Source organism: Cnephaeus nilssonii (assembly GCF_951640355.1).
Source record: "Cnephaeus nilssonii genome assembly, chromosome: 13".
Lineage (NCBI taxonomy): Eukaryota > Metazoa > Chordata > Mammalia > Chiroptera > Vespertilionidae > Cnephaeus > Cnephaeus nilssonii.
The window spans coordinates 9418633-9490165 of NC_137084.1; the positions used below are offsets into that span (position 1 = coordinate 9418633).

A 71533-nucleotide genomic window follows, 5' to 3' on the forward strand; every position below is an offset into this window, starting at 1 on the left:
AAAATTTGTACAAAGAATGTGAACTTTCCTCCCGACCCTGCTCCTAGCAGCAACTATTCATATTTTTTTGCTGTATATTCTCTCAGATACACACAAAATATATATGTTTAAACAAAAATACTATCACATAATAAGCCTTGTTTTTAACTTTTTTTTTTTACTGAATATGGACATTTTTTAACATCATAGCACATTGATGTAACTCTATCTTTCTAATATTACTTCACTAGAGGCCTGGTGCACCAATTTGTGCATGGGTGGGCTCCTGAGGGGGTTGGGGAGATGCCAAGATGCAATCGGCCCTCTCAGCTGGTGGTGGGATACCCTTGCCAGCTTGGGATCTGATCCATTCGTGCTGGTTGTCTGGAGCCACCTGGTGGCCACTTTTATATTGTTTCGTCCTTGCGGAGCGTCTAGGGACGGCAAGCGGCTGCGGTGCCCAAGGCTGACTTCCAGGAGGCCTACTGTGCCATTAGGATTGTGCTGGTGGTGCTGGTCCGTGGGTGCCTGGTTGGTTCTCCAGAGATTGGAACTGCAGGACTACTGAGGGAGTGAGTAGCTGCAGGCAGGCTGGTGGCCTGCCTGGGACAGGTTTCAGCTGAGCAACGCTACAGCTGTTGGGAGTGCATTGAACCCCAGGTGGTCAGTGCACATCATAGTGACTGGTTGTTCTGGTTGTTTGGTCACTTAGGCTTTTATATATATATACTAGAGGCCCGTTGCAGGAAGATTCCTGCAAGAATAGGGCTTCCCACCGCCTCCCCCCCCCCCCCCCCGGCCGCTGCTGCCTCCCACCGCCACCGCCGCCTCCCACCGCTGCCACCGACGCCACCCCACCCTGCTTTACACTTTCCCTCCCTCTTCCTTGTACACTGTCTTCAGTCTTCGCTTCGTGCCGGCGTATGCAAATTAACCGCCATCTTTGTTGGTTTAATTTGCATACTCGCTCTGATTGGCTGGTGGGCGTAGAGGAGTGATGGTCAATTTGCATGTTTCTCTTTTATTAGTGTAGATATATATACTAATAGATGGTATCTAGTTCACAGTTTTATGTAAGTACTAGTAGCCCTGCGCACGAATCCGTGCACCAGTAGCTCGCCAGTAGCTCGCTGCCACCCTCCAGTAGCTCTCTGCCCTCCTGTAGCTTCCCCCACCCCCTCCCCCCGCCCCCCCTCATAGCTTGCTGCCCTGCCCCCTCCTGTAGCTCTCTGCCGCCCGCTTGTAGCTCGCTGCCCCACCCTCCTGCTGATCCATGATTCGGTCGTTATGCTTCAAGGCGTAACGACCATTTGCACATTACATCTTTATTATATAGGATTCCCCTACTGATGGACTCTAGTGTTATTTTCAGTTTTTCAGCAAATATTTGGTCTTGTGTACAAACATCTAGGGGGAAGTTCTGAGAAGTGGGGTTTTCAAGGATATGAACATTCACATTTTGATAAGATACCACCAAATTACTCTCCGTAAAGATTGTACACACATACCCTCCACAAGTGGCGTGCCTGCCTCCCCAGTCCTGAACCAAGTGTGGTGTCATCACTTCTGGTGGGGCTTTAATGATGAAATCCTCCTCCTCCCTCCACTGGCCATGCGGCTGCTGAGCAGCTTTGTCCCTCTGCCCCTGTGCCCGACAGGCAGAGTGCTCTGTGACACAGGAGGCAGGAGCCATCTGAGAAATGGTTAACCCACAAAATGGTAGGAATCCGGCCTGAGGATATATGGAAAAATTGCTTTGAAGTTTAAATGGCATAGCAGAGATTTTTGTTGTGTTTGGAGGGATGATAGTTTGAGAGGGCAGAAAGGAGTAGATAAGATGGAAGGTGCTAGTTTGAAAAAGTATGACTTTGGCCCGACTGGTGTGCCTCAGTGGTTGAGCATCGACCTATGAACCAGGTCATTGTTCGATTCCTGATCAGGGCACGTGTCTGGGTTGTGGGCGCAACTCCCAGTGTGGGGTGTGCAGGAGGCAGCCAATCAATGATTCTCTCTCATCATTGATGTTTCTATCTTTCTCCCCCTCTCCCTTCCTCTCTGAAATAAATAAAAAAAATATGTATATATTTTTAAAATGTGTGACTTTGTTATTGTCAAGCTGTGGCTGGTCACATGTCCTGGTCACATCCAGGCCTTGGGTGTTACAACATGCAAAACACCAGGTAACCAAATAGCATTTCCATGGAAAGAGCCCGTGACCTTTGGTGCTGTGTGCAGGTGAGACTCTCAGAAAGGGGCGGGGAGGGGGGGGGCAGAGTGGAGAGGGAGGGGAAGGAACCTCTCTAGCCTCTGCAACCTAAAACAAGGGGCCATTGGAAAGTTCCAGAACCTGATTACGGACAACACAGGACCCACTGCTGGCACGTCTGGGGTAACCAAAGACTTAAGAATCTGGGTTTGCAGTTGGTCGCCAATTCAACTGGCCCCGTTTTAAAGCTCCCATAAGTAGGGGCAGGAAGTCAACCCCAAGGAACAATGGGGAGATGGTGACCAATGAAAATCGTGAAAGACAGAAGGCTGAGCACGGGGGAAGGAGGAGGCAGAATTCAGATTATGGAAGTAACAAATCAAATAACTGACAGAAGTTGCTCTTTACATGTATTATCTAATTTAGTCCCCTTAAAGGACCCTACAGAGTTAGTATTGTCATAGCCTACATTTAATAAACGAGGAAGTAGAAACTCAGAGAGGTAAGTCACTTGGCCAAGGTCACACAGCCAGATGTGGAACACAAACTTGGGTCTATCTGACCCTAAACCAAAACGCTGCCATAAATTGCTGGGTTTGATAGTGGTAGGTTTTTATTTTCTATCTTGATGAAAAAGGACCTATTTATAACGGGTTGTAGGACAACACGAGGAGCCATGAATTCCATCTTCCAAGCACATGGCTGTTTCCTGTATATTTGATAATTCTATCACACCCTCCTCCCATCCTTTTTGAGAGTATTGGGCTAGTGGGGGCAGTATTGGGGGACTTAGGCATGGAGTTACGGAGAGAGGAAAGGCAAGGAGGTCATGTGAGGTGGTAGTTGGAAGGGGTGTGGGGAGCTTCTAGTGCTTTTGTTTAAAAAGTTCTAGTTGGGTCCCCAGTGGCCTGGTGGAGCCTCTAGACCCCCCCAGAGACTGAGGTTGTGACTCATCCTCAAAGTCCTATAAACCAGGCAGCCCTTTGCCTCCTGCTGCCTCTCAGCCTGTAATTACCTTTGCCACAGGTTACTGCCTGGCTTTGTTCTGCGGTGAGATGCTCTTGCCATGGTCCCTGGGGGTTGCTGAGTCACTCTCAGGTTCACAGATGCTTATCGGGACTGCTGAATAATTTGCTATCACCACTGTTAGGGAAGGAGGGGGTGCTCCCATGGAGGGACTACGCCCACTGAGCACGGGGGAAGGAGGATTGCCCTGTGCCCCATCAAATGCCCCTTGCTCTCCTTTTCTCCTTAGTGTCTACTAAGAAGCAAGACACTGAGAATTGTGGACGGGCATGTTTCTGTGAGTCGGGCACGTTCACATGTGTCATCTCATTGAAAGCTTTACAGAACACGCTACAAGAGGTAGTACACAGGGTAACGAAGGAGAGAGGGTAGAGAGCAAGGTCCTTCTATTGGACCGCCTGGGTTTCAGACCCAGCTCTGCCACTTTAGATGTAGGACTTTGGCCGAATTTTCTACCTTCTCTGAGCCTCGATTTTCTCAATTGTAAAATACAGATAAAAACAGTAACTACATCGATGGGCTTTTGAGAGGATTTGATGCAACGATGGGAGTGCCGAGCACACTGTAAGTACTTCACAAGGGCTGACGATGATGATGATACTGGATGGACATTCTGCCCATTTTACAGATGGGAGAACTGAGCCCCGAGTTGTCCAAAGTGGCGTTGCCTGTCAGTGGTAGAGCTGGGATGAAAGCCTGTCTGTTTCCAAGTGAGGAACCCGTTCCTCTGTGCTGGGCAGTTTGCAGGAAGGAGTCTGCATAATAGACTGTTGAAAAAATACATGTTCAAACTCCAGTGGTTCACAGGCCTGGGTTGGTTCCATGCTTTCTCCTCAGTCTGTAGCTGAGGAGCAGTGTAATGTGATTATGTAAATATTTATTCAGGGTTCTGGGAAACCCAGCAGGGTTTCAGGGTAAGCCATCTCCCAGCAAGCAAGGGCTCGCCTGCTAATTCCTCTTCTCTCCAAGGCTGATCAGATTGCCCCGTGCCCCATCAAATGCCAGTTTCCTTCTATTTGAAGGGGAGAAAAGTGGTCGGCTTCTGCCAAGGCACGGGGAGAGGGTTCTCCTGCATATGGTTAGGTGGTGGTTAGTGCTAGAGGCCCTGAGGTCTGTCCTTCCCAGCAGTGTGGCCTTGGGCAAGTTATCAAATCTCTCTCAGCTTCAGTTTCCTCATCCTCAACATTGGGGATTAGATTACTACGTGGAGGGGCTGTTGTGAGGATCAATTGCACACACAGTACTTAGTATCTGGCACATAGCAAGTGCTTGATAAAAGCAGTAACACAGAGCTGGGCGGATGGTGCGTTTCTTTTGCTTTGCTGGCAAGTCTCTTGTTTGCTGCCATTCAGAGACCCTGGTGGAGACTAATTCGGTTGTGGCTACATGATCCTTGGCATGTCGGCTCCAAAAAGAGATATTCAACAGACATTTACCAGCTCATAGGTCCTTTGCCACTGTGGCAGTCTCTTCTTACACTGCTCGCAGTCCAGCCTTCAAAGGTATTAAGAACAGAACGACTTAGGATGCCCTGGCCAACTCCCTAAACACACATTCCCTCTTTTATCCCCACCGCAGCCCTGGGGAATGGTATTATCTCCATTTGCAGAGGAGAAAATAGGAACGCAGAGATGGTAGGTAACTGCCCAAGGACACACAGCTGTTAGGAGAGATCAGATGGGAGCACAGCCTACGTGACCTACAGCCGGATTGACAGATCTTTCTGGTTTGCTTGGGATCACGGGGTTCCCCGGGAGATGGGACGTTCAGTACTAAAGCTGGGAAAGTTTAGATGAGTTGGTTGGTTACTCCATTGCAGCCAGCTTCGGCTGTGGTTCTGGAACAGAGATGGTGAGAGGGAGCTGCAAGGAGAGGACAGCAGGAGAACTCTGCACTGTTTCTTTCTGGAAAGATGTCCAGGCTTTTTCCATCCCTGCCAGAGTTTTGGGAGGTCTCCTCTCTTCAGCGGTCGCTACAGAGCCTAGCACCAGTAGGTGCTCAATCTATTCTGTGGGTCTGATTCCTGTTGGGAATCAGAGTTGTCTGTGCTGAGGGTGTCTCCCTGAGGCTCACCACGGAGCCAGAGGAGCCACTGGGAACCATGGACTTGACCACTAATGCGTGGCCTCTGGAAAGACACGAAGCCCAATGGGGGTATCCTTTAAACCATTTCGTGTGCACCACACGTTGCAGGGACGTGGGGAGGATCTCAGGAGATACACAGAGGAAACAGTTTCTAAGGTGCCACAGACACACAGGATATGTGGGTTATGAGACTAGACACCAGAGCCCCAACTCTGGGTTTTCAACCTCTGAGCAATGTCAATTCTCAGGAGTCATGTCGGGCTTTTCTGGGGCTAGGACAGTGAAGACCCTGTCTGCCCAGGTACCCAGGTTCACTGGGCAAAGCCACACCCCAAAGTGGCCCCACACAGCAGAATAGGACACGTGCTGATGTCCCACTTCATCAGAATCTTTGTTTCATGACGGCAGAATTTTCATCCTTTTGTCCCTCCTAAGGCCGCGTTCCCAGCGCCAGGCACGGTGTCTGGCACCTGGTAGGAACTCAATGAATATCTGTAGAATGTTGACTATCGAATGGCTCCAAGTCCCAACACACCGTTCTGGGAGATTTAAATTCTGATGAAGCAATTGGGGTTGACTGATGAGAAAATGGGTTGGGTTCCACTGAGCCAAGATAGGACAGGACAGTCCACATGGCGGGATGAGCAGGAAGCCGGGAAGCAGGCGATACCTGTGCAGAAACGACCTGGCCCACTCTGTCTGGGATGTAGCTTATGGGTCCGTCGGAGACCAGGGGACTTAGGACATGGGTGAAAGAACAGTTGGTGAAGGGTGGGTAAAGGGCACACCCTCAGGGAGTTTGCCCTGTCTGTCTTTGAGCCACTGTTTCTAAAACTTCACATTTCGTTGCCACTATTTTTGCTATCTCTGTGTACCCACCTCTATTATTTACTTAATGATTTTCACATTGATTCTCTCCTTTACTTTACTAAGTTTGTTTTCATATCAAAATGATGTAACTGTTAAAATAAAAATTATTAATTGCACTTAAACATCATCTTGTGCAACAGCCTTGGGAGGTGTGCTTCCCTCTGAGGAGCACAGCCCCAAGGAAGGGGGAATTGGCAAAGATTTTTGAACAAGGGAATGATCCAGCTGCTTTTTGAGAAGGCAGCCAAGGAATGTGGAGTGCGTGTAATAAAATTCTGGTGCAGTTGTGACTACAATGATAAGAAATATTACCAAGGTGAGTTTTGGGGGAACTGGGATAAAACATGCAGAAACTCCGCCCCCCTCCCACATCCCCTCTCCCCCCGCCCACTCCCCGTCTGTCTGTTTCCTTCTTGGTCTCACTTTACCCTCTTTCCCAGCAACTCTCTCTACTGCTGGCGCTTGCTGCCAGCAGCTCTGTGGGATGGGGAGGATCTGCAGATAGAGGAATGAACAGTCCACTCCAAGTGAGGCTGTGGGCCATGCAGTGACCTGTGGTGGATCTGGATACCTGGTAATCGTGTTCATTTTGGCACAGTACTGTGGCTTCCTAGGCATCTTACCTTTCAACAAATGTTACCCCCAGCCAAGGCTCAAGTTCACAGAGCATTGACCCAACCCCTAATAAACGCATTTTTCCCAGCTGCCCATTCAGCTTCCAAGTTAAGGTGACCTGCCAAGCTAGAAAGAAAAGGGCTTAGCAAATCTCAGACATTAGCCAAGGGTAGCCTCCTCCACCACAACCACACACAATTGTGAGATCTCAGGTTGGACTCGCTGAAGTTTTCTGCTCTAGTGGTCTGGCAACTCTTGGAGAACCACAGACTGGTGAATCTGAGAACAGTAAACCCTGGGTAGACTTTGAAGTCTTCAAGTGTTGGTGGGAAAAGTCCATCAGAGTCGGACTTTGGTGTTGGTGGAGAATGTCCACAGCAAGCTGACCATGCCCTTCATGCGCACTCACCTTGTCAGGGGTGGCTCCTGACCCTTGCCCTCTGTATCCCGTTCTTTCCAGCACAACAGAGTTCAAGGGCCTCCTTGTTTTCCACTGTAAGGAAGGGGTAGACTGTGGCTGGTCCCTTGCACAGCAGGGCTGTCCTCCCAGAAGTTTTCAGACTAACCGACTGTAGATTTGGGGCTGGGTTTGCCGAGGAGTTCCTTATTTCACTTTTACTGTACACCCACCTACACAATATTTTTTTGGTTCCCAGAATTTCAGAGCTATTAACCTCCAACCTTAAATCAGGATTCTCACAAAACTTCCCTGGGGCACTGTCATAAAAGAAACTAGGTCTCAAAATAGGACTGTTCTGTATGCAGTCCTTGTTCAGGAACACAGAATGACTAATTCCAAACCCTGAACTCACATGTGGTCACCAAGAATGGGGGTGGGGGAGAGAAAGGGGAAACCAATCATATACACACCATGATACACGTGGGGAGATTCATCTGGACTTCCCCCCAATATGGAATTAGTCTGAAATAACTCCGAGGGCTTCTTTCTTGACATTCCACCAGCCTACAGGTGCATGTGTTTTGAATGGACCCAATGGATCATTTATTTATGCAAATGAGGTGTTTGGGGGTTTTTTTTGCATAGTTCTGGCGCTTGTCAATTCTCTGATATCATTTCTAGGAGGTTTCTAGATGCATTCTTTCCAGAGGACTGATCAGGCCCAGAATTCCTGATTTCTATCTGAAGGGCATTTAGGAGCAGAATCTGGTTGATGATCATTTCACATTTTCTTGAGGCACTCTCAATTGCTTATGAAAAATGGGGGTTGAGAAGCTGATTTAGTGGGGGGCAACCCCACCCCCAACAAGACTGCCCTCAACCTTCATACTTAATGCCTTCATAATCACTCCATCTCTTTTCTCTACTCCTCTGCTGTTTCTGGGTCCAGATGCCAAAGGATTTCTCACTGTGGTATTTAACCTGCTTCAGCACTCTGAGGCCTGGGGGGACAGGGTGACCTTTGTGTTAAAAGAGTCTCATGACTTCCCAGGCAAGACCCAGTCACCGCTTCTTCCAATGGGTTTCCCCTCAATTCTTATTCTGAACATTTAACGTTTAAAATATTTGGTGTTGAAGGGCAGGGGCTGAAGACTGTCCTAGGAGATCCACCACACGCCTGTTTCCCTATTTCAGACTTTTTTTTTTCCAACTTGACAATCTGTCTTCTAAGAAACATTTACACTTCTGATTGCCCTCCAGAACTCAGCTTGGTTCTCCATGTCAGTGTAAGATATTATAGTCCAAATTTCAACGGGCTGTTAAGCTTCTCTTTTTTGAAGAGGGTTGTGGTTAAGAAATCTTCTTTTGGAATGACAGTAACTCTGGCCACTTGCTCCACTGTGTGACCTTGGCCAACTTACTTATCAAGCCTGTGAGGCTCAGTTTTCTTATCTGTAAAGTGAGAACAGTAATGGTACCTTTCTGATGGTAAGGATTAAACGAGGTGATGCGGGTTAAATTCTTAGTCCAGGGACTGGGACATGGTTAAAGCTTAATGCATGTGAATGGTCATGATTACTCTTCCTTTTTCCTAGAACTTTTCCACTTTTGCCCCCTTCTCCTGCTTCGTATTTTGAAATGTGGAGTTATCTAACCACATGCAGGTGACTTCATATATTGTGGAGGGGGTTTCTTGGGATTCAAGTTCTATACTTGGAGGATGAGGTAAACATTTCCCAAGACCCCCACCAAGTGCCAGGCACTCTGAAAGTGCTTTATACAATTTCTCACTTAACTTTCCAAAAGGAGAACATTCATATTCCCAATAAACAGATGGAGAAAGTCAGACTTAAAATTTTACTTAAATGTGACAAGTTTTTCCTGGTCTGTTTGGCTTCGAAACCAATGCTCTTTCTACCGCACAGGCTATTTCTGAGAAAGCTGAGCCAGCTTGTTTTTTAGGGTAAAGAAATAGATTCTGAGCACCCCTAGTCTTCCAATACCAAGGTTCTCCCAAATCATTTGACATTTAGATGGTAATTTTAAACATTTTCTAGATGGGTTGAGAGTTTGCTATCTCTCATGGTCTCTGGGTGAGAGACCAAGCACTGAGATCCACACCCAAGGTCAGCTCAATTAAAATGTCTCCTGAGATGGTAGGAACCACGTCTTCTGGTTTATCGTAGTGGAATGATATGGGAGTCCACACCATCTAAATGGTTGGTGATGGGCGCAACATTGATTATTATCTCTGCTATCACTCCACCCCTGGAGGTGCCAATTATGTGGTGAGGAACTAAAAAATCAGAACCTGTGAAAGGGATGCTCCATTACCTCGGAGTGAGGACACAGAGTCCAAAGGATGATATAGCAGAAAAGGTTGAGTGCTGATGGGTGAGGGGAAGGGTGACTAATTAAAGGAGACTGCAGCTGCCTCACCTCCATCCCCTATGCAGCCACAGCTCTATAATCTGCTTTATATTTGGGGGTTCCATGATCATGGAAAAGGAATTCTTATGCTAAAATAATGTATAAAAACAACTGCTATAATTATAAGAAACTCTTCCCCACACAAAAAAGAAAATACTGGCTGTAGGAAGTTTGCTTGGAAGTGGCCAACTTTTGCCTGGCCTTCCCTCCCGCTCAGGGACTGAGAAATGAGCCTTCCTAAAGACCTGATGGAAACATTGTTTAGAATCCCAAATGGTTTCGTTGAAAATGAGGTTGGCCATGAAGTTGGCACTAAGTTAGGGCACTGTGTACAGCGATGTGTGAGGAAAGATAAGGCCACAAAGAGAACAATAAGATATAGGTGAGGCAGATGGAATATCACAGAGGTGAGCTAAGTTAGGCATGAATGGAAGTATCTTGAGAATAATTAAAATATGAAAGGAAGTTCAGAAAATTCATCTTTGGTACATAGGTAAGATTGGTGACATATTGAGATTGCGTGTGTGTGTGTGTGTGTGTGTGTGTGTGTGTGTGTGTGTGCACATGCGCGGGCGCAATGGGTCATTCTTTCCAAAAATGGTAAGCCACCCTGCCCCACTCCAGCACTGAGGTTGCCTCCCTCCTCAGCAGTTCAGTGGGAGGCAACCTCAGTGCAGAGGATTTGCTCAGCATGTAGGCACGGCTGTGATGGCAAAGACCCAATCAGAGGATGGCCTGCAAATTTGTTAGGACAACTGTCAATGTCAGACTTCCCAAACACAACTCAGGGGCACCTTATGTGCCATGCTTCTCCTAAGAGGATTTTAAGAGGGTCAGGAATCTAATCTAAGCCCAAATCTAAAGATTTTGAAAATGTAGCTTTTAGTGGAGGAGCAGGAGAGTAAGAAGCAAGATTATATTTGTTAACCTTAAGTCCTTATTTGACTCTATCCAAAGTAATGGATGATAATACAGTGAGACTTTGGTTCTGGAACTTAATTCGTTCTGAAGGCTGTTCGAGAAGCCATTTGTCCAAAAACTGAAGCATTTTTCCCCCTTTAGAAATAATGTAAATTCAATTAACTCATTCCAGACCCCCCAAGATTCTGTCTTAACCTTTTTTTGGTATACAATACATGTTGAATGTACTGTGTAATCTATAAAAACAAACAAACACACACCTTCTTTTTCTTAAATTTATTGAACCGCCGCCTATTAGCCTTAAAAGAATCACTTTCAGTACTCATTCCACGGGTGTCTTTAGGAAGTCAGTTTTTGACATCTTCACTTTTTTAAAAAAAAATCCTCACCAGCAGAAAAGGCTGAGTGTTGGTGGCGCGTTTTTCCATTGATATTTTTTTAGAGAGAATAGAGGGGAGGAAGGAGGGTGGGGAGAGAGAAACATGGATGTGAGAGACACCGATGGGTTGCCTCCAGTTCATACCCTGACTGACTAAGCCTTTGACCCAGGATCAAACCTCGACCCTTCAATCTAACCAATGAGCAAAACCAGCCAGGACTTGGCATATTCCCCTTTTCACATATCATTGCCTCTGAACAGCTTTTCTTCCTCTTCAATTGCTTGTGATCATTGCTTCTTTCACACCCTTAGCTACACTAGCACTCTTGTGGACACTTTATGTTTTTAAAATTGTGCTAATCTCCTTTGTTTGTTGCCTGAGAGATGGTTTGTGTTTTTTTTTTTGTTTGTTTGTTTTGTTTTGTTTTTTGTCATGCTGAGGTATCAGCATGAAAGGGTGGTGAGGTAGAAAACAGAACTTTGGTTTGACAACCGAGACATTTTTTTTCATGAACAACTTGGTCAAGAACCGTATTGTTTGAGATGGGAGACGTTTGAGAACTGAGGTTTGACTGTCTTCTGCTCTGTGTAATCCCTTCCCCAACACTAGATAGAGGTTCTTGTTCCTGTCAGTCCTACAGTAATATTCTTAGATGTCTCTCACTAAATAGTTGTCATGTTCTGCCCTGGAGGTAACTCCATGTCATCAGGAGGGGATGATAGACAGAAACATATATAAACACACATTTGCTTTCAAAAATAAATATAGGGCTTCTAAAAGGTGCTGTGTAAAGTAAGCAAGCATCCTCTTCCTTGCAAAGCAGGCACACAACTCTCATCGACCTTGTAACCACAGCCTGTGTTGGTATTAAGACTCAGACCCCTGAGGGCTTGATACTTGGCTTAGAGTGATTCTTTGTCTTGGCCTTGATTTCAGAATTAAGGTCTTTGGGCTTCTTTGGTTCTGTGATGTATATCTTCTAGTAGACAATCCAACCAAAAGCAGGATCTCCAGGCTGTTGCACACAACCTCTTCTGGTTTGCTCTGCCCCTTTTCCTCCATGGGAACCAGCGTCAGGACTCCATTCAAATCCTCCATGTTTTTGTGCAGGTCTGAGACAGTAATAGGGAAGACCAGGAAGATCTATTTGCAGAGCAATTGGGTCTGTAAAGTTGGTTCCAGTTCCCATTGTTATCTTGATCTTGGCCTGAGGATATAAAGGCTCTGATGTGTTTGATATTTTTGTGATTATACTTTTAAACTTCTGATCCATGAGAGACATGGTTGACTATTTGAGACTCTTGTGATAAAAGTCCTCAGCCTCAAATACAACTTTTAGCATTCTCAGTTAAATATCTGAACTTTATCCATTCTATCTATCTATTAACTAACTATCTATCTACCTATCATTGGTCTATCTATCTCTATCATCTATCTTTGATGCAAGTACTGTCCTATTGAAGTTGACCATAGGGTAAAAGACCTCATCTACAATAATAAATATGTAATATGCTAATTAGACCAGACAGCCGAACGACCTTCTGGACGAAGCCAGGGCTGCGAGGGCCAAGGCAACCGCTGTGGCTGTGAGGGCTGAGCCCCTTGCATAAATTTCATGCATTGGACTTCTAGTACATACATACTCTGAAGGAATTTCTCTATGCATGCAACATGTCTAAAAATCTAGTTTTTGGGGGGAGTGAGGAGGAGGTGGGGGTATTGTTTTTGTTTGTCTTCTCTGTAGTTCAACTAAGTCCCAAGTAAAGAAGAGAACCAATAGTAAGTACGCACTAAATACCAGACACATTGTTAAGTACTTTATAGACATAAAAACTCCACAAATACAGTGGCTCATGAGTATGTGGTGGCATCTTTCCATCCCCTTTTATCTCCACCATCCCAAAATGACTCTTCTCCAGAGAGTCTTAAGGGAGCCATCCTCTGATCTAAAATGGGCAGGATAAAGAAATGGAGATGTTCCTGGAACTTTTCAGCTAGAAAATAAAGGGCTTACCATTAAAGGTGGTTGGCACTGGCCCAGAGAGTGACGTCACTTTTGGAGTTGCTTTTGAAGTTCACCACCTCTTGACCACACAAGCCCTCTCCACCTCCCCTCTGTGCCCTCTGCTGTCTTCAGGCTGATCTCAGGCAAAACTATAAAGGAGTCCCACTGGCACTAATAAGACCCTGCCTCTCCAACACACACACACACGTACATGCACACACACAAACACACACACACACACACACACACACACACACACACACACACACACCCTGTAGTGGGTGGAATGCTACTTTAGTTGCTACTCCTGATTCATCACTCAAGAAAAAAAAAACACAACACCAAACAAACAAACAAAAAAAACCCACACATCACCAGGCTGTTCCTTCAGGGCCCTGCTCTCAGATCTGGAGCTGATAGACTAATTGGGGCTAATGTGATAATGGGCAATAATGACATTTAGTGTTTTTATCAGACATTTACATTTTAACAAGGCCCTTGGGAGATACATGATTAAAGAGAGGGAATGGGGAAGGAAAGGAGGCAGAGGGGCTTTGCAGAGCCTCCCTAAGTGGTACTCCCTAACCTCAAAAACCTTCCCCATCTGCCTGAGTTCCAAGACCCTATCGAACTCACCCGAACCCTCCCACCAAGTCTTCTCCACCTTCACAAACCTTGCCATTCATGTTGCATTAAACTAGGCAAACAAGCAAGAAAGGAATGTTACTACTGCTCACTCACCTTAACATGACAACCTTACTTTTTTGTTCGATTCAGCCTTTGCTCATACACAGACTTTTCTTTTTCACACAAGGAACTTCTTGGTTTTAATCACAGAATCTTTGTGTCTTTGCCAAAACTCAATTTCCCCTTCCTCTCCCACAGAGGGGCGGCCTGGTGAGTTAAAGAAATCTGCCTGGACGCTTAGCTCATGCCAGGCCCGTGGCCAGAAAGACCTGAGAGAAAGTTAATGGTTAGGGGAGGGAACGTTTTCCGTGCCAGGAACAGTCCCTCACCTGTGTGGGTGGGTGTGCCCTGGGGGCCCAGTGAAGCAGGCCCTTGTCCCAAGGGGATGGGGATTGCATGGGTATTTAAAATCCAAAGAGCCTCCCCAGGGGGGCTCTTGCCCAAAAGGTGTTGTTTTATTTCTGGTTTCAGCATCTTGGTATTTTCCTCTGTTAATAAATAGTTAAAAAAAAGACCATGTAAGTGTCAAGAGGAAGTAAAGACCCTGGGTAACCCACCAACCAGATAGTCAGCTGTTCCACCTGAAAAGAACTCAGGGGGTCCTCTCTCTTGGGACCCTCCCTTTAAACTTTCTCTCTAGGCCCTTACCTGGGGGTGGGGTGGGGGACTGGCTTTTCAAAGTCCATTGAAATTGCCACTGTCCAACAGGCGATTGTGGTGCCTAAGAAGAGAACCTACGTGTGTGGGGGCTACCTGGCTGGGACCCCCTTCAGAACCTGCCACCTGCATAGCCAGGGCGAAGATCTTGATGCCAAAGCAAAGGGAACTAAATATAAGTTAGTACACGAGCCAGATGTCACTCCCCTATCCCATCGTCTCCTCCAGACTTGAATTTCTGCTCACTTTGCTTTCCCATTCTCCCTTCCTGATGGGAAGGGAGCGTGCAGGTACTTTTCACCTGAAACGCTGAAAAGAACAGTCACCAGCAAATCAATTCCTCACCCATTAATAGGTTGTCTCTCTGTTCCTGAGACACAGGCATAACCTGGTTAGACCTGTTTTGTTTGAACACTAACGTGTGAGTTGGCCAAATGCAAATGAGCCAATGTTTGTAATCCTTTATTTTATTTTTTTAAAGGGCCCGGCGGCCAATCAGAAGAGGAGGAAGTGACTTAGGGAATTCCCGGTTGGTGGCTTATTGCTTAACATCCTACAAAATGATTTAAAATTATTGTCATATGCATTTATCTTCACTCTGATGAGGGCTCAGACGTGATAACAGCCCAGGTTCCCCATCCCCGCAGGAGCTGGCGTGAGGACTGCCGGCCGCCTCCCCTCCATTAGCCACAGCTATTGGATTTCCCACCCAGAATCTTTAGCAAATGAGGTAAGTCCTTATTTTTAAACCTTCTTTGGAATCTGGAATTGAACCACCTGAGTGGAAAGAGAAGCCTGCTGGAATCAGACAGATGAAACTGAAGCAGACTCCCGGAGGCAGCAGGCAGGAAGTAAGCTCGCCTCACCTGTGCTTGCCTCACTGGGTCTTAACAGACGTGTACATTGGGGGGCAGTTGGGCTACTCTGGACGTGAGCTGTAAATTCTTTGCATTGAGCCTGGACGTCTAGTCACTGTGAATTTAGAAGCCCCTGCTTTCCCTCTATCTGTGTGACAAAGCCATTTCCCTGGGTTGAATTCTGAACTGAATAGGCAGCTAGCTCGGTGAAGAACTGGTTGGCTCAATAGCTGTTAGGGCTCATGTTCTCACTTTCTAGAGACATCTTCTGCTGGTAATTTTTCTGACTCGGTTGTAGGGAAAGGCAGAGTCCTTTTTGGTATATTCGGTGTTGGAAGATGGCCGGAAATAAGCAAGGGCGTTCGCATCCACACCGGGAAAAGTGGCCAGGCAGCCCAGGTAGGCAAGGGCATTGGGGAGAGCTGCTTGCCTAAAAATGACTTTGTCCAGAAAAAAAAAAAAAAATTGGCACAGAGTTTCGCCATATCACAAGGTGACAAAATAACCTTTTGTTTGTCCCATAATGGACTACTATGACCACACAGGCAGAACGTGAGTCAGCAGCACCAAATGCCTTCTCAGTCAGGGACTCTTTTGATTTGGTTTGGACACCATGGAGAAATATTGGCCCCAGGGTGGGTGCAGCTAGGAACAGTGAAGAATTCATCTTCTTGTTGGTAAATAACAACACCGAGTTGGGAAGGTGACGTGTTCGCCATCTGCCTTTGCCAAGGTCTGGTATACTCCCGGTAGTGAGGGAGCATGTGTCTTTTCCAGATGAAGTGCGCAATTCTGTGAGCCTATGTACACAGGGGTGTCTGCTGGTCACTTGCCTTAGGGGCAGGTGGAGAGTGAGTGTTCGGGTTCTGAGAACCTCTGGACGGAAGGTCTAGTTCAGGCTTTGATTCTGTAGACATGGGTGTGAGGATATAGTCAGGTAGAGCCTTTCCATGTATAAAAGGGCAGCCGGGGATCATGCGTGGACGTGTGCTAATTTCAGAGGTCAAGGGAAGAGCCGGTTTCCAATAGGGAAGATGAAGTTCTGTTGTTAGGATGAATTGCACGGAGAAGCAACACTATTCGATAAGGCTCTTCAGAGCTTGTCAGAGTGACATTCATCGCTGCATTTGGAGGTTGGAGAAGGCCCCCCTGGTCCTCCTTGTGAGACCCAGAATCCTGAGACTGTAAAATAACTCTAAAGCCAGTTTTTAATCTGAAGTCCTATAGGATCGTGCCATTTCCACACCAGTCGCCAATGGCTTATGTGGCTAGATATTTAAAAAGCTGGAACCTGGAAACGTGAAATGAGGGTCATTTGGAAGTTTGTAATCACATTTGAAAAAACGAATACCATGGAGACCATCCTTTTCCATGTTTCCAAAGTATTTTACAAAGGCATGTTAAAAAAAAAAAAAAAGTAACTTTGAGGGAACCACTGTGCTGGAAGTTCTCTCGTGTTGCTCTGTGAGATGGCGGCCCAGACTGGGCCGTCTTAGGGTGGCTATGGGTAGGGCGATGCCTTTGATCCAGGTGCCATATGTACAGAAGAGCTCAAATTCAATGATATATTTTCTTTTGTGCTAATAAGCATCTATTTGGTAAATTCAAACAGTCCTTTTTGTGACGTGTTTGTTTCTTTTAAAAAATATATTGTGAGCTCCCCAGCATGGAAATGCCTTGTTCCTTTCTGAACCTCTGAGAGGCCTTATTTCCTCTGTGTCTGTGTTTGATGCTTTAACACTGAACCATCCCAGGTCAACGCACCCATTCAGTCACCAACTTTACCCAGATCCCCTTTCAATACCTTTTCGACTCCTTGAGAGGCTGAGGCAAAATGAAATCTGAGAGGTTAAACTATTTACTCAATTGCATTCAATTAGTGAATTGGAAACTGGAAGGAATTCATAGCAGGTCTCAGATCAGAATGTGAGTGCTTTGGGCCACAGTTCCCTGCTAGGAAGTGGAATTTAGCTTTTGTGAATCTTGTACTGTTTGATTTCCTCCTCATACCCCTCACCCCCTCCTCCAAATTAGGGGATTTTAGCCCCGGGTTGTATTCTTTAGACCATCTCGCTTTTCTGAAAGCCCAGCGCTAAGAACCTTGTTCAATGTTCAAGCATCAAACACAGACACAGAGATTTATACACGTCATTAAAAAGTTATTCGGTCTCCCCCGACCTCAGATGCAGTCATTTCTAAGTCCTTTCAAAGAGAGGTGATTTTCAAAGGCCTCTGGGTGGGGTGAGCACCAAGACAGCCATGGCTGAACCTGCTAACACACAGGAGAAGCAATGCCACAGTTTTAAGGAACCAGATACTATAAAGTTGGAACCTGATTTTTTGGTGACACCCTTTTGCTGCGTTTCAGCCCATTTCTCTTGTAAAGATGGCTTTCTGGTAGAATTAAAGTGACAATCATTTCTGTTGTGGGTGGGGCCCTGGTTGGGAGGTATTGACTCCACTGCAGGCTTGGTGTTTAGAGACCATGTGTTCTCACCCTGGCGTGGTTACGGGGGTAACCAGCCGAGTGGGTCCGCTGAACCTGCAGTGCGATCATCATCTGAAGACAGAGTCAGGATGGCAGCCATATCTTGCCAGGATTCCCTTAAATCCATTGGATGACTGCAGAGGTGGGAAAGATAAACTCTATTTAGTGTCTTCTGTTTGCAGTTTTTAAAAAATTTTTAAAAAATATGATTTGTCCTAAGGAAGAGGCAATTGCGCTCTTATTAGAAATATGTGACTGCTATGTTCTTATTTAAATTGGACAGGGTGTTAAAGGGCCAGACCATTAAGCTGTGCAGGAAATAAACAGTGTGGTAGGGAGAATGGTGCTAATATTGAATGGGGCATGTGTTCAAGCTGAATAGCACTGATGGCAGGAAGCTGGGATGTGCTGGAGGAGAAATTTCCATGGATCCCTCAGAATTATTTGGTAAAAAATGTATTGGACTTCAAAAGGGAAAAACACACACACATTTCTTTAGGAATTTTCCCTGAAGAATTTCAGATTCACCTTGTGAGGACTGGAGCACAGTGTGGACAGCGGGGGTGGGGGTGGAGGGTACGTGCAGGACAGCGCCCAGGACTGGCAGTCAGAAGGCCTGCTTTTCTAGCTCCGGCAAAGCTACGTGCTCGGAGCAACGCACTCCACCTCTCTGGAATTTAGTCACTCATCAGGATAAAGGAGTTTGACTCTGATTGTCTTTAAGATTCATTTCAACCCCTAGAATCTGATGACCGGGAAAGAATGGAAGGTCAGCAGAATCCATTCCAACCCGTAGATTCTGATGACCTTCCTATGCCTGGAGGTCAGCAGGTTTGCCTGGAGTCTGAGAAAGCTGAGAATGGGGTGGAGATGCCCTCCCTCCTCAGGATGAAAGAAAACCAGTAGGAGCCTTACATGGCTTCCTTGGGGTCTTCAGAATGCTGGGTAAGGGATATAGGTGGAGGTACCAAGACCGGATACCTGGAGCCTCTGTTGGGGTGTTATAGAGTCTGTTCCCATGTCAACATCCCATCTTGATCAATCTGCCTCCTGTGTCCAAAGTTGGTGGGAGTGTAGAGGTGGATGAAGCTGACTGTTTTGCGACCACAGGGAGCAGTCGGTGTACACGAGAAGGCACTCTACTGACGTCTTCTATAAAACACCAAAGCCGCCTGCTGGAAAGTGAACATTCAGACACTCGTGGGGCCGCTCAGCTTGTGTGGTGCTGATCAGCTCACTTGACTGACAGTCCATGGATTATTGGGTAGATTGGATGGACAGGGACTCACTTCTCCTAGAGGAGGACCCTAGGGGTAGCAGAAGGGGCACATGATTGGCTGAGCCAACCTGGGGACATGGGTGTTCTCAGAGGGCCTCAGCCTATGTCGGCAGCAACCAGGCCTGCACCAGGGTCAAGCAGGGTGGCCCATTTAAAGAGGCTCCCAGGGTTTTAATTGGCCTGGTTTTAAAAGAGACATGTTGTAAAAATACTCCTTTAAAAATTGATTTCACTAGCACCTAACCACACTCTGTCTCCAGTTTGTTTTACAGGGCTGGGCCCCTCTTGTAGTTCATTAGATCCACATTATCTTTTTTTTTTCTCTACAATCATCTTCCACACCCTGACCTCAGAGCCCCCTTCCCTTCCTTTCTCAGAAGCATCTTAATCATTATTAAAGCTGTCTGCCTACTTATTTAAAATATGGCCAGCATAAGTTCATTCAAAACATGCTTCCTGATGAAAACAAAGCCGAAAACAAAAAGGAGCCCCAATGCCTATTATAATATTTTGATTATTAGACTAATAGACCACCTCATTAACCCCACTATTTTAACACAAGGACTTACCTTTACTTTTGTATGACCTTATCTAGATGCACACGTCCTATGATACTGTTGTAATTGTGGTGACCTTAAACTTTCATATCCTGCCACTCCCCCCTCACTCTATATTATTGACACAAACAATCCTGGGGGTTAGCCGTCTTTTACCCAATTATGGATTTCAGAAATGTCCGCCACCCCGCTGGCTCTTTCTCAGCTGGATGTAAACTTCTTCTAAAGGTTTGAATAGTCTTTCTTGGAATCTGAAGAAGGTCTTCTTTTTTTTTTTTTTTTTTTTTTTTTTGCATATGACAAAGGATCTGGGAGAAGGTGGCTGGCTTGTAGAGATTATTTTGGGATCCCTCTCAGGACCCTTTTCAGTAGTTCCCATAGTGGAGATAATGATGTATTTTGGTGGCTCAGGTAAGTGTGGTCTAAAAGGTGAGGCTGTTTGCAGCCTTGTCTGCATGCCAACTACCAACAAGACTTATTTGGTGTTTGCAGTGGGTGTTAGATTTGGCCCAAATCCAGCCTCAGTCTCAATTATGTCCACTTGTAAAATTAGAAGCACCTCGGTCCCATTGTAATTCCACTGGTCAGAAGGTGATGGGTTGAGGAACGCAGATGAAGGGCAGACTTTGCTTGTATGTTAAAGGGGCAGGAGGCTATGAGTTTTGGTTGCCTGGAAACAGCTGGAAGGGTCCAAAGAACATTAGGTTTAGCATCAAAATACCTGGGTTCAAATCTGACCGTGCCGTGGGTAGCTGAGTGACTCTGAGTGAGTTCTGTAAGCCCTAGGATCCAAGTTTCCTTGCCTGGGAAATGGGGTTAATGACATCTGCACAAGACTGCTGTCGGGATTAAGTTAGACACAGAATCTGAAAGCACCAAGACAAATGCTTGTGAGTAAATATTTGGTAATACATAGAGTGGAAATCGAGGATAAAGCCTCAACATGAGTGTGTTCCGTGAGTCTCTGTTGGGTTGAAGTGTATGAATAATTCTGGGGTTTGGTTTTTTGAAACGATCAATGTTGGTTCTTCACTGTGACCTTGGGAAAGAAATGCTATAGGTTTTCACTGGGGAAGGTGGGTGGCAGGGAGATGGGCTAAATCATCGTAACTGAGCCTTGTCTTGAGCTGGCTGCAAACCACACCCCATGGGGGTGCCGGAAGACCTAACCGGGGAGAGCACAGCTCGTTCCTATCCCTGTCTCTGGATGCCTGGCAGGCAGGAGCCTCCGGAAGAATCGGATCCCCCTCAAGGCAGTGCACATGACTAACTGCAACTTCATCTACCATTGCCCACCCCTACCATTCTGGAGCGTGCTTTCACATACCTACTGCCCACCGCAGGGAAGGCATTGCCCTGGGTGTTCCAGAGGCTTCGGAAAAAATTCCTACTTATTATGCCAAGACACTCTGGGGCCTGCCTCCTGTAATGTGTTCAAATGAGGTTTCTGGCCACATGGAAGTGGTTTCCAGAAGCTGTTAGAGTTGAACAAGCAATCTTTGCTGTTAATAAAACAGGAAGCTTCCTAATCTGGGATCCGAGGGTCTCTTGGTATCCATGGAGAGAATCCAGGGAATTTGTGAACTTGGATGTGAAGAAGTTGTTTTTATGTTCAGCAAGCTAACTAGAATTTAACAGTTTCCTTTGATATGAATGTAGGCAAAATTCCACAGTAGCATGAACTGTAACTGTGACGGTCAGCTGGAGATGTTACAGGCATTCACATTACACTTGTCGCAAATTATCTCCAAATAGTGACATTCAGCACTCCTATATTTCACGGAGGTTATTAGACCTGTACTACATAATCTTAGTTTATGTCTTAATAAAGATGTACATATATTGTTATATCGCACATTTATTTTAAAAAGTGTTTTGATCATTGTGTTTCAATAGGCACTTGCTTTCTAGTCTTATATAATTGATTTTGTCATTTAAAACCATTTTGAGGAGGGGTCCGTAGGTCTCATCAGACTTCAAAAATGGGTCTATGTTATACATCAAGGGTGAAGAACTCCTAATTGAGAGCATTCTCTCGCACAGGGCTAATGAAAAGGCTTCTGAACAGCGTTGGCTAATGGATGGTCTCTGTCAAAACACGAGTCTGTATTTCCCATGCATTGTTCCTGCCTGTGGGGAGCTTTAGAGTTGTGGTGGGACGTCGGCATCATGAGAATAATGGCAACAGCAATAATAATAATGGTGATAATAGCTAACTTTTGTGGAGGGCCTGCTATAAGCCAGGTGCGTTCATAGGCCCGCTCAGTGTCCTCTTTAGTTAATCTTTTTTATTTTATTTTTTGTGTGTCATATTTAGTTTAATTTCCCCAACAACTTCCAATGGTCATTGATGGGGCAAAGGCAGAAAAGATCTCCCTCCCGTCCCCCGTGGGGATAGAGCACTGGTGCAGGTGAAGGCCAAAGTGGGGACCGGCCCCTGGACCAGTCAGTGTCCGGATCTGCAGCCTGTGCCGTCACGCGGACCCCTCCCTTCGAAAGACCCTGGGCTCTGTTTCCTGCCCGGTTGCTGCTGCCTTGCGATTCTCAATACACTGTGAACAGGGCCCTGCGTTTCCCTTGGGCCGGAGCCCTGCAAAGTATGGAGCTGAGCCTGCCTCTGGATGCGGTGAAATTGTTCCAACAGGTGACGACTCCCGAGGCCGGTTCGCTCCTGTGGAAAGCCAGCCCCTGCTCCTTCTCCTCTGGCCCATCTGGCTGAGCGCTGGGGGAAAGCTGAGGCCTGGCCAGCAGGATGCTGTCGTGTTTCTTTGAGTTGGTGCATCTTCTAATGTTGTTTGAGCACCAGAGACTTCCTCTGAATCCCCTGGAGGAATGGGAGAATAGCTGGAAGGAATTTGATTTCTTGGAAACCTTTCTGGTGAGCAGTTGCTTGCCTTGCGGATGGTTCCCGCCCCCCCCCCCCCAACCCCCGCACCCCCCATCAGCTTTTAAAATAATTTTAAATATTTTTCTATTACAGTTGGCATATAATATTGTATTAGTTTCAGGCATACAACATAGCGGTTAGACATTTATATACCTTACAAAGTGACCCCCCAAATAAGTCTAGTACTCATCTGACACCATGCATAGTTATGACAATATTATTGACTCTATTCCCTTCGCACTTTTTATTTTCCAGAGGGTTTACTGCATAGACCAGTGAGCTAGGAGAGGCAGAGTAAAGTGTGCTCCGGAAGGGACAATGGGACACAGTGAGCCAAGTCTATCCTTCTTGTGTGAAGGCACTAAAAAGAAACTTGAGCTTTCTTGCTATCATTTAGTGATTATCGGTACAAAAAGAAAACCCCAATTCTTCTAAATAGGATATCCTCTAATCTGTGAGAAAAATTCAGATATTGCCCTAGCCGGTTTGGCTCAGTGGATAGAGCGTCAGCCTGTGGACCAAAGGGTCCTGGGTTCGATTCCGGTCAAGGACACGCATCTTGGTTGCAGATTCCTCCCCGACTTGGGCCCTGGTCAGGGCAGGTGTAGGAGGCAACCAACCGATGTGTTTCTTTCACATCAATGTTTCTCTCTGTCTTTCCCTCTCTCTTCCTCTCTCCCTAAAAATCAATGGAAAAATATCCTTGCGTGAGGATTAAAAAAAAGAAAAAGAAAGAAAGAAAACTCAGATATTATTTGCTTCCTAAACTGCAAAGACGATAGTGGAATAAGCCTTGTGAGGTTCTGTCTGTTTTTACAAACTGCTCCAAGGTTTCAGACAGGGTGGTGGACTCTGTGGCAGAGGGTGAGACCTCTCCTGGATTGATTGTTGGAGTGATGGGTTTATTTATTCAGGCTCCGAGAATGACACAGCCACAGGCTTTCTCTCGTCGCTGTGATGTCCACAACACGGCAGGTCTGTCATCAGGACCCGTGACAGCTCAGACATCAGATGCTTTTCCAAAGGAGCCCTGGTTCCCCCTTAATCTCCCAGTAACAATAGCTGCTCTTTCGTCATGGCTAATAAGTCAAGCCCAACCCCTGCGTCAATCAGGGGCCTTCAGCAGGAAGCCAGGCTGAAGTGTTGATGAACAGGTGTGAGTGGCCGTGAAATAATGCTTCTGTGGCGTCCGCACTGATGTATGCTAGAGGGAACTTTCATACCAGGGCACAAGGATGATTAGTATGCCTCCTCCTCACATGTAGGGGGAAAATTATAGGAGCTGTACTTAAAGGAATCTCAACTTCCAAAATAAAAGTATGAAATGCTAAGAGACATCCGCCCCCCCCCCCCTTTAGAAATATAAGAATTCGTTTTCAAAGCTACAAAGAATTATGTGGCACTCCCCCCTTCGATATATTTATTATAATAAATCCAGTTCATTCACTAGCTCTGTGTCTTTGGGCAAGTTGCTTAACCTCTCTGTGCCTCCTCATCTATAAAATGAATAATATTAGTACCAATGTCCAGGGTTATTGCAAGGAGTCAATGAGGTCATTCCTGTCAAGCGTAGCTCAATTCCTACCACATCGTGAATGCTCAGTAAATAGGAACTGTCATCACTGTCATAGTTTGAGTTGTTGTTTCGTAATTATACAGTCTTTGAGATTCCAAATTAGTGGCTGTTGACCTTTCCTTAGATAGAGTGTCTTGATCTTTTCTTGGGAAGAAGCATGAATCTTAAAATGGTCAAGTCCATTGTCCCAGTCCATCCCAGCCCCTCCCTGACTCCATTTCCCCCGCTCTCACCTCCCTCCACCCTTTCTGCATTCCTGCGCGGTTGATCTTATTTATTTTTCAGTCAACTGAGGGTGTTGTTAAATCTTTTCTTTTTCGGGCTGCCCGATTTGGTTCTGAGGCACTCCACTCCCTAACCTGCTCATGACAAGAATGCTTGGGAATGCTCAGCCAGCCACATCCCTCCCCTGTTGGAACACCCTGTTCTTAATGCTCCTTGAGAAGCGGCGTTTCTGAGGCTTTTCCCACTGCCCTGACCCCCCACTGAGCCAGTGGTCTGGTGGTACTGAAGGTCAAGGGCACAGAGACAGCTGGGGAAGGTGGTCATTTAGGGGAACATCGTGCGTTGCCCACGCCCTGTGCTTTCTTCTCAAAGCTTAAAAAGAGATATTAAGAGGCTTCTTCTGCTCTCTGGGTGATGATGCCATTGCTTAATTAGTGTTGTCATGATCTCCATTTGAGTGATTTGTTTAGCTCTCTGTGGCCCTTTTTGGCTTGAGCTCATCATGTGATATTGACAGAGTGATGAGAAATGAGAGTGTGATGATGCTTGGATTAATGCAGAAATCACACCTTGAGCTTAGGTCCTTTCCACATGGGACGAGGGACCTCAAGTCACTTGGCAGGACATGAGTGAGTCTGCACAGCCCGCCTCTGAGGTAGGTATGGGTAACCTCATTTCCCCAGTGGGAAAGCTATGGTCTGGGAACTGGGTTTTCAAATTATACCGTTTGCCCAAGGCTGGACGTAGGAAGTCTGTGGGAGCGGCCAGACTGAGATTCAGGCACTCCGAGTCTCTGTTTTAGGAGGTAACCTGCAGACCACACCTACTCCCAGGACCATATTGACTTTCGGAAGTGGGCAATTTGGAGGAGTGTGGTTTGGTTTTGATCCTATCCCAGCAGCCCCTTCTCTGCCCATGTTAATCTGATTCATGATCTGACCCTGGGCTGGCTGGAGGCTGGCCATGTCGTTCTGCAGATCTTGGACACCCCTCAGCGCCGTCGCAGAGCCAGCCAATGGAAAAGTACAGTGTCTTCTGGCCTCCAGGCCCGACCAGCTCTTGCTGGCCTACCTGACCCCTCTTACTTCCGAGGGAGTGGGTGGGTAGCATTGAATGAAAATGCAGGGTTTTGTGTATGTATTGGGTTGTTTTTTGTTTTGTTTGTTTTTTTGGTTTTTATAGGAAAAACAAATTGGTATGAATGCTCAGTGAAACCAGCTCAGGCTGTTTGGGCAGATGCCTTTCTTTGCTTTTTTTTTTTTCTGTTTATTTTCCAACAAATCAATGCTTAACTGGTTGTTATCGGAGCAGAGCAACAGGTGCAAAAAAATAACTCTGCTGCCAACTCAAATGAAAAGGTAGGGCTTATACCCTCTGGGAGGTATTCCGAAGATAACAGAAGCCCCTGCCAGCACCCGAATTAACAGCTCTGTTTACGGTGGGTTTCATGTTAACAACCTGCTCCTAGCCCTCCTACACATAAACACGCCATTGTCTCGGGGAGAGACATTCAGCCATCCAGACAACCAACGGCTTTATTCTGCCCCAGTGGCGATTGGTTTTGGCTGGGGCTGCTCTGTGAAACTCAGGAGCCTTACCCTGCCTGCCAACCTGACGTCTTCGTAACCTCTCTGTGCCTCCTTCGTAAGGGTTTCCTTGTGAAGGCAAGGGCATGGGGTTGCCGGAGCGAAGAGGATCTGTCCTGCTTTTAAACGTAGTTCAAGTTCTTTTCAAGGTTGGTCATTTCCAAATGCCAGAGAAGGTTGTCTGTCTCTCTCTGCTCTTGCTCCCCTCTGTCCCCAACCGGAGATGGGGACTGAGCTCAGATGACTTTGGAGAGAGCTACCATTGTTTTGGAAGTGCTGTGCTTGCTGAATAGTCTACTGGGGGAGGGTAGCATCTGTGTTTTGTCCCCAGCACCCAGCGTAGTGCCCAGCATCTGGTAGACACTATATGTATACAGATGATATATAAGTAAGAGAGCAAGAATAGAATCTCTCAGGCCTTCTCTTGTTGGTTGGAGTAAAGGTGTCTCCCAACTCCATATACACTGAGTGGCCAGATTATTATGATCTCTGAACACATAATAATCTGGCCACTCAGTATGTGTGTGTGTGTGTGTGTGTGTGTGTGTGTGTGTATTTGAGGCCCGGTGCATGAATTTGTGCATGGGTGGGGTCCAGCCAGCCTGGCCAGGGGGAGGAGTCATGGGTGGTTGGCTGGCCTGCCTGCTGGTCGAACTCCTGGTCGAGGAGAAAATTTGCATATTAGCCTTTTATTATATAGAATATACACTGAGTAGCCATAATATTATGTGTTCAGAGATCATAATAATCTGGCCACTCAGTGTATATATGGCGATGGATAAATATTTATAGTAGTATGATAAGAATTTCTTGATGATCATTTCTCTCCCCTGAAGGTTAAAAGGCTAAGACACCCCTTTTCCTGGGTATGAAGCCTCAGATCCAGGGTGGTTAAGTAACCTTTTGAAAGGCTAAGGTGGGGGTGGGATCAGGTAAGGGGTGACTCAGCCAGCCACCAGATTCTCTTCGTAGGAGGAACAGTCATAAAAATCCTCTGCAAATGCTGTGCTCTGAGGCCGGGTTTGTTTGTTCAGGCTTCAGAGACTCATCTTCGTAAGCAGCTGAGCCCTGACGAATTTTCCAGTGAGGTGGTACCGGGCATTGGGACCTGCTTTAGTTCAAGCTGACAGACAACGTGGTGATAGAATCACACAGACAGATTGGAGCGTGAGTTCTCCAGATTGAATGCGTAGTCTCTGACTTTTCAAGGATTTCCTGGCATTTATGGATGTTTCCTTCGAGACTGGTATCTCCTTATTGTGGGAAGTGAGGGAAGGCAAGTAAGTGAATCTATGACCAAAGGTTCTTACCGTGAGAGGGCTTAAGCGTTGGTGAAGGGAGGTTGATAAAAATGTAGGTCCTGATTCCAAGATCATGGGTAGGATCCCAGGAAATTTCAAGTTTAACCCCTCCTCGGGTGAGGAGGATACAGGTGGTCTATTGAAACACCTGTATGGCCTCTTAGCTCAGCAAGAAAATAAGGTCATAAGGGTCATCCTAGACGCCACAGACCCTCTGCCTCTCCAAAGACCTGCAAAAGCCTTTGGTTGTAATAAGAGGTGAGGCCTCTTTTGTTTTTGTTTTGTTTTGCTATACTTTCTTTACTTTAGGATCATTTGGTTTTGGAATTGAGAAAGAGGGGTAGTGGGAAGACAGATGCTGAAGTTCAGGATGGTAGAAAATCTGCTGAATTCTTCACTTCATTGCCAAACAGAGGTCCAGGGTGACCTTGCTGGATGCATGGCTCCCCTGTCAGCTGCTGAAGGAGAGGGACAGCGGGGCCCGTCTGGTGTCCCTGTAGGGGAACAAGGCAACACCAAGGTTGAGTAAGAGAGCAAGAATAGAATCTCTCAGGCCTTCTCTTGTTGGTTGGAGTAAAGGTGTCTCCCAACCCCGACTCCACTAAAAAGTCTCCTTTAAATTTCAATCCAGCCTGAGTGCGAGAGAGAATTCTTCAAGATCCTTGGTGTCCATAGATCTGTAGGGGTCCATGGAAGGTCTTTGGAAAGCCCAGGGCCCAAAAAATACATGCAAAACCAGGTGTGGACGTGCGGTTTTGGTAACAGGGGAGAGCCCTGGCTTCTACTGAGATCTCGAAAGGCTCTGTGACCTTTAGATTCAAAGCTTGCCTTACTCTTCGTAGTTTGTTACCTCTGAATGGGACCGATAAAGGCTCTGGAGGCCATGTACGGGCATCTTGTCTTTCAATCAACGTCAGTGCTTGTCTGCTGTCAGTATCTTCATCTTGTCTGAGTCTGGCACCAAGAATGATAAAGATCAGCATAATATGTATATTTATTTCCAAATGGCGTACAGTCAGTAAAGTGTATCTATAATGGATCAACACTTGGCCTTCCAAATCTGCATCATTGCTCACGAAAACGCTTGAAAGCCCAGGAATAGTACTTCAGATGTTGCCCCTGGGAGCATGAAATGTCTGCTTCAAAACACATCACAGGGTTATGAAATTACCTGTGATGTCATCCCGAGAGGATCAAATGCATTCCCCAAGCTTGATTCACATTTTGATTCACTTGAAAAACATGAGTTTTGCCTGTATTACATTCAGTGAGACTTCGCACGTACGTGAATTTTCTTCCCTCCTGGCTGGGAGTGTAGTTCCTTTGAAACGACAGTCATACTGAAACGGGAAGTCAGGACGCTGTTGCAACATCCGTAAGGCAAAGGCTTGGACTTCACCTGCTGGCAACCGATAAAGGACCGAGAATGGTCTGGATGTCGCTGTCATTGCCACAACAATTATTCAAAATGCCTAATTGCTCTGCTTGCTGGAGGAGTAAAATTACCCAGGTTTGTGGCAGTTGTGGTTGAACAAATGGCAGACCATGGCTTTGATTCCAGTCCCCTGGGGCTGGGCACAGAGAATACAGGCACAAGCTCTGCTTCAAGTCTGCTCTGTGGCTCTTAGCGCCCCCAATCTATCGTAGCCTTGCAGCAGGAGCAGACTTTGCTTTCTGGCCTGAGGTCTCATTCAGGTAAAGCACCGATAATTATGTACCAATTTAATTCCAAAATATAAAAGAAAATGACTTTATAGGGTCTTAGAGAAAGTATTTTGCCAGGCTATGGCAAAAGTAGGTGTACAGTTGTGGGTACATAAAACACAGAGTTTATTTTTGTATTATTATTATGTATTAATTGTTGTATTAGTTTCCATACGAACAACTAAACCTACATTTGCCCTATCCTGTATGTATGTATGTATGTATGTATGTATACATGTATATGTATATGTATGCCTGTATGTGTGTACCTATGTATCTGTGCATAGCTCTGCTTTAATGGCTAAAAGAGTATCATGAATGAAATTGTCCCAGCTTTGGGACCACTAGCATATTCCTACCTAAGCATACTGTGGAAGAGGCAGAATGAAGGCAACTTTCCATTCTTTCATCCTGAAAGGAGCTCTTGGATATATTAGAATGAGAGATGGCCTGAGATTGCTCTGGCAAAAGGGAAAGAGGGTCTCAAACAGGGTCCCGCATGATTGAATGGGCCAGAGAGTTTTATAATCTTGGAGAAGCGTGAGGCCCCAAGTGGCACAGGGAGAATGCATGACTATGTATAGAAGGGTGTGGGGGGGAGGATGAGCTGAGGACAACATTCTTCTCCGGCAAATACCTTCTTCTCAGCATAAAGTGGCTAAATTCTTAGGGCTTGTTGCTAGACAGTCCAAGATTGAATTCTATTCTAGCTCCAATTCTATTCTTGCTAAGCTGTGCAACCTTGGGCAAGTTACCTAACTTCTCTGAGCCTCAGATTGGCCATCTGTGAAATAACTTAATATTAGCCTTATGGAGTTATTGTCTCGACCGAGGTAATGCATTTAAAACTATTAACAAAGAGCTGGCACATTTTAAGTGTCCAGTAAGCCCTAGATACTTTAGTGTAATCTATAATAATAAAAGCATAATATGCTAATTAGAATGGACAGCTGAACGACCTTCTGGACGTCATTCCGGATGTCCTTCCAGACAAAGCCATGGTGGCAGGGGCCGAGGCAGAGGCAGTTAGGGGTGATCAGGCAGGCATGCAGAGTGGTTGGGGTGATCAGGCAGGCAGGCGAGCAGTTGGGGCAGTCAGGCAGGCAGGCAAGCAGTTAGGGGTGATCAGGTAAGCAGGCAGAGTGGTTAGGGGTGATCAGGCAGGCAGGCAAGTGGTTAGGGGCGATCAGGCAGGCAGAGGCGGTTAGGGGTGATCAGACAGGCAGGCAGGTGAGCGGTTAGGAACCAGTGGTCCCAGATTGCAAGAGCGATGTTAAACTGGCAGTCAGACATCCCCCGAGGGGTCCCGGATTGTGAGAGGGTGCAGGCTGGGCTGAGGGACACCCACCCCCCCATGCACGAATTTCGTGCACTGGGCCTTTAGTAATAATGATAATTACCATTATGTTTGCAGCATTCAGTCCTAGGTCTCAGTAACCCCACCATGGAGCAAAAGACATCCCCTCCGGCTGAGCAAGCCCAAGCTGGGCTGTATTTGCCTTTTGGTGGGAGGGTCTCTCTCAGTATTTAAGAAGGAAAGCCAGTTGATCAATCCTTGGCCTTGGTAGGAGTCCTGAGACTCGGCATAGCCTCCTGGATTCTGGGGTACATGGCCCCAGCTCCCTGCCAGAGTCCCAGTGGTGCGCCTTCCTCTTGCTTTCTTGTCTCTATTAGCTCCAATCCCAGACCCTATGCTCTGTAGGAATTGAGCATTCCTCATGCGAAGGGGCCCTGTAGGTGAAAGGAGCCCTCTGGCCACTCTCTGGCAGGGGCTCGCATTTAGACGTGGTACTCTCCTTTGCACCTGTACACCAGCTGTGGTGTGGGAGTGCAGCGCAGAGCGATACCCGGGGTCTGTGGAGGTGTGCCCTCCCACGGCTCCTGGCAGCCTCGGGCATAGTGTGTCTTGTGGGAGGAATGGAGGCAGGAGGAATGGCTTTCAGTCCCCAAGCAGGCACCATGCCCACAGGGGCATAGCACGGCTTCTGTGAGCAATGGCTGAGAGATGCTGCTCATAGCTCAGCCTAATGGTGCATCCACACAGCAGCCCCGAATGGGGGTGGGGAGGCAGGAAATCCAGCTCTAGGCTCCATGGTGCCAGCTAGTATAGATTGTGTAGATGGCCGAAACCGGTTTGGCTCAGTGGATAGAGCGTCGGTCTGCGGACTGAAAGGTCCCAGGTTTGATTCCGGTCAAGGGCATGTACATTGGTTGCGGGCACATCCCCGGTAGGGGGTGTGCAGGAGGCAGCTGGTCCATGTTTCTCTCTCATCGATGTTTCTAGCTCTCTGTCCCTCTCCTTTCCTCTCTGTAAAAAATCAATAAAATATATTTTTTAAAAAAAAAGATTGTGTAGATGGAAGAGGCCTTGCTTGAAATGAACTTGGTCCTCAATTTCTTCCTTGGATATTCAACAAAATAGTGACAACACAACAAATAAAAAGTATTATTATAAGAACCAGCTAACATTTACAAGTGCTTACTATGTATCACTTTTCTATGAATTTTACACGTATCTTCTCATTTCATCTTTCAACAACCCTTTTCCTATCGTCTTCGTTTTGTAAATGAGGAAGCGAAGGCCCAGAGAAGTTGAATTCTTTGTCCAAACTTGCCCCTTCAGCAAATTGGCAAAGCCAGGCAGGATTTGAACTGCGGCTCTCTGACTCCTGAGGCGGGGGGGCACTAACCATTATACCATCCTGCCTCTGAAGAGTCTGCCCTGGCTCCAAGGATGTCTCCAAATCCAACCAACACAGTTTCAGGAGACTCGTGGGGGTGGGGGGGTGGGCAGGCCCTGTGACCATTCCTAACATTGCCTGGCACTTGCCATGGACGAGATGACATGCCGAGGATTTTACATTCTCGTTGGATCTGCGCATCAGCTCCATCCCCTCCTGCTTTTTGTCATAGGGGGAAACTGAGGCTTTAGAGAGGGTAGTACTTCCCTAAGGTCAACAAGGCCAGCTGGCCGGCGGAATAGAGATTTCCACCCTCGCTGGTCACTCTCGCTTTCAATCTGAGGCAGGAGCTCTGACTAGGCCCCGAGAAACACAGCGACGCTGGGCTGCTGTGAAGTTCCTCTCACCTTGAATTTGCCCTTTCAGTGAGCGCCAGTCTCTGTGGCCAGGCTCCCCCTCTCCCATGTGTGCCACGGAAACGCGGGCAAAATGTGAGACTCTTCCACGTTAGGGTCACGCCAAGCGTTGTGGTCCCTGTCCCCCAGGCGTGAGGGTGGTCGAGCTGGGGCCGGAAGGGATCTCACTTGGATGAAGACCTAGAAGAGGTGTGGGCACAGGGAGGTGGGTCGTCTCTATGTGTGGGTGGCACCGAAGCAACTTGGGGCTGTGTGGGAGTTTGTGTTGAACCTGAAACTGCCCATTAACCAAGTGGGGAGCAGAGAGTGGCCTAGCTCTCCCAGCACCACGCAGGCAGGGGCCACCCCACCCCAGCACAGCGCTGCTTCTGCAAAAACGAGTTTCGGATTGGCCAAGCCCTCCTGGTTCATCCTTTGCAGGGGAGTTGCTGCCTAAGAGGTCCTGGCTGGAAGCCTGGTGTGAGTTCTCATCCATACATACTGTAGTCTACTGGGCAGGGCCGTGGCTCCTCCTCTTCCAATAAATTGTACATGTCTGTCTCCAGAAGTGTCAGTCTTAGAAATTTTGCACAGAGGTGACGTCTTGGTCAGTGTGAAAGTTTGGGTGATTAATGGGAGTCTGGAGCCAAATGCTATTCCTCCCATTTTTCTTACATGTGAAAGGGGGATAAGAGAATGTAGATGAAAAACTCCCTGGGTAACCTACTTTGCATTTCAGTCCTTGGGTTTGAAATGCAATTTATAGTGTGTGTATGTGTGTGTGTGTAATTTTTAATAGCCCAAGCAACAATTTATGCTGTATTTCCAGAATGCCACCTGGGGATAGACAAAGTTGGCCTTGCTACCCAGTGCATTTTCTTAAACCTCCACTTAGGACGCCATTACTTGGATGACTTGGTTTGGACCAGGCACTGTACTGGGGCCTTGCTGTCCCCTATCTCATCTCATCCTCCCGCGGGCCTAGGTGGTCGGTAGTAATGCCGTGCCTGTTTCCCAGGAGAGAATAGAGACAGTCGCAAAGGGTAGGGGACAGCCCAAGGTCATCACAGTAGGAAGATCAAAGTCAGAGCTGTCACTGCCATAGGCTCTACTTTTAACCCGGTTGGGGGATGATTTAGCTTTAGGGGACATTTTTGGGGTTGGGGATGCTACTAGATTCTAGAGGCCAGGGATGCAGCTAAACATCCTGCAATGCACAGCATGATCCTGCAACAAAGAACCACCCCAGCCCCAAACATCAGTCCTGCAGAGGTTGAAAAATGCTGCTTTTCACCTACTGCGCATGACTGAGGACTGCCCCCCTCCACCAGAATCCCCCCTTGAGCTAGAGATGAGGAGGGGTGAGTCCTCTCTCTCTGGCTTGCTTTTGACTCAAAGGGTGGAGTCAGCGTTACTTTAGGCTCTGAATTTACTTCTTCAGTCCTGGAAAAAGTAAAGCGTGTTAGAGAAATATCTTGAGAACGGATGTTTAAAGAAAGGAAAGGAAATTGATTTTTGTTGAGGGCACATGTGCTGGTGCTGGGTTAGACTCCTTTAAACCCATTAGACTACTTATCCTTCAAAGCAGTCCTAGGCTTAAGGGACATCCATGTTTTCCCTGACTCCCCCTTTAAACCAGGGAAGAAATAAGTTAACATACTCAATGTCGCCTGGCTCAGGATGGAGCCTGAATTCTAACCCAGGCTTCAAAGATCCCAAGTCTCCACTTCACATCCTTGATGCTTTGCTGTGGTGTTTTTTTTTTTTGTTTTGTTTTTTTTTAATTTTTCTTTTGGTAGGAAACAATAAAAGCTATGCTGAAGGTAAAGTAGGAAGCTTAAAGAAGGGCATTAAAGGATCCCCCTACTTTTAGATGAAAAACATTTGCTTTTCATACCCCATAAAGTAATCACAAGGTACGTTAGAGATTCTGTATTAGTATATAGGAGCGTGGGCGAGTTGGTTATAATAATGCTTTAAAAAAAATAAATTTCAAGGCACATTTATTATCCATGATCTCATTTGATCTCCACAACAGTCCTTGAGGCTGTTGGGGTGCAAATGCCCTCATTTTACACCTGAAGGACTAGGCCCCGGGGTGTGGGGAGTTGGCGGGGGGGGGGGGGGGGGGGGGCGCGAGTAGGGCTTGGTGAAAGGCCTTCAGCTGTGTGAGCCCGGGGCCTTCTGTGCCCACCCCGGGGGCCTTCTGTGCCCACCCCGGGGGCACTGTCCCTGCAGTGACATGCTGGACTAGAGACACTGACCTCCTTTTCTCACAAGCCTGGGTGAGCTCAACTGAACTCTGACTCACTAAGGATTAAGCCACATAAACGCTTTTATGAGTAGTAACCATTTACTGCGCCCTGTAAAAAAGGGGCCCTCACTATGCTGGCTGCTTTCCCCTTTGGAAAGGGGGTGCCAGCAGGGAGCAGTGCTTATGTATGCCAGCCTCTTGGAGGGGGGGTGCGGAGAGGGCAGGTGGTGATGGGGCAGCTGCGACCTTGTAGTCCTCAAGGTTATTCTCTGGGCTGAGGAGTTCTGGATGCCTCCCGAAGGTCATGGCAAGAGATGATGTCTGCCCTGAGGAAGGGGGCTTGTGGGCACCAGATCACCAGGGCGAACTGGTCCACGTTGTCCTGTGACATGCACTGAATTCTTTTCTGCTGCCCGCTAAGTTCTCTCCATGCGTGGCCTCATTGGCGTCCTAGTACTTTGAGGGTGGGATTGTTCCCATTTTGCAGGTGGAGAAAGTGAACATCAGAAAGTTTTTGGCTAAAGAGACTTGGAAGCGGCTCAAGGTCATGCACGGTAACCGGGGGATCCAAAACCAGGGAGCTTAGCCCTTACATCACCCTGCCTCCTGGGGTTTTCTTTTGGGAAGTGGTGACAGATCTGAGCCAACCACGGAGGTAACTCAGAATTGGCCAGGGCAGGTCTTGCTTCCACTGAAAAGGCCACTTAGAAACAGCCCTGCAGGCAAATCCTTGTGAAATAATAGTTTCAGGGAAGTCTTCCCTGCCCATCCCCCCCTCCCCCACCCCAGCCTGGAGGGCCTATTCCTCCCTGCAGATGGGCTGGGCTCTGAGCTTCAGCCCTTTCAGGGTTAAACAGTAACCTTTTTACTGCTTGTGGTTGAGCAAATTTTGGCGAGGAACAAGCCCAGCCTTGAGCAAACAGGAGACCGGCCATGCCCCTTCCCTTCCCCAGCCACCCCTCTGGGGACTGAGAGGTTTTCTTTCGCCTTGAAGTCCCTCACCTGATTCCTTAGCTTTAGGGCGATTGTTCTAAAAGGTTGGCTGGGAAAAGGCCCAGTTATTGTGAAAAAGAGAAAGCTTTCAGTTGGGTTGTTTTTTCCTTCTCTGAGGGTAAGAACCGTAGAGGTTTCTGTAAGGGAACTTAAAAATCAATTTGGTCGCCCTGGCCAGGGTGGCTCAGTTGGTTGAGCGTCATCCTGTGCATGGGAAGGGCTCCGGTTCGATGCCCAGTCAGGGCACATGCCCAGGTTGTGGGTTCAATCCCTGGCCAGGGTGCATGCGGGAGACAATGGATTGATGTTTTTCTCTTTGAATCTTTCCCTCTCCCTTCCTCTCTCTCTAAAAATCAATAACCTATTTTTAAAAAAAGTCAATTTAGTCACTTTCTTTCGTGTTTGTGTCGGAGAACTGAAACGCACGGCTGTTTCTGGTCCCGGTTACCCGGGTTATCCAAAAAGGTTGCGTCTCTCCTCCCAGTGACACCTGCCATGGTGCCATGCCCTATGTCGTGCCAAGTGCTTACGGTGTAGGAACTAATTTAATCTTCAATCAAGGCCCTTGTCCACCTTCTACATAGACTGCATTTAGGCCCAGTTTTTGCCAAACAACCGTGATGATGATAAGAACAGGCTCAGATCTAGTTAGTTAATAATCGTCCTAAAGATTCTGTCTAACCTAATTAACTCTTCATCACTGCTCTGTCCCCAGTACCTAAGACGGTGCCCAGCCTATTATAGGGCTGGTACATTTTTGTTGAATAAATGAATACATGAGTGATTTTGTATTCCTTTTTCAGGCCCCTCCCCTCCCCTCTCAGGCCCTCCACAGAAACAAAGGAGCAGTGGCTGAGTCAGAGCAAGGGGTTTTGAGGGCTGGAACCACTCTGGGTGGGCACTTTGATCCTGGAGGACACTTGAGGATGCAAGCTTCCCCGCCCCCCTGCCCGACCCCAAACAGGCAGAAAATTTTCCATGATCTGCTGCTATGAAGCTGGCTTCCTCTCCCTACCCCAACATTTAGGAAGTGCGGGTTACCTTCCAGATCCCGGTGATGGTCAAGCACCTCTGGAACCTGGCTGATCTCTTTTTGAATGACCGAGCGTTCATTCATATGGGGCTGAGGTCTGAAGGTGGAGGGTGCCTGGCTTGGGGTGAGAACATGATAGATGCCGGAGAAGTGAAGAAGTATTTTCCAAGTGTAAAATTTTTACATTGTTTAAAAAATTCAAGCAAGCCCATGGAAGAAATGCTCTTCTCCTGGGCCCTGTACTGAGAAAATGAGCCCTCAGACTGGATAAGTCACCTTTCGGTCACTTTTGGAGCTTCTGATAGTCTAAGAGGAGAGAGAAAGCTGGTCAGAACTCGTACCAGGGAGGAAAGGGAGGGGCAGTATCTTGTCAGGGAAACCAAGGATTCCTGATATTATCATGCAGCCAGATACTGGAGGAGCTCTAGATGAAATAGGACAGATCCCTCTGACCCCTGCCCACACATGGCAGATAACTGTGCTGAGGATACTTGCTGGGTGCCGGGTGAGTGCCTCGTTGGTGGGCTAGGACTCCCACACAGGTGCCAGGTATGTGCCTCTACCAACTTGGATTTTCATTGTTTGCAATTCCACTTTAAACAAAATCTCTTTGGCATTTTCACTATTGTAAAAAAAAAAAAAAAAGGGCTTGGCTTCTGGCCAGACTCGCCCTGTGAGTAGGTATTGCATTTTCCCTTCGCTTCATTCCTGATCGGAGATTATTCATTTATGAATAGGTGGCTGTAAAAACTTGCCTCCTGCATATGAAAACTGAACCTGGAAATTTTGAATTGCCAGTGAGTTTTGCTTTTGCTGAAAGGGCCGTAGAAATAGGCTTTGGAGGCAATGGTGGGAAGGGCAAATTCTTTTTTCCTTTCTTCTTAAATTAACTCTCTGACCTGTACTCTCAGATGACGTTTGTCCAAGAGGCACTGACTGAACAGGCTGTTTGATCGCCTTACAGATCATGATTCTGGAAGGAAGTGGTGTAATGAATCTCAACCCCAGCAACAACCTCCTCCACCAGCAGCCCGCCTGGACAGACAGCTACCCCATGTGCAATGGTAAGGCCCTCTCCACCCCACCGTGGGTGTCGCGCCCCGGGGTGGGGGGTGGTTTGCTTTGCTTTCTTTAGGCTTCGTTTTCCAACTTAAGGTATGAGAAACGCAGCGGCAGATGTGAGGAGCCGCGGGGATGGGGAAAACTCTTCATGCTGGAGTTCTCGCTAGGCCCCCGGTGCTACAGGCTGAAGCCCACTTGATACCTTTCATGGTTTCCTCCCAAGATTCAAGGTTCCGGGTGGGCAGCCTGGCAGACAGGGCTGTAGAGGAGATGCCCAAAGGGAAGGCCACCTGTTGAAACTTTTAACAGTATTTGGCTTAGGATATCAAGATAGGACAGGAGAGAAAGGTGTGTGTGTGTGTGTGTGTGTGTGTGTGTGTGTGTGTGTGTGTGTGTGTTGCACGGAAGCAGGAGGAGAGGGTTATAGCAGTGTCATCTTTTTATTTCATGCTCCAGTGACCTACCTTTGTCAGGGGAGAAGAGACTTGTCAGGAGACCATGAGCCCCTCTTTGGTGCTTTAATCTAGAACCTATTGATTAGAAGAGGGAGGGGTTGGTGGTAGGGCTTAGACATGGTTTGATGACCAAGCCCGTGGCTTACTGTAGAAACGAAACTGAATCAAGTGGTTGCTGAATCAGGGCCCCACACCCCGTGCGAAGGCATTCGGTTTGGGCAGACTGCTGTGTGGCGAACTGCGGGGCTTTAAGGAGCTCGGAGTCTTCTCCTACCCCCGCACCCGCTGCTGATCTCCACTCCAGAGACTGCTGCTCCGACTCCGCTAAAAAATGGAAAAGGCCTGTTGTGAGCAGAGTCTGAGGAGGAGTGGGAGGATAATGGACGGATTATGCTCTCCAATTGCAGCCGGTCCATGTGCAGCTCCGCCTCTTAATGTGGAACCCCGGCCAAACATGGTTGAAAGCGTGCACAGGTGACCTTCCCTTGCCTGGTCACCTGGCCCACCAAACTGCTGCCTTTTCTGGGCAGTGACATTGTCTGTTGCTGTGGGGCCTCCAAGGAGGACTCCAAATAGAGCAGGAAGGTTCTTCAGACTGGACCCTCCATGAAGGCAGCACGTTCCCTGTTTGCTTAGTTGAAAGCCGGGGCCATTTGTTCAGCAGGGAGTAGCATGTAGGTGCTGCTTTTACTTCTTAATTTCCAGAGGCCTCCCAGAAGGCCTAGCTCCTGGTCATGATTGATGGGATGGGGGAAGTCCTTTGAACGACCGACAAGAGCTGAACTCTTAGGAATCTAAAATCTCAGGAATCTGATGGGTCCACTGGCCGATGGGGAAAATGTCCCAGTCGGCTTCATATAAAAGTCTCTGGCTCTTTCAAGTTCTGATAAGATGCACTGTCAGGAACTATCCTTTCATCAGGGTCATGTGCAGTTGAGAGGAGAAATTCCTGCAGGCCAGTTGTTGGGTTATTGAGAGGGATTGCCCTTGTTTGCACTCTTAGAGCCGCACTGTCATCACAACACAATTATTTAGAAAAAGAGAACCAAGGTTCATGGAACCACACAAAAATAACCCATCCTTAAACAGCTGTCTTGTGAGACCTCCAAAATGGAGAGGAAATGGAAACATCCAGTCTAAGCTCTGTGTGTTTATATATTTGGAAATCTTTCTATGTAATTTAACTTTTGGACTAGATTTCCCCCAATCCTTGTCCCCATTCCTCTCTCCCACTGGTTTTTGCCTCAGGGCCCACGCTGAGGGTGTAGGGCTGCTTTTGTCTGGCCGTGAGGTGTGAGGAGTAAAGTACACACTCTGAGTAGCTGCTATTACCCCAGCAGCCACCTTCATGCCTAAATCATCTCGACCTCCTGGTCTTAGTGCTCCTGAAATCTGGAAGCGGGGGATGGGTTCTGAAGGCGTGAGCAAAAGTGGGGTTGGGTTGGAAACATTCCCCCTTCGGCCTCTCCTTGGGAGGTGTTGAGAGCTAGGCCATGGGCATTATGGGAATCCAATCTTTAGGGGTTCTTCAGCTTCTTGCAACTCAAACTGTATCTACAGATGATCACCATTACCATCATCATCATCAAGTGGAAACTTGTTAGGAATGCAGAAGCTCAGGATTCTGTGGAATCAGAATCTGCATTTGAACTACATTCCCTGGTGATTCATATTTACATCAGGGGCTGAGAAGTACTGATGTATCATGACCTTGAAGCCAAAGTTAGGGACAGTTTCCTTGTGCCACGCATTCCACCCTTGAGTTTGTGGGGATATCTATGTGTCATGTTCAGCTAGATTTCCCCTGCTTCAGCTTAGTGGGCTGCAATAGTACATTCCCCTAGCCCCTGCCCCTCACCTTTCCAGAAGAGAGCTATTCCCCCTAGATCTCTGTTTACAAAGAGACCATAAGACCTCTCAGCCCTGTTACATGCCCCAAGACTGGCTCTCTCTTCTCCATCCCCCAGGACTTTGGGCTGACGATGTTCTCTTAAGAGAGCATGAGATGGTAGCCATACATAGATGGTTAGCCTATACTAAACGTAGCAATTTTATTGGCTTGAATGAAATTTTCTTCACTGGTATTTGAATTAATCATCTTGTGAATGCACCTCACAACTCTTTCAGGTTCCCACATTATTTCTTTTCAGCAACAAATTCCACTAAAGCAGTCTATAGAGAGCACCTAAGATAGCAAGACCTCTAAGGTAGTTTTCATTGGAGGTACAAAGATGCATGAGACAGGGCCCATGACCTTGAGCATACAATTTACAGAGGAGAATAAGACAGTACTTAGATACTCCTAAAGGAAAGCAGAACATGACAAATGTCATTATGAGAAATACCCAACTGGAGATTCCGAGGACAGCAGCCCTCACAGTAAATGGGAATCTGTGATGACTTCCCTCGTGGGGTGGTCAGAGTTTGAAAGCTGTGTAGGAATTTAACAGGGAGTGATTGGTAGAATAGAAACTGGCCTGAAAGAACAACATAGAAAAAAGGCCAAAGGCTTAGGTCACTTGAAGAATCAATAGCTAGTGAAGAGCCTCAATGCGTGGCTTGGCAGTTTTGTACCTAATTTCAGTGGATGATGGGAAGCAACCTAAGTTAAGGTAACTGAGTAAGGAAATGACCTCGTAGTAGCTATAGTAACCAGTGTGGGGCAGGGGTGGATCAACACCGTTAGCGGATGAGGAACCTGGACCACTTTGGGGAGAAGCAAAGGCATCATAGAGAAAAGAACCTTACTCCCAGGCCTCACTTTTTCTGACAATGGTCTGAATTTGAGATGTGGATGTGTATATGTGTGTGTAAGAGAGAGAAGAAGATGGGAAGGAGACAGGGGGAAGAAGAGAGAAAGCGAACTATGTAGGGGTGAACAATAGCTGATAAGTTGCTGAAACTAGCAATGCTTTCTCTTTCATGGAACTTTGGGGGAAGGTGGGGAATAAACTCAAGATCTCAGAGTATTTCAGGTCTCATGTCCTCATCCAGCTCCCAGGGGTAAGTATTTGATACTGAAGAGGGCATCAAGATGCACAGAGGCTAAATGAATGGCCCCCATCACAACTAGGGAAAGAACCACACTTCCAAGAGCCTCCTCTCCAGAGCTTGTCTCATGCTCCAGCCCCCTCTGGTGCACAGGGACTGTGGTTGTGATCCGCATGACTTCTGGCAGCCAGTGATGCACCCCCCCCCCACCCCCGTCTGGGATTATGCCCAGGAACAACCACGGATCACTCAGAACCACTCCCTGTTTTGCAGTTTCCAGCGGGTTTTTTGGAGGCCAGTGGCATGAAATCCATCCGCAGTATTGGACCAAGTACCAGGTGTGGGAATGGCTCCAGCACCTGCTGGACACCAACCAGCTAGACGCCAGCTGCATCCCTTTCCAGGAGTTCGACATCAACGGCGAGCACCTGTGCAACATGAGTTTGCAGGAGTTCATCCGGGCGGCGGGGACGGCGGGGCAGCTCCTTTACAGCAACTTGCAGCATCTCAAGTGGAACGGTGATTATCTCTCTTTCCATCTCGCTAGGAGCCAGCTGAGAAGAGCAAAGTCCCTGCAACCAGCAGGGATCCTAGTCAGGGGCATCCAAGGATGGTCTCACCTCCAAATTACTGTTTCCAAGACAGGGAAGTAGAAGGGAGGCGAGAGAACAAGCACAAAGCCGAGGCTGCGAGTAGGTCGAGTCCCATACAAGCCCAGGGTAATTTAACTCTCTCCTTATGGCTGGTGATCCAAGAGATGTGCTAGCAGGGTATGCACAGAATACTCGCCCCTCTCAGAAAACCTTTTCTTCCTTGCCTTGCAAACAGGGTTTGATAGTTTAATTCCCAATTACTTGCTTGCTAAGATCATCATGGCTATTTTTTTTTTTGAAACTTCCAGACCTAGGTTCTTAAGATGGAACCTAAAATGGTAAGAAAATAGGCAAAATTAGATCTATGTTTGTGTTTTGGGAGGTAAGGGGAAGAAGACTTAGAATATTTCAGCAGATTCTTAAAAGTTCTGTTAAGTAACAACAACAAAAAAGGGAGTTAGAGCTAATGGTCTGGACACATGTAGGAAGTTTCTGCAGTGATTTCTGGAGTTGGTGCTGCCCTTAGAGCCAAATGTCTTTCTTAAAATATCTATAATAATAAAAGCTATAATAATAATATGCTAATTAGGCTGGACAGCCGGACGTCCTTCAGGACGAAGCTGCCATGGTGGGGGCTGAGGCAGAGGCAGTTAGGGGTGATCAGGCAGGTAGGCAAGCAGTTAGGGGTGATCAAGCAGGTAGGCAGAGGGGTTAGGGGCAATCAGGCAGGCAGGAGAGCAGTTAGGGGTGATCAGGCAGGAAGGCAGGCAAGAGAGCAGGAGCCAGCGGTCCCAGATTGTGAGAGGGATGTCTGACTGCTGGTTTAGGCTGAGGGGTCCCGGATTGTGAGAGGGTGCAGGCCAGACTGAACGACTCTGCCCCCTGTGCACAAATTTCATGTACCAGGCCTCTAATATATATATATATATATATATATATATATATATATATATATATATATATATATATATTTCAGAGAGGAGGAAGGGAGAAGGAGAGAGAGATAGAAACATCAATGATGAGAGTCATTGATCTGCTGCCTCCTGCCTGCCCTGCACTGGGGTTTGAGCCTGCAACCTGGGCATGTGCCCTGACTGGGAATCAAACTGTGACCTCCTGGTTCACAAGTTGATGCTCAACCACTGAGCCACTCAGGCCAGGCCAAATGTCTCTCTTTCAAGGTCTCACCTAGCATCCTGCCAGCCACCATTTAAACACTGTGCTCCGTGATAGCTTATACACACATGCAGACGACTTGTCTTGCAGAATGTCTTTGACACTGGCATAAAGTTGCCCTGATAATGGCTATAAAAAAAAAACAAAAAAAAAAAAAACAAAACACGAGCTCCTCTGAGAACAACAGCTATTTTGGAAAGCAGTGATGTATAACCAGAGTGAGCTGGCCTGTCCACATCAGAATGATCACGTCTGTCTTAGCAGAACCTGTATGTAGGCAGGTAGCTGGGGCTTTGGAAAGCATGAGACCCAGGGCTATGTGCCATATTCGGTCCCTGACAGCTGCCATCAACGCTGAGCAGGTCCCAGTCTGGGCACAGAGCTGGCTTTGGTGCTGGCCATTTTGGATGACCTCATTCAGCTCCTGGGCACTTCCTTCTCCCCTCCCCCCCACCTCACAGACATGGTTGCACATTTTTCTTTTACTAGAACCAAACCAAACAAGGCTCTATAAATAACCCCCAAGAATCTTCAGAAAGAGCAGACTTACACTTGAGGAATTAAAAATATTTACCTCCCCACCTCCAATTAAATCCAGTCCTTTAAAGCTTTGCCCTGATTGAAGCCCAAGGCGGGGAGTCCTGGGAGGTGATGTGGCTGTCTTTGACCTTCCATCTCTGACCTTCCATGACTTGTTTGGTCCCATTGGGTGCTGCTGATGCTCTGGAAGTGGCTAATGACCAGATTTCTCACCTTTGATTGTTGTGTGCCTTTTGGTAGACATTCCATTAACTTGCCTTTATTAAGTGTTTATGTATCCTAGGCACGCTACGTGAGTTGATTCACTTAATGACTTTCTGAGAAAAATAAATATTGTACCCATTTTACAGATGGGACAACTGAAGGTCAGAGAGGTTAAAGCATGACCCCTGCTCCTGAGATATTTATAATCTGGCTAGGGAGGAAAATCGCATGACCTTTATTCATCTGTATATACATGCTTTTTTATTAATGACACATCCAGAGAGGAGTTGCAAGGCATGAAGAAGGGAAGAATCACTGCATTTACCCAGACATATCTCATAGTTTGGGTCTAATAAGAATAGATTTGGTTACCTTTACCATCAAAGAAGAATAAAGCCAGTTAAATTAAACTGGTTTTCCTTGTATTTGCGTTTTCATGTCGTGTCATATCTTAGTATGGGAAAGCACCGTAGATACCATCTAGTAATGACTTTATCTAGTTTAATCCCCTAAATTTACAGATGAGGAAACCAAGACCCAGGAAGGCGAAGTGCCTTGCAGTTATTAGTGGAACACTGGTCTTCTGACTTCTGAAGTTCTATTTCCACCAGACTGGATGCCTTCCCTATACAAGGCCAAATAATTCCATCCGACGTGGGTGCCCGAGCTACTGACTCTTCTGTGCCAGGAAGTTCAGGCTTGAGTTTGTAGATCCAGAGAGGGAAGCCCCCTCCCATAAGCAAACAGAGGCGATCAGGCGAGCAGGCAGTGGGATTGGCAGAAGCTCTTCCAAGAAGTCAGCTCCGTCCTTGTTTAAGTTTTGGCTCCATGTGGGCCTGCTCTGACTTTCCCAATTTGCCCTTCACAGGCCAGTGCAGCAGTGACCTGTTCCAGTCCACGCACAATGTCATTGTCAAGACTGAACAGACGGGTGAGTAGTAGCAGAGAGAGCCAACTTGGTAGGCAAATCCCTGGCGGGGACAATGGGGAGTGAGCGCGAGGGAGTGTGGGAGCAGGAAGGAGCCAGTTTTTTGGCAGGAAACCCAGGGACGCCTCTTCCCTGGCTGTCTCCAACGGGCCACCCTCGGTGAGCCTCATCCCCTGGGCTTGGGACCAGTGACTGCCAACTCTTTCTGATTTCTAGACTGATGGTGAGACCAATTCCGCCCACACTTCTCTGCGTCCCACTACTGGTCAGGGCATCATCCAGGCTCCGCTCCAGGAGCTGGAAAAATTGCAGAGTCTACATGGGCCTCCTTCTCACCAAAGAGTCAGGGGACTTGACCAAGTTGGGAGAAGCTAAGGGGAGAGAAGAGGAAGGGTTTATGTCTCTCCCTCTCCCCCCGCCTCCCTTGGTAGGAGTGTTACACAAAAAGGACGAAGATGCAGACTTGCTGTTGTACTTACTGTGGTTTCTTGGGCTCTCAGAGGTTCCGTAGGAATGTCAAAGGCAGCTATGGAACCCAACTTCTGCTTTATGTGCACTTTTAGATGAAAGATTACTCTGGGTTCTGAATGGGGTCTACAGTCCCGCGGTATCTATATTCATTTTTGTTCTCCTTCCCCCATCCCAGTCTCTCACCTGGGGACTTTCGGTCACCCTTGGAGACTTGCAGGGGGCAATAACTGCCTCAAGAAGTTGTGCCCAGTGGCCTTGCACCAATCAGAGTTCCTTGCACATTGACCTTTGGCCTATGGCCTCTTGGTCTAAGGAGAGCTATGCAAGTCCCCGGAAGTCCATTGGCCATGATGAGACTGTGCAGCTGCCACTGCTCCAGGGTCGCTCCCCAGGTCCTCATCGGTGAGGCTGCAAGCCTTGAGAGCCCACAGGCCTGCCTGAGGGTTGCGTGCCAGTCATTAAGGGCAGAATTGCACCTCGGGGTGATTTGTGAGCCACCCAGAGCCCAAATTGGCCCCATGCAGTTATTTGCTCTTTTATAAGGGGGCTAGTCTACTATTATTAAAGAAAAAAATAATAGCTGCTAAGTATGTTAATTAGCTTTTCCTAGCCCTGCCTTCCCCCACAGACCAGGGGTTGGGTTACCTGGATGGCCTGTGCTTTATGGGTCTGCCTGTCATAGAGGCAGACACAGGGGTTAGCAGAGAGATGGTGTGCCCCACCCTCACAGTGACCGGGCAGATAGCCCCACCGTAGTCAGGATGGCATGCAGAGGTCCCAAGTAACTTGATAATTCCTCCTTGACCATCCAGACATTCTTGTGTTGCCAGTTCAGAAAAGCTAAGCCAAAGGGTGGAGGAGAAGGTCCGCCCAGGGAGGAGGGGAGAAGAGGCTCACAGAGGGGCCAACACCTCCAAACCTTTTGGTTCAGTTTGTTTTCAGAGACAACAACAGGTGTACGAGGTGACCCAACAAGGAGAGAGGGTGTAACCCCAAGAGATTGGGCTTGGAGTGCCCAAACACGTAGCTATTAGTTAAAATACCAGCTAAATCCCTGTGTCGTAAACAAGAGGACTTAGCCAGTGACTCAGGTTTTATACCTTTTATGTTGTAAAAACAAAATGAAACTCGGCCAGTGACTTACCACCCGGCCCAGAAATTCAGAAGCTGGGCAGGAGGGGAGCCGAGGGCAGCCTTGATCTGTGAAGAGAAGAAAGCAGGAAGTTCCTGGTGGGGACGAGGTGAGAACTCCTTGCCAGATCTTGCAGCTCTTGGCCAGCCAGGAAAGAAAATGCTTCTGTTGGAGACTATCCCAGATGTGGGGGTTGCGTAGGAGTTGGGCTTCATTTGGGGTAGGTAGAGGGGAGTTTCCTTTGAATCTGAAATCTGAAGAGTCAATCAGAGTGAGACATGCTTGCTGAGAGAGAGAGAGAGAGAGAGAGAGAGAGAGAGAGAGAGAGATGCTTTTGCAAGATGAGGCAATGGGGCCCTAATCTTAAAAGTTGTTGGATTTGTGTTTTGAGAATTTTACGTTGTCCCTTAAGCTAATTGGAGAAATCCTAGAGGGAGGGGGCTGTCGCCCAACTTGAGGAGAGATTTCTCTGGATTGCAGCAATGAAGACACTATGATGAAACTGACTAGACTTTTTTTTTCTGACAGAAACATCATTAATTCCCCCAGGAACATATTACTGGGAAAAGTTGTTCATTAATCATGAACGTATTTGTCTCTAACAATGGCTTTTCCTCGTGTAAAAATATTCTGGTCCCTGTGTAGTAGAATGCAAGACAAGGCCAGGCTCCTGAACCCACCCCCTGCCGTGTACAGTCTGAGAAAATTCCCAGGAAACCCAAGCATTGGTCTAGGTCAGAATTTCACTGTTGCAACTTCCCCCACAATGCAACAGGTGCAGAACACACGGATAGAGCTATAGCGAAGTCCATTTCCCCAGGACACTGGAAGAAACAGGGAGTAACATTATTAAAAAGTAACAGGTGGCTGAAGTAGAATTGTCTCCCTACTCTCTGGAGACCACCTCCTAGCTCCTCTGCCTCCCTGATGAGCCCTGAGTTAGAAAAGGGAAGCTCTTCCCCAGGGATGATGATGCTGACCGTTCCCATTTTCTGTCCTTTGTAGACCCTTCCATCATGAACACCTGGAAAGAAGAAAACTATTTATATGACACCAACTATGGTAGCACAGTAGGTAACTAACACCCCAGCACTGAATGCCCTTTTACATTCTGATTTTGCTATCCTAATAGTCAAAAAGTTCTGTTGTCAGAGGGGGCTCTCAATGTCCTTTATCTTTTCATGGCTACAGATTTGTTGGACAGCAAAACATTCTGCCGAGCCCAGATCTCCATGACAACCACCAGTCACCTTCCTGTAGGTAAGTTGTCCTGACATCACAGGCTGTGTGCCTCATGCGGTCGCTTACTGAGTGTTAATGAGAATTACCAACATCCTATGTTTCCACTTTGCTGGAGTCTTTCTCATTAAAAGGCGAGGAAAGGGACAGAGTTACTATTCATAAAAGATCTGCTTTTGAGCCAATGTTTGTCCATTGAATATGCCCAGACACGGGTGCCTCTAGGAAAAGTGTTTGTCTCCTGTGAAACCACGTCACTCTTCTTGTGTGACAAAAACTCTCTTTTCAACAGAAACTGGCTCTTGGGAAACTAGCTGATAAAATTATTCATACTTGAGTATGCTTATGGGGGAAGAAGGCTATATTTGATTTTGGACAAACTATTTGGCTTTAGAGAAAGAATGTCTAATGGAGGTCCGTGAACCTGTGGCAATGGTCTTTGGGTAGAGGGGTAGCAATTGGAAATTTCCAGAACCCCAGAAATCACACTATTTTCTCAGTTCTTGAAGTCTGGTTCATCAGGACTCTCCAGCCACTTTTTGAATTCTGTTCACATTAGTTGTATTTGGTTAAGATTAGATGCACCTGTTGGCTATCCATGATGCAATCAAGGTTACACTGAATGAGAGGGTTGGTCTGCTCAAAGTCTGAGAGAGGGGCTTTCAGATTATACTCCCCCCTCCATTTACAAATAGCTACCTTGGCATGTACCAGGGTAGGAATGCGTGCATTAGGGAGATGAATAGAGGGTTTCATGTTGACCCTCAATCTGGGTGCGCACTTGTGGATCTGTCTGGGTCTGTGAAATGGAGCTTAGACTTGTCACAAGTGAATCACTCTTTTCTTGGAATTGAATTTGGGACAACTTCAGACCTTGGGTTTAAATGAGTGTTTGGGGAAGAAAGCACAGAATCAAACAACAACCCTCCTCCCTTTTTTTTTTGAGAACTGAAATAATGAAAGCTTTTGGTTTGAGGTTTTGTACGGGTCAAGCCCCTTGAATGAGACAGGGAGCCAGTGTAAATGCTTCTGGAATTGAGGTTAAGAACCGTGGCCAATTCATTTCTCTACTCTCCCCTTCCCCCAGCGACCCATCCTATGTGTCACTCTACCTATCTGTGGAAATTAAGAAACAGATCCAACACTGGGTTTGCCCTTCTGGGGGAACTGAGCCAATGGAGGTAACATTTCTGTAGCAATTGCGGTCACCCCGTCCAGAGCAAGGTTTCAGGGCCGAGGAAACCACCCGCCTGCTCCCCCTCTGACTTCCTCTCACACTTCCTAAGGTGTCGCCTCCCACGTCCTTCCGGTTGGGTCTTTGGCTTATGGCAAAAGATTCCAACTAGAAGCAAGGTGGAACCAACCACTTCCTGAGCCTCGGGGGTTGTTGGGTCTTGAGGCGCCTAGGAAACCTAAAAGCCATAATCACAGCCCTGCTGCCCTCCCCGCCAGGCCTCTCTTCCGTGTCCTGACTTCTGAACCTCAGAGTCTGTGGGGCCTCAGAGGCCAGTTCCTGCTTTCAGATTGACAGTGGCAGAAAACTCACAGTCTCCTATTTTTGAAAAGGCCTTCTTTAAACGGGCTTTACAAATCTGCTCCCCATGATCTCTCCTGATCCTTGATCCCCCTGCCCCTCATTCCTACCCCACGAGGGGAGAGTGTAACACAGGCTGGAAAATGAGTTAATCAACTCAGGTCTTCCACCAGAATTATTCTTTAAAGAACCCACTGAGTGGCAGGGGTTGCCAGATTCTTTGGCATAACAGCCCTCCAGTAGGACATTTGATGATCAGTTCCTTTCAGTATAGTTTAGAGTCTCTTGGATGGGCCCAGAGCCCCTCCCGCAGCAAAAAAAGAAAAAAGATTAAAAAAAAAGACCTTTGTCGTTTGTCTGAGTCTTTACCTTTCATGCTCCCATTAGACTGAATGCAGTTAAGTACCTTTCTATGCTTTAATGCAAGTTACCAGCGGAGCGAAGGCGAGGCCCGGGTAAACTGATGCCCTCGGTGATAAAGGCGGGCGGGGCAGCGGGCTCTGTTTTGATTTCCCTGCCATCTGCCCATTTCATAAAATGGCTGCCGCCAGTGTTCCTGATCTGCCCGATAGTCCTCGAGCCAATCACGCCAGCTCGGGCCTGATGTGTTTATTCACCGACTTGCTGAGCCCAAAGCTAGGGTGGCACGGTCTATTCTAACACTGAAATTTGTATATCCCGTAAAGAAATGGCTCACAGCTGAATCATATGCAAATGCTTCTAATCTTCGCTTCTTGCGAAGCAGCTTAGCTGAAGTCACCGGCTGGCTCTTGCATCAGACACCCGGGCCTTCGTGCTGCCTCTGCCCTGGCCGGACCTTGGCCTGAGAGGCCTGGGCGCCCAGCGAGAGAAAGCCAAGCTGGACCACTTCCCCGGAGCGAGTCCTCCTTTTATAAGCATGAATCACCTAACCACATGGCTGCCTTCAAAGGTTTTGACTTTTATTGGGGGGGTGAGGGCAATATGGAGGGGGAGAGGCCATCATATTAAAGGGAGGTTTCAGATCAAAAGATTTGAGTGTGAAGGCAGCTCAGGGGTTCCACAGCTTGCCCTCACACGCGGGACAAGGAGGCTGGAGGAATCAGGGTTTCCTTTAGCTTTTGGCTGCATCATCCTCTGTATGATGATGGAAACATTTGTATTTGGGGAATCATTTTTATTTGGTCTTTCCCAAACTGGACGGAGGTCTAGCTTAGGTAAATGGCTGACCTCTCAGGGAGAAAATTCCCTCACGGTCTCTCTGGTCTGGGGTTTTTAAATCTGGAGTCCATAGCCTTGGAAGTGAGCCACAAGCCCCTGAGATTGTTTATAGATTTTCACAAGTGTACAATATGTGCAGTTTTCTGGGGAGAAGGGTTTAAGATTTCCATCTTATTCACCAAGTCACCTTAACCCCAAAGTAATTGATTCAACACCAGCGTGGAACCCATACGCAATGATTGGGGCCAATAAACTGGGAGACATTGGTTTTTTTTCTGAATTCAACCCTGGCTTTGAAATAAAGGCCCTGCCATTTGAAGACGAGCTTTGCTTGTGGCCTGCTGGGTAAATGCCACTCTTTGTCTGAAGAACAACGTGGCCCTGTCAGGGTGATGTATCACTTGGAAACCGGGGTGAGCGCCAGACCTGTTGCAATATTGTCACATCCTGATGGGATGTTGCAACCTCACCCTGAAACCTACAGGGAGGGAGAGTGAAGTCTCCTTGCATTTCCTGTGAATTTGTCCTTCTGGATTTCAGAGAAACCCAAAACAGGTGCGGGTCTCTGGCTGACAAAGCCAGGGGAGGAATTCTTAACCAGAACAAGAGGTTCCTTATCTAACCAGATCTTATTAAATCCCTCTCCCCCAACTTGCCATTGCTCTCAGGGGAACTGCTGGGAGCCCTGAGACTGGGCAGGCTGGGTGATCAGAGAGGCGAGCGTGTCCGTGCGCACTGGGAAATACGGAATCTTTAACTTGGAATTACTTTTCCCCACTAACTAGAGCATAACTAGAGAACTGGCCCTGATTCTCGGCAGGGGAGACTTGCGTCAAATCTGTTATGTGCCAGCAGCTTAAGAAATGGCAGAGACTAGTGGTTATAGTAAAGGATCAAACCAACCAGGTTAGCATCTTGGCTCCCCTCTCAGGCTGTGTGACTTTAGACAAGTCATTTGACCTCTCTGTGTCTCAGCTCCTCCAACGCTGTAAACGTTGGGTCTTAACAGTACCTACCTCATAGGGTTATTGTGTGAATGAAATAAAGTGAGTCGTGTAACATGCCTAGCTCCGTGCCTCGTACATAGTAAGTGCTCAATAACAGCAGCTGTTCTTCTTAACTACTTAAAACAGGAGCGAGTGGTTATTCAAACTTTTTTTGAATAATGGGACCACTCTTGACAATTGAATGAATGCTTCAGACCCTCTCCCTTTGCATATATTTTCAGCCAGTCTGAAATGCCCTGGAAGGCCACACCTACGTTAGTGAAGCCTAGGTTAGGAAGTCCCAATGTAACACACACAGAAGCGATGCATTTTGCTGGCCCAGTTTCTTAACAAAACTGGCTTGCATTTAGGAAGTACTCTGTATTCAAATGGGTGGATTTTTTATTGTGTGATTTTTGTGTGTGTGTTAAGATCTGCCTTGGACATCCGAAGTACCTGCTGGCACACACACACACACAGCTAGATCATTTATTTTTCTTTTCAAGAAGTTTTATTCCGCCTCTGTCATCTCCTCGCTGGTGATAGTCATATGGGTTACCATAATGAGTCATTTGTTAAACTAATCTGTGTTTCCATAGCCCGGGTGGCCCTCTGTACTGAGCTCAGGCCAGTCAATGGCCTCTTTGTCAGGCTGATTAAAATGTAAACTTGCATGCCAAAAAAAGGCACTCCTTTGGCTTAAAAGCCATCTTTCTTTGTTATAAATGTTTACATTTTTGTATCATGAAAAACAAAAACCCTTTCAATGACCTAAATCCTTCAGTGGCTCTCTATATCTCTCAGAATAAAGGCTAAAATCTCACAAAGCCTTAATGGTTTGAACCTCCTACCCTCTGCCCCTTGCTCACTGGCACACTGGCTTCCTGCTGCTCTGTGGACATAACAAACTCACACTGACCTCAGGGCCTTTGCACTTACTATTCTCATTCTTGGAAGACTCTTGCACAAGCTCTCTGCATGGCTGTCTCCCTCACACCCTTCTGGTCTCTTCTGTAACCACCACCTTATATTAAATTGCCAATTAGTCTCATCTCCATACTTCTATCCTCAGTTCTTACCCTGCAATATTTTTCTCCATAGCACTTATCCTCTCTGTTGTGTATTGGAAATGTGCCAGGCATGTAGTAGGTGCTCAATAAATATTGGTTACATGGGTAGATGAAGAAATGAAAATGACAATTGAAGAGGTAAATTAAACCGCTCTCGTTTCTCTCTTTAGCAGAGTCACCTGATGTAAAGAAGGAGCAAGACCACCCTGTCAAGACCCACACCAAAAAGCACAGTAAGTCGGCTGGCTTTCAGATGGCACTTAGCCCGTCCTTCAACTTGGGTGTAATTGGAGGCCACTAGTTTTTAGACAAATATTGCCTCTGCCTGCTGCCTCCAATAATACTGCATATATAATACTGCATCTCACCTTCACCTCAAACTGGGGAGGGTGAGAAAATAGAGGCAACACTTACTGGCAGAGTAACCCCCTGAAGTGGAGCCCCAATGAATATATGCCCTCATTCTGTTCTTTGTTCTACAAAAACTGAGATTTCCTGTAGGCATGGGGTTAGCAGGTTCCCTTTCTCCAGAAAAAAAGGGTGGGAGGAGGAGAAAGATGGGGAGAAACAGCTGAGATGCAGTATTATTTGCTTTTGCTGAATGTTGGCTTCCTACCTTTGTGGACTTGTTCCAAGAAATGACTTTATTCTTAAGATTCAACCGTGCTCCTTGGGAGTTGTATTTCTCCCAATAATAAAACCTTATGAAAGTGTATGAAATATCAGAGATAAGGTGTGTGGGGGGCGGGCGGGGAGGGGGAGAGTTGTGCAGAAATAAATGAAGATGGTATAATCTAGAAATTGTAGGGAACTGGCCATCTTCCTTATCTGCTACTCCAGGTCATCCCACAGAGCAGTATGTACACAGCCCACTCAAACTGGTGGGTGTGGGTGGGTTTGTGTGTCACAAGTCTACGGGGGGATATAATTGAATTTGCTATTCTTATTACAGTTAACCCTTCATTTTCAAATTGACCCCCTCAACCCCAGGGAGACCTCACCCCCATCTATTCTAGGAGTCACAATACTAGAACCCAATCCGTGTGCACAGTTGCTGGGTGGGAGTGATTTAATTGGTGAAATACTTGCCAAATAAAAGTGGTTGAAAGTTGCCTTCTGGGGAAGTAACAAGTTGAAATGAACCCCAGAACAGTTGTCAACAATACTTAGAAGATACTCTAAAAATAGGACACCTAACACCTATTCTTTCCTCTTGATTTTGCCACTAGTTAACTATGTAACCGTGATGATCAAGTCACTTAAATTCTGTGTCTCAGTTTCCTGTTTTGCAAACTAAAAACAAAACAAACAAACTGTGCCAGTTCATTGTCAAACATCTTTTTAATATGTACAATATTTGGTAATTCTGTGATCTGGCTTTGCGGGTGGGTAGGGGGAGAATTGAGGATCTCCCGTCGGATGGAAGATGTTCCAACTCTATGCTTGCTTGGCGCCTGATTCGCTGTGACTTCGGCCATCACTAAACTCCCCTTTCTGCTTCTCAGACCCACGAGGGACTCATTTATGGGAATTCATCCGGGACATCCTCCTCAATCCAGACAAGAATCCAGGGTTAATCAAGTGGGAAGATAGGTCAGAGGGCATCTTCAGGTTCTTGAAGTCGGAGGCAGTGGCTCAGCTGTGGGGCAAAAAGAAGAACAACAGCAGCATGACCTACGAGAAGCTCAGCCGGGCCATGAGGTGAGGAGTTGCTGGTCTCCGAGACCAGACGGCCGCACGACCAGGTAGTCCCCCGCAGGCTCAGTCTGAGCAGCCACCTTACCTATGTCCTCTGTTACAGATATTACTACAAAAGAGAAATCCTGGAGCGGGTGGACGGACGGAGACTGGTGTATAAATTTGGGAAGAACGCACGTGGATGGAGAGAAAATGAAAACTGACCCTTGGAACACAACCCAAAACAGACCCCATATCCTAGCAAGCTGGGAACTCCTGGATGTAAATATGTCCAAGACGACTTTTCTCTGCTATTTATGTACCATGAGGGAGAGAGGGAGAAAAAAAAAAATTCGACTTCTAACGGGAAGAAGGAACACTACAGTTGATAAACTCATTTTGTTACTTTGAAGTACATCCTGTATGGGGAGCCAACGAACACAGTTTTCTGTGAATTACGACGCTGTATGTGGTTGTGATTGGTGTTTGCCTTTATTGTGAAGTTCATTTCCACTTGCAAGAAGAATGGGTCTGTGGCCTTCATGCTTCTTGCCGAGAGAAGGGGGGGAAATTGGAGGGCATTAAATATGTTTATATGCAAGTGATTTAGGAAAAGGTGGCGTGTGTCCTTCGCACCTAAGCAACTACATGGCCTCATTAAGAGAGGTGGCATGGTCGCAAGGATGAACTCCATCCAGGGTCTCCTATTGACGGCATGAACCGGAGGCTGCTGGGAAGTTTCACCTGACCCTTAGGAGCCACTGAGTGGAGAATGAGGACTTCCAAGAATCCAGGTGGACTATAATCCCTGCATAAGCACGTGACTTGTAATCTATAAATCAGCCAGAAGAATAAGGGTGGGGGCTTTTTTCTCACTCAGAAATGATTCTGATGCCAAGGCTATCTTCCCCTTGGATGTGGTAGGAAAAAAAAAAACCTTCAATTACCACCTCTGCTCACTTCTAGTTACTTAAGAAAGGGCCCAGTCTTGGTTATTTTTATCCCAATTGCTGAAAAACTAAATGGGAAAAAGGAGGTGGCAATGAGTTTGCTCTTGTGTCCCATAGTCCGTGGTTCCTCAATGAACACAGTTGACATTTTTGGCTGAATAATTCTTTTGTTGTGCATTCTCTGGCTGTCCTGCGCATTGTAGGATGTGTGGCAGTGTCCATGACCTTTACCCTCTAGAGGCCAGTAGCACTTCTGTCTTCGAAGTTGTGACAACCAAAAATGTCTTCAGATGTTTTCAAATGTCCCCCGGAGTGGGGTGGGGGTGTGGGGGCGCGTGAGCAAAACTGTACTTGAGAACCACCAATTTAGCCAGTCAAGATGACGATGGTGACTTATTCTCAGAAGAGTAAGATATGTAAGATCTTTTAGTCCCTAAGAAGAAGCAGAAGCAAGATTCAAAGTCCAGCTTCTTTTTAATTTTTAAAATATTAAGGAAAGTGGGCTTACGGTAAGTAACTAGAGGGACTTCTTTTCAGAACCCCAGATGAGAGCCAGTCAGATAAATTGAACAAGGTAATGTAACAAGAACGAAAATAAGACATTTTCTCTGGAATCACAAAGCAGACTAAAAATTATATTGTAGAAAGAAATGCTGAGAGGAAATTGTGTGTGTGTGTGTGAGAGAGAGAGAGAGAGAGAGAGAGAGAGAGAGAGAGAGAGAGAGAGAAATAGAGAAAGTGTGTATGTTCCAGGGGAAAACTGCTTTGCAGATATTAATTCTTATAGTCTTTCCTCTTTGGGATCATCTTTTTCTTGTCTCACATGAACTCATCCCAAAGTGAATGGTGTATTGTGCAGATTTACAACCAGAGGAAAGTTAAAAAAAAAAAAAAGACATAGAAACAAAAGGATGAAAGAGAAAAGCAGAAAAGAGCTTAGGCGCCATGGTCAGTAAGGAGCTGGAGACTCCAATGGTGGGCTGTTTGGGGGTACCCGGAGACTTATCACTGGGTCTTGTAATCTGGGAGGACTGTGAGCCTGTAGACACTTTGCAAATGGATTTGAACATCCACCCTTTTGCAACTTTTCTTTTTGGCTCCCCGTGTCCTTGGCTTTCTCTTCCCTCCTGCTTCTCTTGAGCAATACTATGGGGCTGAAGACACGGACCAATAAGAGGGGGTGCTCTTCATCAACTAATGGATCACCTGTCTTAGCCAGCAGAGGTGAGCAATTCTTAGTCAAAGATTGCAAAGTGTTTGTAATGTATCTAGAAGGCTAAAAGTAAGAATTCACAATTTGTCTTCCTTATAATGACAACCATTATGAATGGTGACCTTGGCACACCAGGGTAGTGAGACGAATGACCTTCTGAAGGTACAACCAAGTCCATTTTTGTTTCTGCCTGGCTTGGTCACCTCCACAAAGGTGTGACTTAGTGTTGTTAAGGAGTAGTTACCGAGGGAACCGAGAGAAATAACATTGAACAGCCCAGCTCCGACACATTCCTGTAAAAGGCACACCTTGTTTTCCAAGCCAGGCTAAGAACTATGAGGCCTCCCCAGCATTTGACTATACTTCACACAGAATGAATTAAACATCCAGATATTTGAATTGGTGTCAACACGTGACTGTTTGAGTGTCTGTGTGCGTCCAAATTGTGTGAAGAGATTGGGGCACCTGCTAATTCTCTCTCTGCTATTCCTTCCTTGGCTTGGCTTATTTGCCGCTTAAGGTGGCTAGATTTTTCTCTGAGTTTGCCCTTCCCCTGTAAGTTTCTTTCATTCCTCCAAATTGGCTCTTTCTGCACCTTCTCCGTTGAAGAGCTACCTTTGCTAGGTAGTAAGCAAGGCTCGGGAGTACTGACTGGAACAGTTGTGCAGATAATTAGCAGATGGTGTTATTTCTTGAGAGTGACGGTTTCCTGGCACCCAGTTCCTACTTAAATAGGCTGGAGTATTAAGTTCTCAGATTATCTCTCTATTGTCTTGGCTTGAGTTTGCTGCATTTTCTCTGTGCTGTTCGTGACTTGGAGAACTCAAGGTAATCAAGCCATGCCAACTTGGGGTGTGAACAGAATACTTCCCACCACAGTGTTGAAAGGGAGAGTAAAATCCCAGAGATAAGCCAGCATCAGGTGAAGCAACCCCTTCTTTTGGGGGGACACACAGCTTCTCCCTTGAGAAGCTTGTCTGTGCTGGGTACTCACATGGTCACTGCACATGGTCTCCTTGAACCTTCCTTAAGCTAAAGACTTAGGCTCTTATATGTAGTTTTCATGGGAACCCAAGGCAGGAAATGTATTGCTAAGACTTTACCAGACTCAGGTTATCCATGGTGCCTAGTTATTTGACTTGGTGAAACTTGAGTACGGCCCTGGTTCCCAGGGCCATACCTACAGCTTCTTGAACTTGCCTTCTGAGCCAGGCAGACCCAGGTTATGAGTTTTCCTTTAGACAAGCTAGTCCTTTCTCAAAGCGTTTGCCTTTCTAGCCTGTAAGCTCTTTGTGGGCAGGGACTACATCTTATCAATACCCGCCCACCCCGCCCCCGTGCCTAGCATGAGATAGGTGCTCAATACATATTTGTTGAGTTAATAAATGAATGTCTTCTGGAAGACTCCTTGGATTGGGAGGCCAGACCCAGAATTGGGATGTGAATCATTTCTTCACCGGAATAAGAGCACAACGGCCATAACTTCAAGGACATGTGACCTATTAGATGAACATTTTATTGTGAGACTCCTTACTTTGCCTTCCAACCTTCACTGAAATGAAACCAAAACAGGCCGTTTGCTCCCGAAAATCTCGTGTTGGATGAGACTTCTGTTGCTTTATTAGGAACTGTGAGATTTGTCTGGTATAAGAAACCAGGAATGTGCCTTTGACCTGTTTTAACTGATGAAGATTATGAATGTGTTTATATGATGTAAATTGCTATTTAAGTGTAAAGCAGTTCTAAGTTTTAGTATTTGGGGTTTGGTTTATATATATTTTTTCTTTTTGAAAAATATGGAGGGATCTTTTGATAAGGTGAGTCATGCATGTTAGATTTTAGTTTTGCAAGTGTGATGTTCTCCAAATGTATAAAAGATAGGAAAAATAGTAAGAGGGAAAGCAATTATATTATTCTTCTGTAGTTAAAAAAAAATACACATTTGTTGAATGCCTACTATATGCACTGCAGGAAACCAAGTACATGAAGAGTTTATCTAATTCTATGGGGTGGAATAGACACTCCATATGAACCTAATGGATGATGAACACGTACTGTCTTAAAGGAAGAACAACCTGGCAGTCACAATATCAGAGCTGAATTAGCCTCCGTGTTGGTTCTCAGGATCCCACTTCTGCAATAAGAGATACAGCATTTAATAAAAACCCATTGAAGCTGTGCCTTATGAACCACTGAAATGTATAAGCTGTCACAAACTTAGCTAAATTGGGATTAATCTTTTCATAGCTATCTGCACAAATCTTGCTTTTCTTTCCATCTGATTTCTGGGTAGACAATTTGTAGGAAATGACCCTATTGCAACTATTTTTTAAAGATCAGAAATTTCGCCCTTTAAACTATGTTAAATTCAAATGGAATATTCCTCTTCTATGAAAAAATTATATTTTTCAAAATACGTTTGTTGTTTTTATTTGTTTGTTTGTTTGTTTGCTGGGTCCCAGAAAGCACTAATAAAAACCACATAGACCATCTTGTAACTGTGTGTTCCGTGCTTCCACAAGCCATCCACAGCTGGGCTTAGAGGAAATGCACGTAGTCTATAGCAACAAAACCTAGTTCCCACATTTATTTATACAATAAGCATTTATTGAACATCCACTCTGTGCCAGGCACTGTCCTAGGCACTGAGTTGTGGCAGAGAATGAGAGACAAAACGCACTGCTCTCCTGACGTTTATGTTCTGTCAAATGGAAACGGACCAGAAACAAAGCACTAATGGACAAAACAGAGCAGGTCTGATGTGTGGTCAAGAAATGAAGAGAAAGGAAGAGGAGAGTGCTGGAGTATGTAGGGCTATATTGCAAGTTTAGGCAGGGTTAAGAATGAAACATTCCAGTAAAGATCTGAAGGCTATAAGGGAAGAAGCCATGATGATAATTGGGGAAATGAATCTTTATTAAAGGGACCAGCAAGTGCAAAGTTCCTGAGGTAAGTGTGTTTCTAACATATCCAAGGAACAGCAAGAAAATCTGTTTATCAGAGTAGATAGACTAAGCAATAGAAGGAAATAGTGTAAAAGAGGCCCCAGTCGGCCAGATCATGTAGAACTTAGAGGCCATTAATGAAGGCTCTAGGTTTTCTTTTGAGTGAGATGGAGGGGGTGGGGGTGGTGCACAGAAGAGTGACATGCTCCAACTTCTGGTTTAAAGGGACCCCTCTGGCTGTTGTGTTGAGAATGAATGCAAGAAGGCATTCAATGCTGCGTGTCCATTCTTAGTGAAGGATATACAAAAGAAGGTAGAAAAGATTGCTCTCACATTCATGTTTCCAATACAATAGTTAAAAATATTTCAAAGCAGTAGTGAGTGCTACCAGTTCATGACATATTTCTCCCGGGCCCAGAAAGTCCCAGTCATTCAGTCATTTGACCTCATAAATGATAATGAAAATAATTATAGCCAATCATTTTGGAAAAATCCCCTTCATCCCAGAATCTGTGATGTATTCTTGACATCCATTTGATCTTCATGGAAGTCTGTGATATATAGATATTACTCTCAATTTTTAAATGAGGGAAAAATGAAGGTCAGAAAAGGTTAAATGACGTCCTCAAGGCTGTACAGCTAGAAATAAGTGGGACTTTTCCCAAAGTCCATACACTTAACCCTAATATTCTCTACTTTGCCACGACGCTAATATCACACACACACATACACACACAGTTTTATGGTTAATACTGAGTTAAACAATGTATTTCATGGTTACCTACTGTTAGAATTTCTCAGAGTCTTTATTGTGACAATGTGCATTGTGAATCTATGAGAGGGGAAAAGTGTTCCCAATTTCCCAAGCCTATTTGACAACAGATGCTTTTCATCAAAGAAATTTTTATGAAACCAGTACCCTTTAAAACACACTTAGGGAAATGATGTTCTTTAAAGACTACTTCTCTGATGTAGAAGAAGCAGTATTTTCATATCGGGCCAAATTAGTATGCTGAAAATATTCATGCACATCAAACTTGGCCAACTTTGTAAATATCCCTTTTCTTTTTTTCTCATTGAAAAGAAATCCCCTCACTGCCTTAGACATTACTTATCTGCATTGATTCATTTCTCAGTAATCACCATGAACCTGCAAAGTGACTTCTTTGGGAAATATAAACTCTCCTGAATTTTTTTAAAATATATATTTTTATTGATTTCAGAGAGGAAAGGAGAGGGAGAGAGAGATAGAAACATCAATGATGAGCGAGAATCGTTGATCGGTGGCCTCCTGCATGCCTCACACTGGGGATCAAGCCCGCAACCTGGGCATATGCCCTGACCAGGAATTGAACCTGGTCAAGGCTGTACAGCTAGAAATACAGCTAGGTCGATGCACAACCACTGAGCCACGCTGTCCAGGCTCTCCTGAATGTTAACTCTTTATAATTATCTGTGCAAAACTACAGGGACTAGCCACGTGTAGCTATTTAAGCTTAAGTTAATTCAAATTATATTAATAAAATATGTAGTTTCTTAATTGCACTATCCACATCCCAAATGCTGAATAGCCACATGCGGCTGGTGGTTACTGTATTGGACAGTGCAGATATAGAACATTTCTATAATCAATGACAGTTCCGTTGGACAGAACTACTCTAGAATCTAGCCTGGGAGGATGGGGTAAGGGTGGGAAAGGTAGTGAGCGAAACTAACCAACAGTGAAATAAGATCCAGTTAGCCATAGAAACCAAAGGTGACCCTGAATCATAGAGAACAAAAAAATAAAGATCCAAAGCAAATATCTCTGTGTTTGCTGGAATGGTGACAGCATCTACCAGTGCAAACAAGTTTGATGCTGCCAGTGGAGTCTTGGTGTGGGAGGATTTGATTATTCTTATCGCCAAACCCCACAAATACCCTACAGTCATTAATATGAATGTTCGTTCCAAGGATGTGGCTTTCAGGTTGAGAATACTGGCAGTGCAGGGAGATCATGAAATGGCAAGGGAAAGGCAAGATTCCCAAATAGGCATGGCTGGCACTGCCCACTCTCTGCTCTAAAAGGCCGTAGTACCATTTTCTTCCTTCTTTTTAAGGCCACCTTCCTGAATAAGTAGTCCACCCATAGAGGCAATCTATTTCCCTATAAGTCAATTCTCTTCCATTATCTACCATAATCTGGCTTCTGTTCACATCAAGTCACTGCAAATGCCCTATTAAAGGACATAGTCAAATTCATCCTGGCCTCAGGGACTTGGCTTTAGTGAGTCCTTCTTTCTAAAATGCACTTTGGGATCTTCCTGAGGCTGGCTCCTTCTAGTCATGCAGGTCTCAGTTCAAGAAGTCGCCTTGGCTAACTGATCACACTGGCTCCCGTGGCTCACCTACTTCCCGTCACTTCCTAGTACATTATCTTCCTTTTATCTTCTTCTCAGAACTTACACTATCTGACATTATATTTTTAATTTATTAGTTTACTTTTCTAGTACTTTACTTTTCCTGCCACATAGTAAGCCCCAGGAGAGTGGGGGCCTAGACTGCCATGTGCACCAACGTATTCCTAGAGCTAGGAGGTGCCTAACGTATGTACGTGACTCCATCAATATTTGTTGAATTAAATATGTTCAGATTCCAAGACCTTTCTCTTGACTTTATGGTTTTTGACACAGGTGACCTGCTCTCTACTTTTGGAAAAGATCTATTGCCTTGTTTTTCGTAACCGTTTTCTTCTGCTGCTTTCCTGAGTACTCATTCTTCAGTTCTTATTCTCCCCATCCTTCTAACTGTATGTGCTTCCCAAGATTAAATCTCAGCTCTCCTCTCTCTTTACATGCTCTCCCTCAAAGCTTAGCCCCTTGAAAGCTCAGTTCAGAGAGGTCATAAGGATACAGGTAGATACAGGTTGTCTTCTTTCTGGTCCTGGCTTCAACTTTAACTGGCTTCAGACTGTGGACATGTCACTCAAATTCTCTATTCCTTAGTTTCTTCACCTTTTAGATGGGGATAAATACCGACTTCCTACTGGCATTGTGGGAATGGAGTGGAGAGGTTCTAATATTTAATAATTCTATAATTTATGGATGGTTTATACATGAAGGCACTGTGCTAGGCACTTAGCTTTTCTTTTTTTTTTTTTTCTTTTAATGCTCATTCTAACCCCATGAGATAGTTACTACGGTTCTCTCCATTTTGCAGATGAGGAAACTGAGGTTCATAGAGGTAGAGACTCTTGCTTGAACTCACCTTCCTGGTATGTGTCTGAGCTGAGATTTGAACCGCTGTCTGCCTGAGCCCAGAGTTCGGGTCTTTACCATGATACTCTATTGTCTCTTTTGGAAAGTGTTATGAAAAGAATTAGGCACTGAATGAAGTAAAGGAATTATTACTAAATTTGTGACAACTCAAAGAGAAGTATTTAGAGTGGTTAGTCTGGGAGCACAATGACACCTAGCCAACAGGGGTGTTTTCAAGCCATTTTACCCTGAGTTAAAGTCATACCTGATGGTTTCTAACAGGGACTAAAATTCAAAGAGGATTTGGTGTGTGATCCAAATACTTTTTAGTCTAAGAGATGCTCATTTGGTGCAAACTCCCATCATAAGAGCACAGAGAGCTTAATGCACAGACTCCAGGTCACCCAGGGTCTTAGTTAGGAGGGGAAGCCAGTTTTCCACTTTTCCCGTTCATGCATCCTTTCATCCACACGTGAGCTTTCCGAGTCATGTGTTTCTCATAATCACATGGATCTTCCATCCCCAACATAGAGACGTCCTCAAAAAGGCTCCTTTTCCTCCTGGCCTTCCTGGTGATGCCCGGCAACCTTCTTATGCCGATTCTTCTAATCCAGCCAACATCATCTCCCTTCTGGGTACCAGCCAGGTCTGGGAGGAAACATTGCATATCCTAGATGTTAGTGGAAGCTGGTGTGGAGCCAGAAAGAACGAGGCAAGAGCTGCTGAGAAACGATGCACGCAGAGGTCCCTAGCAGTGCTAGGGAAGGAGCACATGAGAATGTGGTATCTGGCCAAAGATCCCATTAAGCATCAAATCATCAGCTTTCTGGCGTCTTACCTCTGCTTCATTGTGCATGTGTGTGCGCGCGCACATGCACATATGGTTGTGTGCACGCCTGTCCTCCTCTCTCTCTCCCCTGCTCTCTGTGTCTCTTTCAGTATCCTGGTTTCTTTCTCATACCCTCCCCTCCCCTTACTCACCAGTCCCTTTCAGACTCCTTTTTTCTTCAAACCTGTCTTTCCAGGTTGCTGAAAGACAGAACTGACAAGAGGACAGTCCCGGACCAGGAATGGTGCCACCTCTCTTAAAGCCTCAGAGTGACAATAACAAGTGGTATTTACCTAAGAGCTATAAACACACCAACTGTTCTCTCCTTCACTGTTTAGTCATGTCATTCAGCATGAATGGACTTTTCCAATGGCAAACAGAAAGAGAAGAAGAAAAACAAACAGTGTATTCACATAAGATAGAGTCTGGGATCCCTGCTGAAGCTGTGAAAACAGAGGACATCTCTTAAATTTGACCTGAGGACACATCTCACCTTAATGGGGGTACACGGGATTCTGGGCCCATGTTGGACTCTGTCCTGAGGTTCCTGGTGAGAGAGGAAGCAAAAAGTAAAGGATGTGGCTGTCCGGCATGTACAGGGGAAAAAGTGCTTCACCTATTCCACAATTGTTAACTATTTGTTGATCACAACCCAGGCACCTAGCACTGCACCAGCTGCTGCCACAGTGCCCACGACAGAGTAAAGGCAAAGTCAAGTGACAGGTCCAAGTTCACATGGCAGGTCAGTGTGAGAGCTCACTTGACTTGCAGTACTACTTTACCATGCTGCCTCCATTGATGCCCATTCTTTCTTTGGGAAGGGGATATCTTTAAGTCTCAGGACTGAAAAACAGGCTCATAGAGTGAAAAACATACCGTTTTAGTTGGAACAACCCAAGTTCCAAATCTTACACTTTAACCTACAAGCTGGGTGGCTGTGGACAACTGACTTAACTTCTTTAAGCCTCAGCTGCCTCATGAACAAGCAGGCATTCTAAGTTGGAGCTTATGCTTTATGGGGGAGACAGCCAAATAACCAGGGTAATACACGGTAGTGTGATCAATAATAGAAAAATGCAGGAAGATGGAACTTGGGTTCCAGTCATAACTCCACCATTAAGTGGCCATGAGCCCTTAGGCAAGTTTCTTAAACTCTCTTGCTTTGGTTTCTTCATCTGTAAATCAACAGGTTAGACCAGGTCATCTCTGAGGTTGTTCCAAATAGAAAGTTCCAGGAATTTATGAAAATAAGGTTGAATCTAGCCCAACATTTATTTCAATCTTTATAATTTTATCAAACTATTTATTTATTTTGAGAGTCAATTAAATCATATTTATTAAAGTGACTTGTAAATTCTTTCTGTTTTATTTTGTTAGTTGATTCTAGAGAGAGGGGGAGACAGAAAAAGAGAGAGACAGTGATTTGTTGTTCTACTTATTTATGCATTCATTGGTTGATTCCCATATATATGTGCCCTGACTGGGGATCAAACTCTCAACTGAGGTATATTGGGACAACTCTAACCCACTGAGCTACCTGGACAGGGCTAAATTCTTTTTTTGTTAAATGAATTTGATGAGTTTTGAATTTCAAATTATACTCAATGCACCAGAGACCTGTTTATTTTTGTGTTTTCAGCAAAATTCTACTTCTTGTTTCTAAGAAAGCTTACTCAAAGAAGGAATTCATTCATCTGTTCAAACCTCCCTTTTTGAGTAAGCTTTCTTAGAAATAGGAAGTAGAATTTTGCCAAAAACACAAAATTCAAGACTCATGAGAGATACTGACTTTTCTTGAGTCTGATTGGTCCCAGTAATAATAATGGTGGAACCCCACATTGGTCTCCATCCAGCTCCTGTGGCAAGAATGCATGCGTATTCACAAATAGCACTGGTCTTAGGGAGTATGTATGTGGTGTGTGAGTGGTGCAGAGTGAGGGATTCAAGCACAGAGAAGAGAAAACTTAATTTTTCATCCTGACAATCAGTGAACTCCTCACAAAGGAGTGTGATAGTCATTGGCCATTGAAGGAAAGGAATTATTTTTCTTTTTAATATAACTTTAAAAAGTATGTTGGATGATTATTTTTTAAAAAGAAATATAGAAAAATAGTAAGAAAGTAAAAAAAAAATACATCAAATCCCATCACTCAAAATAACCATTGTGTACATTTGGTGGACATCAGTCCAGGCTTCTAGAATAAGACGAAGACAGATGGATTGAGGGCTGGGAATTGGGAGAGTGGAGATTGTGGGTGAAAGCAAGATGTTTCACTGTGAAACTTTATATCTCAACCATATTAATGTGTTAGCTATTCAATAAACATAGATAGGTGTATAGATATAAATGATTTTATAAAATTTACATATTATTCAAAAATTAAAAACCATTTGATTTGACTTGAACTCAACTTGGAGAAAAAGAAATGAAAGGAATCTCTGAATTCAAATAAATTTTTCTTAATATAAGATATATTAGTTCATGAAAGATACCTCAACACTCATGAGACTGAAGTATGAAAATATTGACATTTGAGTAATTATACTTTCTAAAAGTACAAGTTTCCATTTTAGACAGGATTGATTAACTTTTGTTATAAGAGATAGAATCAACCCTTCTACCATTTGCTGATTTGGGTTACTATATTTTTATTTTTACATTGCTGAGAATAAAATCCTTTTATTCTTTTTGAGAAAATTAAAGCCCAAATTCCAAAGTTGTTTAGCTTTCATCTAAACTTAAGTGCAATAAGTGTTTGCCACCAGACCATTTACCTTGGTTACTCATTTTCTATTTCTTTCTTTCTTTTTTTTTTTTTTTGTTATTTCTTTGTTTTGTTAATCCTCACCCAAGGATATTTTTCCATTGATTTTTTTTTTAGGAGAGAGTGGAAGAGAGAGGGAAAGACAGAGAGAAACATCGATGTGAGAGAAACATATCAATTGGCTGCCTCTTGCATGAGCCAACCAGGGCCCAGGCTGGGGAGGAGCTCACAACCAAGGTACATGATCTTGACCGGAATTGAACCCGGGACCTTCTGGTCCTCAGGCCTATGGACAGAGCCCATTTCATTCTCTGGGAGTGTTTTAAGGCATTGGGAGCAGTTCAGTCTTGGGACATAGAGACAGAATCCTGAGTCAGAGAAACATTAACTCATACTAATGAAGGTGACAACTTTAATTAGAAAATTTGATTACAGTTGTCTGTCTACAGGACAAAGTCTTCTCCTGTAAACTCTTTATTGAGTGTAGCATTGGAGTCACTGATCTCTGATCTGATTGAATCTCTGATCTGGATGCCCCAGAATAACTTCAGGACTTGGATAATCTTGAGAGGGTCCCTGTTGCCTCCAAACTTAATCTGCACAATGGAGGATATTGTGTTTTGAAAATTTGTGACTTGAGGATTTTCACAACAATCGATGAGTCTCAGAGAATCAGTGTATTATAGTATTTAAACACTTGGCTCCAGGGCCAGATTGCTTAAGTTTGAATTGTGGCTCAACCACGATACTAAAAATCACATTTAATCTGTAAAATAACTCTATGTGGTGTTCGTGTTCCCATTTTACAGATAAAAATGAGGTTCAGAAAGTTTGTGATTCTACCAAATGTATACAGTTTGTGGCAGAGATAGGATTTGAACCAAAGCCTGCATGGCTTCAGAGTCCTTATTTTTACTCTTGAACTACCTTTCATCACTTCTTTTAGGAAGCATCATCCATAAGCTCACTGTTGCAAGGGGAACACCCTTTTCCGATTTTTCCAGAGCAAGGAACAGGAGCCTGAAAGGTTGGGTCATTTCTCAAGCAGGGACAAGAAGTAGGGAAACAATTGCTGATTTCTCCATTTCCTGCCTCTCCCACCTCCATTCCATTCTCTTCCATACCCTTCTGCCAAGAAATGCCTCATCATACACAGCATCCATCATGTCATCTCCGGGCTGTAAAGTAAAATCGTCCCATTATCTACAGATCAGAATCTTCATCTGCATGCCCCGCTCTTACCCTTCATAAAAATAAAATAAAAGGTTGGTCCAATGAAATAAAAACATTCTTCTAATTTGAAATAACATGATAAACTCCTACTTACAATCATAATACAGTGGCTCCCAGCAAAATGACCAGAAAAGTTGGAAGGCATTGAGAGCTGTTAAGGCAACCAGAACCTGAGAGGACAAAATCCCAAGGGAAAAAGAAAATCATGCAAAAAAAAGTGAACTGACATTTTAAGTGACATTTTATTTTCAGGGCATTTTTCAATTTTAGGTTTGAGACAAAGGGCCCAGGCAGGAGGCAGCTACTAAGAGTCAGAGAACATAATGATTGTGATAGTCCTGTGGGGCTGGAGAGACAAAAAGGAGATAGTGGAGCATCAGAATAGTAATGAGAAGAGAGGGCTGGAGAAGTTATTCAAATATTCCATCAGATTCCCCACCCCTCAGAATTTTCCAAATTCTGAAACTACGAATGAGAGGAGACTAATAAACCTAGGATCTCAAAGAAAAATAAAATTTTGTTAGTGTCATCGTGCCAAAGGGATAAGGCTTAGGAATCAGGACTAAGCAGGTAGAAAAATCTTCAATAAACACCCCCAGAACCTTACTGGGAATTTCAGAAAGGGAAAATAAACCAGAAGTGATAGATCCTTGCCATAACTGCAAATCTACTTCAAATCAGCTTAGTACTTGATTAGTGGAAGTTAATAGCCCCAATCTCTCTGAGGAAAGCATCATTTTAAAATTGTTGCATTCTGGCCCTAGCTGGTTTGGCTCAGTGGATAGAGCATCGGCCTGCGGACTGAAGGGTCCCGGGGTTTGATTCCGGTCAAGGGCACCTGCCTGGGTTGCAGGCTTGATCCCCAGTAGGGGGCGTGTAGGCGGGAGCCAATCGGTGATTCTCTCTCATCATTGATGTTTCTATCTCTCTCCTGCTCTTCCTTTCTCTCTGAAATCAATAAAAAATACATTTTAAAATATAATTAAAATAAAATTGTTGCATTCTGATCCTCATATTTTTCCTGAGAATAGATTGCGGTGGAGGGGGCACTCATGGGAAAGAAAAAGACTTTTTATATCATCTTATTATACCAGGACCTGGGCAAAATCAAGGCAGAGGATGATAATGAATCCTAGGGCCACACCAGACCCAGAAAAGATACAGACCTGAGCTGTTGAGACCTCAGGGAAGCCTGACCTATATGAGAAGCCTTTGGTGATTGTCTGCTGTAACAAGAACCAGGACAGGGATTCCCAGGGTCCAGGACTCCACGCTGCTGCATTGTCATAATCTGCTATTTGCCACACTGGGAAGAGTTGGGAACGTGTGTGTGTGTGTGTGTGTGTGTGTGTGTGTGTGTGTGTGTGTGTGATTGTACATACGCTGGACTGTAAGCACACTAGTTATGTTGCCTGTTTCATCTCAGTACCACACAATTCTAAGCACATGGTTAATGTTGAATGACAGCAAGGATGTGCCTTTTTCAGCCTTTATGACTATAATGCTTGTTATAAGACGTATTTTCTTCATTCATTTTGGCTCTTAAAAAACTTCTTCCTCCTTTCCCCAAAATAAAACAAGCCACAAAAACAAAACAAGCCACAACAAAAACCCAGATTGGCGATGTGATCGCTAGCAGTCGTTTCTCTTCTTCTGCACATCGTTTGCTGTCTGAGACCATTGTCATCTATCATTGGATTTTCCCCTCCATGACTTTCTTGGGTTGGGAGCAGAGCTCCTTTTTCCACAGGAGGAGACATGCTCAGAAAGGTTGTTTTCCTTCCCCAAGTCGTGCACATCATCCAGGGCAGAGATGAGCTGTGAACCCAGGACTGCCAGACTTCAGAGCCCCACGTACTTTCCACTACCCATACGGTCTCTATCCACAGGCCGATGACAGTGTCTCTAGTCCCCAGCTGCACGGCCAGCCTTCTTGAATTGAGAGGTGCATATGTCTGGGCTCCGTGGAGCAGCCGAGGCTCTGGATCTCCCATTCATTTTCAGCAGAGTGATTCCACTTTTGTTGATTTTACACTTGGGGCTTTCCTTTAACATTTCATTTGAGCAAAGTGTTCCAAAGCAAAGTCAAACCAAACCAAACTGGACCAAACAAACAAGTCCCCTGACCTTGATGATTCGGGAACCTCGAAGGTCCCTACTATAAAAACTCACTGCAGTTCCTTCCTTCTGAGCCATCAGTCTTCAGTCTCAGAGGCTCCTGGCAATGAAGGGTTAGTATGAAGCCAGACCCTTGCAGGCATAAAACAGCATCTGCTTCCCTCTTGCTGTGCACAGCTTCAGGGCCCAGGCCCCAAGGGAAAGGGGACAGTCTGGCAACATTGTTAGGAGAGTGTTCAGCAGATCCCAACTTTCATGAGCAGGCCCGTGAGCCAGTGTATCCTAATGGTTAAATGCACAGGCTTTAGACTCAGATGTATCTAGTTTAAGTCCTGATTTCTAGTAATTGCTAGATTTTTTACCATGGTCAAAGTTCCTTTATCCCCCTAAGTCTCAGTATCCTCATTGCTAAAATGCAGACAGTAGTAAAAATTCTATCTAATAAAGAGGGAATATGCTAATTGACCATCATGCCCTCACAAAGATGGTGGCGCCCAGAGCCAATAAGGAGGGAATATGCTAATTGACTGCCATGCCCTCAAAGATGGCAGTGCCCACAGCCACAAGATGGCGGCGCCCAGTCCCCTCAGCCCTGCTGGGGTGGCAGGCACGCTGCATGGCCGGGACCACCCCCAGGCAGGTCCAGCTGCTCCATGCACCTGCCTCCGGAGCCCCTAGTCCCCTCAGCCCCCAAGCCGTCCAGGGCTGACCTGAGGTGCAGGCAAGCCTCAGATGGCGGCTGCCCAGCCGCCCAGGGCTGCTCGAGGCTCAGGTAACCAGGGCCGGCCGACTCTTGCACTGTGGCAGTGGAAGCAGCAGAGGTGTGATGGGGGTGCCGCCTTCCCCTGATTGCTGGGTTGCCTCCTGCCCCTGAGGGCTCCTGGACTGTGAGAGGGGGACGGCAGGGCTGAGGGACGCCCCCTCCAGTGCATGAGTTTTCATGCACCGGGCTTCTAGTTGTTTTATAAAGTTCTTAAAAAGATGAAATGAGACCATGTATATAAAGCACCAGCAACTACCATTTGTTGAGCACTTACTATATGCCAGGGCCTCTACTAAGTGTTTTAGAAATGATGCCCATTTGCCACTTCACAACCACCTTGTGAGGTTGGATATTTGGCCTGTGACTGGTCACACGAGAAGCAGTCCGTACGTGAGAGTTGTCATTACATGGTTTTGCTTTTACAGAGACATGGTGTTGGATTGACTGAGCCAGGTGACTGCTGTGATTGCCCACATGCAGTGATGCTGGGCTGGACCCTCCCATGTGCTGCCTCTGCCTCATTCTCTCGCTGGAGAAGACACCACCACCACAGAGCTCAGTGCTTCTCCCAGTGAGCTCTCCCTGTCGGGGTTTTCTTCTCTCTCCATCCAAAGAGCGTGTGCTCCCCTCCTCAATCTCAGTCCCAGCTGGGCTCCCACCAGCTGATGTTGGCAGGCGAGAAGGCAAAATGAATTTTCAAAAAATGCATTAAATTTTAAATCAGGCCCTAACCGGTTTGGCTCAGTGGATAGAGCATCAGCCTGCGGACTGAAAGGTCCCAGGTTCGATTTTGGTCAAGGGCATGTACCTTGGTTGCGGGCACATCCCCAGTAGGGGGTGTGCAGGAGGCAGCTGATTGATGTTTCTCTCTCATCGATGTTTCTAACTCTCTATTCCTTTTCCGTTCTCTCTGTAAAAAATCAATAAAATATATATTAAATTTTTTTTAAATCAGAAAACTAACTAGACTTGAGTCCCAGTTCTCCCACTTTCCAGACAGAGAATGGATGTCTGTTCTTCACCATTGATGTGGGAAATTCTTTGGCAAATCATTGAATCTGTCCAAGCCCAAACTCCTATATCTGAAAAAACTGGAAAGAGAATGAATAAGGAATGAAATGTTCATTGAGCATCTACTACACACCAGGAGATTCATATAAGCTGTCTCAATGTTTCATCTCAATACCCTATAATTACTGTCACCATTTTTCAGTTGATAAAACGGAGGCTCAGGGAAGTTAAGAGACTCGCCCAAGATTGTACTGCCATATAGAACTTGAAGGCAGGTTTACGGAAACCAAGTTATATGTTCTTTCTATCATATCAACCAGCAATTTCAAAGGCTGCCCTAGAATCGCCTCCCACCTGCCCCTCTGGATACATGGAAAGACAAAATCTCCTCTTTTCATAGGTAAACATCTCTTTGCAAATTGCCCGTGCAATGGGGACAGGTACTTTTCAAGAAAGTTTCAAAGTCTATCCTATCTCCATCCTCAGGCAACTTAGCACCTACTTTTGTGGATAATTTGGAGTGATGTGAGCCTCTGTTTTTTCCTGAGATTGTTTCTTCTCTGAATCTATAAGCTTGAATGCACACAAATACAGCTTTGGTCCCTGTAAACAAACGCAGTGACACAACCACATGACTCACCCACCAGTCATTTCCAATGGCTTTCCAAAGCATGGGCATGGCATGGCCCTGACCACCTGTTCTGTTATTCTGTATCCCTGGAAACTGGCTCTTAGGTCATACGTGGAAGGACCATTCTGGTTGGGTGGAAGTGGGGAAGGGGAATTTATGACTGCTGGGAAAGAAGGAGATCTTTTTGCTAGGAAAATTGATCATTGGGCAACCAATTGATTTAGAATCTGTTGAGAGCCAGGTCCCTGAAACATAAAAAGGGATGAGTACATGGAACCTTAGAGGCAAAACCAAGGTTGGAACACATTGCCTGACCAGCACAAGTGGTGAAATAGTTGCTATTATGACTGTTTAGAAAAACCTGGAATTCTGTCATAGGTTTAAAACATGGGTCTCTGCCATTAATCCTATCTTTTGGTAAAGGAAATTGAAGTTGTTGGGGTTGAAAAGTACCTCTTTCCAGATCTCCTATCCCATATATTGGGAATTCCACCTTGAGTTTTT

The 71533-nt window shown here is 45.8% G+C and overlaps 1 protein-coding gene across 8 annotated transcripts; it reads left to right on the forward strand.

Moving 5' to 3' along the window:
• Positions 1 to 14933: 14933 nt before the first annotated feature.
• On the forward strand, positions 14934 to 59312 carry EHF (ETS homologous factor). Of its 8 annotated transcripts, none has more exons than XM_079788683.1 (9): positions 14934 to 14991; positions 37042 to 37141; positions 40859 to 41104; positions 43967 to 44029; positions 46635 to 46703; positions 46821 to 46889; positions 51829 to 51891; positions 53164 to 53359; positions 53460 to 59309. In XM_079788683.1, exons 2-9 carry the CDS (start codon positions 37045 to 37047, stop codon positions 53557 to 53559), a joined length of 903 nt encoding a protein of 300 aa, XP_079644809.1. In that variant the 5' UTR covers positions 14934 to 14991; positions 37042 to 37044; the 3' UTR covers positions 53560 to 59309. The 8 variants fall into 8 exon arrangements, with proteins under 8 accessions (XP_079644809.1, XP_079644806.1, XP_079644811.1 ...); XM_079788680.1 differs by lacking the exon at positions 14934 to 14991 and adding an exon at positions 15032 to 15112; XM_079788685.1 differs by lacking the exon at positions 14934 to 14991 and adding an exon at positions 16024 to 25865 and having other exon boundaries at positions 51832 to 51891; positions 53460 to 59312.
• The last annotated feature ends 12221 nt before the right edge of the window (positions 59313 to 71533 follow it).

Bases quoted from the DNA above. Each gene is read 5' to 3' on its own strand.
- EHF (XM_079788678.1), top strand. From the start codon at position 36,543: ATGGCAGATAACTGTGCTGAGGATACTTGCTGGGTGCCGGGTGAGTGC. The intron at 46,704-46,820 runs GTAACTAACACC...TCATGGCTACAG, and splicing joins CAACTATGGTAGCACAGTAG to ATTTGTTGGACAGCAAAACA. The intron at 51,892-53,163 runs GTAAGTCGGCTG...TCTGCTTCTCAG, and splicing joins GACCCACACCAAAAAGCACA to ACCCACGAGGGACTCATTTA.